Source organism: Haemorhous mexicanus, chromosome Z, assembly GCF_027477595.1.
Source record: "Haemorhous mexicanus isolate bHaeMex1 chromosome Z, bHaeMex1.pri, whole genome shotgun sequence".
NCBI lineage: Eukaryota > Metazoa > Chordata > Aves > Passeriformes > Fringillidae > Haemorhous > Haemorhous mexicanus.
In genome coordinates this window covers 22,191,748-22,252,695 of record NC_082381.1, presented here as the reverse complement: position 1 = coordinate 22,252,695, position 60,948 = coordinate 22,191,748, and the positions used below count along the sequence as shown (strand labels likewise).

At 53.9% G+C, this 60,948-nt stretch overlaps 1 long non-coding RNA gene and 1 pseudogene across 1 annotated transcript; both read right to left on the bottom strand.

Annotated features, from left to right (window-relative positions):
• Positions 1 to 6,059: 6,059 nt before the first annotated feature.
• Positions 6,060 to 8,537, bottom strand: LOC132322295 (uncharacterized). Its single transcript, XR_009485080.1, has 3 exons — positions 7,935 to 8,537; positions 7,354 to 7,471; positions 6,060 to 6,980 (listed from the first exon to the last, which is right to left on the bottom strand). It is a non-coding gene; the product is annotated as an uncharacterized LOC132322295 (long non-coding RNA).
• Positions 8,538 to 17,739: 9,202 nt separating this feature from the next.
• Positions 17,740 to 28,888, bottom strand: LOC132322460 (E3 ubiquitin-protein ligase BRE1A-like; annotated as a pseudogene).
• Positions 28,889 to 60,948: the final 32,060 nt, after the last annotated feature.

Below are 60,948 nucleotides of genomic sequence, written 5' to 3'. Positions count from 1 at the left end.
AGGAGAGATCCGCTTCTTTTAAAATGTGTGCATTACTGAATGCAAGATCCATTGGCCCTTTCAGCTTCTGTTTTTAACAACAAGTAAGATATTAACTTGTGTTTATGAAGACTATTATTGGACTTTCCTGTTTTTGAGACAGCTTCTGAGCAAAATACAAAGAAATTAACATTACATGTTAGTAAACGCAGCATTTAGAATAGCAGCTAAATAGTCCTATCTCATAGTTAAGTGTTCAATTCTTCATAAATTGTGATAAGGTCCGTGAAATGCAGTACCTAAGCCACTTAAATCCCACCTACACCTCAGACATCCACCTATACCTGCTTGAGTAACTAACATTTTCCACTCCATTCCCTATCCCTTCTCTCACCACAGTCGTCAAGCCCTGAGGCAGGCACAAGCCAACTTCTCACCTCAGCTGCTGTTAGCAATTACCAAGCACCTGTTGGTAATTACCTGAGCACTTGCCCCACCCACCAGCTGTAGGTCCCTGACTGCTGGGAGAACAGGTCTGAAGTGCAGACCCAAACACCCCCACCCCCGGAAAAAAAAAAAAAAAAAGTTACAACTTTTCTAAATAATCTGAGATGAGTAAAAGATCAGGACATGGAGAGACTTGTTTATTCCCTTTAGGCCAATCAGGAAAAAGTTTATATCCTTCTCTGAGAAAGGAAGACAGGGTTTTTTTTTTTTTTTGAAGCAGGAGCATGTTTTATCAGCCCAGTTTCCTTCCTCTCGTGTCCCTGCTCCCCAGGAGGCCATTCACGAGGCATATATATAAATACCTATGTCTGAAAACACACCTACATGGGTGCATGACTTGCACTAGAGCAATTTAAAGCATAGTTTTTATTGCACAAAGATGCAGAAATCTGTTCTAGAAGAGGCACATCTTATGGAGCTGTAAGAACCCTGCCAGCACATCTCCTGCCAAAGCAACAATTCCAGCTCTGCAGTGGCTTAAGTGGGCTGAGATGGAAGCGTTTCTTCATCAATGCATAAACCACAACAAAGTGGTGACATGCATAAACCACAACAAAGTTGTGACAAGCCTTTTCTCCAATTTGTAGGTTTGGGAAGCAGCTTTGCCTGCAGAGGGCACACAGAAGCACGACATGTCTGCCTACTGGGCACCCACAATTTCTACTTGATCATTATCACTGCTCGGGTCCCTAAGCAAGCTGGCAGTGTATGACAGGTTATCCGTCCTGCATAGAAAGTCACAGAAAGGAGAAGAGAGGAAGAAAACACAGAAGATTACAATGCAAAAGAAGTTGAAGTAGTGTGGCAAGGATTGAGGATTAAGGACAGAAATAAGAAGAGAGCATAGCCTTTAATTGTAAAGTCCTGACAGGAAACTGCAAGTACTTGCATAAATGAGTTCACCACCCAGACTTGCATGCTTCTCCACGTTACCATTATTTCAATAATTTTGCTTCCTAGAAAGGCTGCCAGGTCTCCAGTAGCAGCCCTACCTCCCTTCCAGCAGCCTGCATCTTGGCAGAGAGTTGAAAACAGATCAGGGCTTACCTTTTACACTATAAGCATTCAAGACAGCCAAAGAGCTTCGAGGAAAAAGGCCATACTGAGTGCCCAGGACAAGGCGATTTTAAGAATTTGGAAATAGGAAGTATTGACTGAGAGTCACAGTTGTGTTGAGATTTAGCCTTTCAAAGGTTTGTTGCTTTTCTGCTGAAAACTGCAGGTGAGAAAGCCTAGGCAGAAAAGGGAAGGAGAAGCCATGTAAACAAACCCATAGTTGTATACAAGGACAGAAGAAGATTTCATCTTCACCAGGCTGAAGAGAGTAGTTTTATTATTAGACAAAACAAAAGCAAAAGCACCCCAAGTTAAATTTAAATATTCTCCCACATCATTTAGACATTATGACAAGAAAGATGCCCTATTAGACTACTGCAGTAAATTAGTGAGTTAGGAACAACAAACAGGGCACATGTTAGTAGTATCTATACATTTATCATTGGAAAGATGAGCAATTACAATCTGCATCCCAACTCATGCTCAGTATTTACTACAATCTCAAATAACAATCAAGTCAAACATAACAGATGACTGATGGTCCTACCTTCTGCATTCCATACACAGCCAAGGGTGGCAGCAGTCACAGCTCTGTTCTCCTGAGCCCACCCCACACTGCAGCTCTTCCAGCCACGCCAGCATGGGACGGGCCGCAGGGGCACAGCCTGAGCCTGAGCCTGGCACCAAAGCGCATTTCCCCTCAGGTGATGCTGGCTCTGCGCTCTTCCACAACTTCTCTGCCTTCTCGAGGAGCGAAGCAAACCCCACCACAGCTACAAAAGCCGATGCTTAGCAAAGTTTTCCCTTACCAGCTTGGATGAGCCAACTCCGGCAGACTCCGCAGAGCCTCCGTCCCGGAGCACCAGCCACAGCTGCCCTGCTCTCCTTTCATCAGATCCAGTGACACCCACCTACACCCATTTAAAAGGGTCATGCTCAACCTGAGAGCCAGTCGGGTCTAAGTAGTGGAAAGTGATGATAATTAAAATCACCTGAGTAACAGCTGGGGTGACTTAGCTCCCTGGTTTGGACAGGCCCATTTGGTGTCCTTGTGCAGTGGGGCAGTCGCTGCCCCGGCACTGGCAGGGGCTGGAGGGCAGCTGGGAGCCTTTCCCAGCACATGGCAGCTTCTGCAGCTCTGGTAGCCGGGGCATGTCCTCTGTCTTCTGGAAACCTGGCACCACAGCGAGGATTCTCAGATAGCCTTGAGCTGGCATCTCTGATTTTTTTGCAGTTAGTCTGTCTTAGGTCTGAGAGCAACAAAAGGGCTTTTTTACCCCTGCTGCCAGTATGGCAGCAACTGCTCAGGTCACTTTTCCCTGCAGTCCTGACCTGCCCAGAGACCTGCAAGATCTGTAATTGTTATTTGAAGTACTTTCATTAGTGTTGTCTATTGACAACATTTCCATACAAATAGGACTGGGTTGGGTTGTTTTCCAATAAGCTCATGTGCCTGCCTAACAGAGATTTCTTTCTAAATTCTTCACTAAAACTTTTGCTGTGAAGCCATTCAGGAGAAGTTTACCCATCTTCACCTCCACCAAGACATGCCCCCCGCACACTTTGGTGATAACCATGAAAAGAGCAAAAAGCTTCATAAAATGTAGTCTCAATTGCCCAGGATGACTGGCCAAGCACACTTGGAGCTGCTCCAAGCCTGTGCCCTTGAGTCTCTGCATTTGTCACACAGGACGCTCACCCAAGATGTAAATGTTTCTCTTCCACCAGCTCAGCTTCTGCACTACCCACACGTTCAAAGTGACGCTTCTTGCCACAAGACACAGAACTGCACCTAAGCAACCCCCAAACACCAAGGTTAAAACAGGGAGGAAGGCAAATTCCCCATGAACGTCCTTGATGTGCTAAACACTATTGAATTCTATCAGAAAATGTATCTGGTGCTTCTTATAATGGATGATGCTGCTAGGAGACAACAGTGACACAACCAGATAGAGGCATGGTAAATACATGCAGATTTGTTTCTTGTCTGTATTAGATCTTTCCATTTCTGATCTGAAAAACAGTAATAAATCAACACTTTTGTTTGGGATATAGAAAGATGGGGTCGATTGAAGAGGTGTTTTAAAAGATCCTTTATTGCAAAATCAGTCTCAAGTATGTTCAAGGCCTTGGGAGCTCTCTATGCTTGCATTTCCCACAACTTCCAAGCAGCTAAGTGAAAAAATCTTGTTAGTTCACAAAACACAATATTGCTGCCTCAAGCAAGAACATGCAGGCCAGAAATATCGATCTATGTGCAAAACACGTTCACTCTCCTGTGCAAAATTTAAATTTAATAAAGGCCAAAATAAGACAAGGACCACAAAACAAGGGTTATTGCAGCTGGGTGCATTTGGGCACTCAGCCAAGAGCACTGTGTAATCTTCAGGGATACCCATTAAATACCTTTCCATTACGTCAGATTGTTGCATATTCATAGACCCTTATGCATAGAAAACTTTTCCCCCAAACTAGTTTACATGTTCCAAGAATTGTTTAGCATGGCTCCTCCTTGGGTCTGTCTTTTTAGAGCATGCTTATTCCTTGGTTGTGGTTTTAGTCCATTCTTATCATCTCCAGTTTTAGGGCCTTGGTCCACACGGTCTTCAGACAGTGAGTGCTGATAGTTGGCACTTCTTTAGCAGGTGTTTTCTTCCTATGTTCATTGGACATTATCCCATTTGAGCAGGCATTTTAACACAAGCATACTCATATCAGCTATTTCACTGCTATGTCTAAGCTTAATTAACAACAGAAAGAAAACTTTATCTTTCTAAAAAAGCTACTTTAACATCACACATATAGAATCTATTTCAATATTTGCAAAAAGCCAATATTATAATACTATGTAGATAACAATCTATTTGTAATATAGGTGAAAGAAGGCACACTTTTCTAAATAACTACTGGCTTTGCTAACGGCTAAAGATAATGTACATTGGGCATACTCAAGCTGGCTCTTCCAAAACCCAGGGTCCTTGTTCCCTTCAGCGTGCTCAGCACGACCCTCAACTCCATGGTGCTGTGCAACTGAACCAGCAGGACAGGGACCTTTGCAGCCTGAGCTGCCCTTGTACCTCTCTGCCCGTGCACAGAACACAGCAGGGAAGAGAACGGCCCTGCGTGTCCCCGTGTGCAAGGGTGATGTTATGATGCTTGTATCCCCATTCGTGTGTTCTGTTTATGCTGGATATCATGTTTTGTGCCTTCAAGACTGGCTCTGAAGAGTGAATGTTTAGCTTTGTTTTGCTATCAGCCGCTCCCCCACGGCTGGCGGGACACGCAGACGGGGCAGTACATAGTGCGGTTTTTGCTTTTTGCTTGGCTTTTCGCTTTGCTCTTGCTCTTGCTTCTGCTTTGCTCTTGCTTTTTGCTTCTGCTCGTTCATTAGTCTAGCTAAGCAGTCCAAATTTTTCCTGGACTGTTTCTCCTTTCCCCTTTTTGGACCTACTCAAACCTGCTCCGGACTGGGACCTGGGAAACACCAAGAGTTTGCCCCCGGTGGCTGCAGCAGCTACTCTAGCGCTGGAGGGACTGATAACAGAGCAAGCAGCCGCAAGAGAGACTTTCTGAATTTGTCATCATTTTTCAGAGTGGTGAAATATGGTGTCATCTGGTATTGCTCATTTTGTGTGCTGGGGCGTGCTTGGTCTGTTAAGTAAACAGGTTCTTTCCACTTCTCTCCGAGGAATCCTTCCCAAACTGGTTGGGGGGAGGGCCCGTATGGCTTTGCTTTCTGGAGGGGCCCTCTTTTGGAGGTTTTCTCCCAAATTTGCCCCAAACCAGGACATGTGGTCACTCATCATGGACATGAGAAATGCCCCAAAGCAAATGTCTGTTTAAAAGGGAATACATTACAGATTGCTAGAACTGAACTGCTTAGATACAGTGACCACTGCCTGTTACAAGGTGGCTACAGAATCACAACTCTGCTGACCCTCTATCTAAACAGAGGAATGTCCATTTCAGCTGCCACAATTGAGTATGTTACAGGTTTCTAAGTGCTGCCTACATATCTCTGTGTGTATCTGTATGAAAAGAACCAAACATGGACTGAATTCCCTGCATATCTACAGAGCAGGAGTTGAGCGCTCCGTGGAGTCCCGGAGTTTTCTCAGCAGGCCTCTGCAGCGAGTTCTGAGCCAAGGCGTGGCTCTGCTGCCAGCCCAAATCTGCCCTTCCCTTGCCCAGCCTGAGTGCAGGTGGGGCATGTGCTGGCCATGGCCAGAGATTTCCATGGCCAAAATCCTCCAGCATTTCCATCTGCTCATGGCTTTGGGTAGCACAAATCACACAACAGCCATCGCAGCTGACAAATGGCATTTCTTGCAGATTGCCACAGTCACACTGCTGATCCACAAATCCACCAGAATCAATTTCAGTTGAAAAATGTCATAGATTACAAACTGCTACACCCATGCTGACAATACAGAACTAAACAGATCTCAATTTAGGGTAAAACCAGGAATTTATTAGATTATTACAACCAGTCTCTGTAAAAATATACAAATACCAAGTTCACTTAACCAAACTTGATTTATTGCTAGCCTCTACTATACACAACTCACTATACACAAAGATCAATTAGGCGTTTAACAACTTAATTTATTACATATTACTACAAATGTAGACCCCAAAGACAAATACAAAAATAAGCACTCCTTCAATAAATAGCCTTATACTAAGAATTTAATAGTTATGCAACTATACCTCCCATACATCTTTAAATAGAACTAAATACATACATATATGCACATATAAAAAAATACATCTATATCAATCTACAGATGTAAATATAGATAATATATTACAGACTATATACTATATACATATATATATAAATGATACATAAACCCCAGCTATCCATACATAAACAAATATTACAGTACCAATCTAAACATCAATCCAACTGCATCCATACAAATATACAGCTATACATCAGGAGACATGTGTAAATATCATTACATAGAAATAGGTCAATATACAAAAAAAAATATAAAAATAGGCATATCGACCGACACAAATACCAATACACTAATTTTAAAAGACATATACTGAAAACTAGATCAATAAATATAAACACCTAGAAAGCTGTACACATATGGAAAAAGAACTAAACACAGATATTACAACATACATAAAAAACTAGATACATATTTACACAAATATGCAACTGCAAATGCATATATATCTATATGTACATATATACAGAATACATTCATAAATATAACAACATATGTATAGAAATAGACCTATACAAATCGCAAGCTACATATGAAAATATCAATGTAATTATTAGTTAGTCCATGCAAGTCTGCGTATCTTTACACCGCACACGAAGCAGAGGGATCCCAGCTGCCCCATCTTCCAAGCCTCTCCCTCGGTCTCCTCCTCCCGTGCAGAGCAGCTCTCCTGGACAGGGACAGCAGATGGGACATCTGGCAAGCAAAGGGAACACTGAGTGAGTACGGGGACGTTTCCCTTGGCAGCAGCTGCACTTCCATCAGGGAAGAGGAAATCTCAGAGCCTCCCCAGGAGGGTTAGAAAGAAAAAGCGAGCGGGCCAGGCTGTGGTGAGCGCAGCCGCGGCGGGACCGTCCCGCAGCCCCGGCAGCCCGGCACAGGCGGCACAGCTGCCGGGCCCTGCCGGCACAGCTGCCTTGGCCAAGGACAGCCCCTGTGCCGGCCGGGGCAGCTGCGCTGAGCGGCCCCTGCACGGGCAGGGCCTGCTCCTGCCCCGCCGGGCAGTGCCCACGGCCACAGCCCACGCCGCCCTCAGCCCCACCCTGCCTGCCCAGACCTGTGGCCTCACCCGAGCTCTCTCCAGGGTGGCAGCAGCAGGTCCCTGTTCCCTGCTCCTGCTGCTGGCCTTCAGCTTCTCTCTGCTGGCTCCTGTCCGTCTCTGGCTGTCCTCGAGGTCTTCCATGAAGCTGGGGCAAAAGTGGAGGCTCTGGAATTGGTTCCAAGGCCTGGCAGAGCTGCAGTCCCGGAGCCCTCTGTGCTCCCTGCTGGCCCCCTCCATCCCCTCAGCCCTGCCATGCTCTCACTGAACCCCCAGCCCCCTTCAGTTCCTTCAGGCCCTCACAGTCCTCTCATCCCCTCAGTCCCTTTCTGACCCATCCCATCCCATCCCATCCCATCCCATCCCATCCCATCCCATCCCATCCCATCCCATCCCATCCCATCCCATCCCATCCCATCCCATCCCATCCCATCCATTCCATTCCCATCCCCCTTAGACCTGCCAGCCCCTCAGCTTGTGCCACTTCCCTGTCACCTCAGTGCCACCATCAGCCTCGGCTGCCCCACAGCCCTCAGCCCCAGCAGCAGCTCAGGCTCCCCGTCCCTTCAGCGCCACCACCCCCTCAGCCCCCTCAGCCCCCTCTGGCTCACCGTCCTTCAGCAGCTCCTCAGGGGACAGTGCCTGGGGCCAGCGGCAGCTCCCACCGCTCCAGGGACAGCCGGGGCTGGAAGTGCTGCTCTGGCCAGCCCGGCCGCCAGCTCGGACTCAGCACAGGGAGAGGGGACACAGGGGGCACAGGGGGAAAAGCAAGAGGTGAGAAAGGCAGCCGAGGGGGCAAAGAGGTAAAAAAGCAGCCAAGGCCTACGCAAACAGCAAGCTATCCATCTAAATATTCATATTCCTCTTACTATATAACTATAAGCATTTATAAGTGAAACTTCATCTATATTTTTTTTTTGGACGCTACACAAAAAAAATTAAACTCTGAAAATCTATAAATACAAATTTATTATAAAATATATCACTTCTCTAACTGAATATATATCCTTATTTTACTCTACAGATCTATCAATATATGCTTATATAAAAAGAACACTCTAATTATAAATAGAACTCTACCCTTTGATAAATAAAACCATAGGAATCTATAAACATATTTACAAACAGAGGAATTCTACCTGCCCGATGGTCACAGGCTCTCCTCTGTCTCCACCTGCCACGCAGAGCAGCCCTCCTGGAGATGTTGGTCAGATGGCATCTGGGAAGCCAAGGGAACGCTCAGTCAATATTGGCCCTTGTGCACCTTTCCCCTGGACAGCAATTGCCCTTCTACCAGGGACTGCCAAAATGGCCTGAAAGGCAGACTCTCACTTGGCAATTTGAAGCCTGCCCTTAAAAGAACAGGGACCATTCCAAGTGTTCAAAAGTGTGTTTCAAAACACTGAAGGGTCTCAATAAAGTCTCAGCACTCGCAGCGCAAAGGGCACCCACGAGAGCTTGAAACACACACAGCCCCAGGAGCCACAAAGAAGCCCAGCCTTGTTCTTTCTCTGTGCTGACAGACAGACCTCAGTCCTCACTGAAATGCCTGAAGCTGAGGGCTGCTGGGAGCTGAGTCATGAACCAGCTCCATTACCAGGGCCATCTACCAACTGCCCCCTGCAGCGAGCAGCAGCTGCTCCAACTCGACCATCGGCTCTGGCAGGAAGGGCTGAGAGGGACAGAGCTCCCTACGAGGCCTGCAGGCTGCACCAGCTTGGCTAAGGAATGGATCCAAAGCGCTCCCTCTCTCCTCTTAGGTCTCCCTAATCAGGGCTCATTTAAGTTTCCATTCTGATACTGGACTGACTGTGATGTTTCACTTGGCAGGCCTCTGATGTTCTGCTCCTTGTCTTTCTGGTGGGTCAGCACCAATACCAGCAGACTGGTACTACACTGAGTCAGTGATCTGGACTTCTAGCCTGACTTTTTGCTCTTCTTTTCCCCTGTTCCTTCAAGAGTTGCTCAGCCTGGCCTCCCCTGTCAGCCTGCAGCAAATTTATCCACCGATTTCAGCACAAAGCTGGGACACCCAACTTGGTGACACAACTCCCCCAAGGTCAGCTTTATTCCCTGCTCTCTTGCCACAGCACAGGACTCAGTGCCAGAGCCTCTGGAGAAGTGTGGAGGGCAAGGCTCAGGCAGCTTGTGCCAGTGCAGGATTTGAACTCACGGCACCAGGAAGCACCAAGCCTGCTCAGAGCAGCCATCTCACACCTCTCTAAACCAGTGAGGGCTCTGTCCTTACCAGGCTCCTTGGGCTCCTGGGAACCGTTCCTGCAGCTCTCGGTGCCAGATGAAGCTTCCTCTGCTGCAGCTCTGTCCACAGGCTCCCCTCCTGAGGAATCGGGGGCAACACTGACATTGTCCTAAGCAGAAAAACAGAAAGAAAGCAACCCAAAGATCACTCACTATTTTCCGGGAAACACATCAGGGATATGATAACTCTCCTTCTCCACTCCCAAAGCACATGGAGCACAGAGGAGGAAACACTGCCCACCCGGTTCACATGAGGAGCCTTTTAAACTCAGGATTCAGGTGGCCAAGGTTAAACTGAAGCTCTTACAAAATGACCTCTGAGACAAAACATGAGCACAGCAAACCAGAAGACACCAAGTGAGGGGACGTGCCCTCAAGCTCTGACCCTGGCTCATGCCAGAGCTGGGAGAAATCAGCCAGCAGAAAGCCAGGGGCTCTCCCTGCTGCCAGTAAGGACAGAGCTCGCTGCCTGCCCTGCCCAGGGCTGGGTGCTGCAAACCCCCACACAAAGCACACTTTTCTGCCTGGGCGTCTCACCACCCCCAGCCAAGCGCTCACACAACCCAGCACGAGGTGGTGCTTTTTGGAGCCCTCTGCTGCTGCCCCATGGGTATGATCCAGGCAAACATTTATGCACCCAGGGCATTCCCAGGATCACATTTGTGATCAGGGGCAAAAATCTGGACATTGGGACAGCAGGAAAAAATAACAACCCAAAAGGCAGGAAAAGCCAGACAACCAAGTAGTGTTTCTATTCCAACGAGGAAGCAAATATCCACAATGAAACACCTTTAAACACAAGGATATCCTCACTATGACCAGTTTCAGAATATTCATCTCTTCGGCAACACCCCAGCCATGAGAACCCCTAAAGATGGTTCCAAGCCTGCAATGTTTCCTTCTACTATGGAATAAAATGCTTCTGAAAACTGCTATGTCTCACTTTACAAAAATGATGCCACTTGAGAAGAAGGTATTGGTAAATCCAAAAAACATCCCTCTCCCCACCTTGAGTTTGCCATGCTTCATAATCATAAATGTACTGCAGGCAATGGGTCAGCACATGAATAGAAAGAGAGACATTCTTTGGCCAACATGTATAATATTCTGCAAAAGGACAGAGCTGCAGCTCCAGCCCAGCCACGGCTCTGGGAGCACATACACGCACGGCAGGGCTCACACAGCAGCAGCTACAGCTGCAGTCCTGTCCTTGCCTGGCCTTGGCCTTCCCACCCAAAAGAGGCACAGCCCACATCCGCTGCTGGAACAGAGGCACCTCTGGCATGCCCCTCCCTACACGGGACACTTGGCCTTCAGTGGCAATTCTCCAAACAATCTTCTCTTCTTTCCCAGCAAGAAAAACCTTTTTTTCATTTCTTCTTCATTCCCTTTCTCAAAAATCTTTCTTTCGCAAGAAGAATTAAATAAGTAAATCATGATGAAATAAGTTCAATTAAAGAAGCCTTTGCTTCTCCGCCATGTAACCACGTTTGAAAGCTCTCAGTCCAGCCCCTTTTATCCCCATCCAATGCAATTACCTGAGCAGAGGGAGATCTTTCAGACAGGGACATCCTGATCTCCCGAATCATCTTCTCCACAGCAAGGCCTAGATCTGCTGGCGACCATCCCTCCTGCCCAGGTGTGTTCTGTGCTGAGCTGCAGGCCGTCGATGCTGCACAAGCTGCACTGCCAGCTGGAGCGCTGGGCCCTGAAGTGCCCGGGGTGGCTGCAAGAATCCAAACGCTTTGGTCAGGCTCCACAATGTGGCTGGGGGACACAGAGCTCGAGTGCTGCCTTGGATCAAACATCACGGGAAGCAGCCAGGAAAACCAGGCAGAGAATCTTTTGGCCTCCTAGGTGCCCCTTCCCGGTAGGCTTGACAACTTCTGGCCGACAATGAGAGAGCCTTATGGAAAACTACTTCAAAGGGTCACTTTTCCTAACCTGTGGCAAAAGCGAGGCTACAAGTCTTTTCCTACCTCGTGGGTCGTAGGCTGGGGGCTGCTGCTCCCTGGGGAGCTGCCGGAAGCTGCAGGGCTGGATGCCGAGCACGCCGCGCTCGGCCGGAGGCAGCTGCTCCCCGTAGAGCTCCTGCAAGTGGCTGCGGGGCCCCTGCCGGCCGAGCGGCAGCGGCCGCTCCCCGTGGAGCCCGAGGAAATGGCAGGGCGGGATGCCGAGCACCTCCCGCTCGGCGGGCGGCGGCCGCTCCCCGTAGAGCTCCTGGAAGCGGCTCGGCCCCTCCCGCCGGGCCGGCCCCGGCCGCTCCCTGTGCAGCAGGTGGAAGCTGCAGGGCGGGCGCCGGGCGAGCAGCGGCCGCTCCCCGGGGGGCTGCTGCAGGCGGCCGGGCCGGGGGCTGCGCAGCTCCCGCCCGTCCGGCAGCGTCCGCTCCCTGTGCAGCAGCAGGAAGCCGCTGGGCGGGCGCCCGGCCGGCAGCGGCGGCCGCTCCCTGGGCAGCGGCCTGAAGCGAGCGCGCCCGTGCCGCCCGTCCGGCAGCGGCCGCGCCCCGGGCAGCTGCTGGGAGCCGCAGGGCGGGCGCCGGCGGCCCTCCCGCCCCGCCGCCGGCCGCTGCCTGTTGGCCGCGCTGCGGCGCTTGATGCGCAGCAGGAGGTTGGGGCGGTCGCGGCGAAAGCAGGGGTTGCTGTAGTGGAGCCAGGCCCCGGCATCGCCCGGCGCAGCCGAGCCGAGCCAGCCCGGCACCTTGTGGAAGCCGTAGCGGTAGAGCTGCCGCACGAAGCTGCGGAACTGCGTGGCCCGGAAGGTGTGCGGCAGCGGGGCCCGCCCATCGCCACCGCCCCTCTGGGCGTCGCCCGAGCTGAGCAGCTCTCGCTCCAAGAGGGAGCGGTCGATGAGCAGCCCCGTGGCCCGGCTGTCCCAGCGCACGGAGCGGACGCGGGGACTGTTGGCCAGGCGCCAGAGCTTGGCGGGGAAGGTGCTGGCGCGGAGCCCGGCGGGCAGCGGCAGCTCCGCCATGGCGTCGATCGCCGACTGTGGCCGCAACGCCCGCAGCGCAACGGCCGCGGCTGCGCCGGCGGCGCGCGGCCTGAGGGGGGCGCTGCGCTCGGGCCCGCACGCGCCCAGCGCGGCCCCGGCGCGGGCCGGACTTGGCGGGGACGAGCGCGGCAGAGCCGGGGCTGCGAGCACAGCGCGGGCGGGGCGGCTCCGGGGCCGGCCGGGCTCGGCTCCGCAAACCCTCTCTTTCTCCGGCTGCAGTCATCCTGCTGCCTTTGCTTGGCAATACAACCCCAAAGCACCAAGGCAAGGAAGATAAAACGTCCACTTTCCAGCCCCGCTTGATGCCCGGGGTTATTCCTGCCCAGGTCCAAGACTTCTCATTTCCCTTCCTTCAACTCCATCAGATTCCCCTCAGGCCAATTCTTTAGCCTGCCGAAGTGCCTCTGGATGGCAGGAGCATTTGGGCTGTCAGCTGCTCCTGCCACTTTTGTGTTCTCTGCAGACTTGCTGAGGGTAAACTGCTCCTCCAGGCGGGCCATGAGTGAAGACATTAAAGAGTATCTGCCCCAGCATCAGCCCCTGGGGGTCAGAGCATTCGGGACTTGCCTCCAGCTCTACTTTGTGCCACTGATGACAGCCCTCATCCATTTTCCAGCCTTCCTCGCTGGGCATTTTGGCAGTTTGTGTTTAAGGCTGCTGTAGGAGGCTGTCTCAAAGGCTTGGGTGAAGCTGGGGTAGACATCATCCATTGCTCCACCCATATCCATCAGTCTGGCTGTCCTGTCACGGGCATTGGGTAGGTTAACCATTACTCCCAATCAACTTCTCCATTTGTCTGGAATGGTTTCCAGGATTAGTTACTCCATCCCCTGTCAGGGGCTGGAGGCAAGGCTGACTGACCTGTATTTTCCTGTCCTTCTTACTCCCTTGGAAGAAATCAGTCTATTAGAGCAATTCTGGCTGTTTCTAGCTAGGCAATTCAAGCACAAATAACCAGTAAGGAAAATCAAGCTGTGAATAGAGTCTATTAAACTCTTCTTCAAATGTCTTCTTCATAGAATATAATTATACCTATTTTTCCAAAGACATGTAACTTAGATTTTCTTTCAGGATTAGACTGAGATGATAGGAATTGAGAGCTTCCAGAATTTTGATATTTTTGTTGTCTCCAACTGTTTGGTAAACTGTTCGAACACGGTGAAGATGTAGTGCTTTTCAAAATGCCATTCTGAATTTTGTATGCTTGTCTTCCATATAAAAGTACCTAGAAGAATTTTAGGAAACCTGTAGCAAGATCCCTTCCTTTCAAAATGAGGAAATGCCAGAGTTTGTTTGATCTTTGACTTTTTATCTTGAGTTTCTGATTCCCATATTTTATATGCATGTGTATCTTTTTTTACTATCGTGGTGACATATTCTGTGCATTAATTAAAAAAAAAAAAAAAAAAAAGAGAAAAAGATACCAAAAAAAAGGTTTAACCTGTTCATTGGCAGTATGTCTCTTTGTTGGTACATTTTTGTTGTGTTCTGTGTGGCTCTAGTCTCTGTCCATGTGAAGGCTCCTCACGGATGCCTCTTGATGGCAGGTGCTGTTCTGTGTTGGCAGTCCCTTCCCTCCTGGCACAGGCTCACAAGACAAATCCCTGGTGGCAAACCCCTCACGCACCATTCCCTCAGCTCTGTCAGCACACACGGAGGTGTGGCTGCTCTGAGGCTGTGGTGAAGGAACTCACCCCGCTTAAAATACCTTGGCAAAACCCAAACCATCACTTCTGTCTGCCTGGGAGCCTAGGCTGGGCTTCCAGCCCCTCCCAGGGAGAAGCCGTGCAAATACTGCACTGACAGGTGAAGGGATGGACTCACAGTGGCACAGGACAAGGATGAGAGGGGAGAGGGGGCACTACTGTAAATCAGTATTTACCTCAAAAAGCAAAATATTTGCCAGTGTGAAACTACTCCCTTAATATTCTCTGTCTTAAGATGACAGTAAGGTCCTTTCTCACAGATGAGGCGACTCAAGGGGCTCTGGACCGTGACTTATTCCCATAGCAAGGTCCCATCAAAACCAAAAGGAGTCACCAAAACCACCCTGTGGATGAAGAATGAGAATTGTGGTTTCAGAGGCAATGTACTCAATGGAGCTCTCTCCCTTCTGGGTGATGAGGGCAAGAAAGGGTAAGCTGTTCAGCATCTGAATAAACACTGCATCAACCCAACTGACTGTGCTTTTTAAATAGGGTTTCTACCAATTTTTAAAAACCACTTCTCAACACATCCCATGTTACGGAGAAAAAGAAAGTTTGTAACGCTGCCTCTTAACTGTGGTCTCCCAGATAAATCACCAAAGTAATTTTTACCCTCCCTGTATCTCCAGGCACCTGCAGGGGTTGCCCGGGGTGTTCTTGATTACTTCTGTTGCCTTCCCTTCCCCTCCCTCTCCCCTTTAGATAATCAGATTTCTAGAAAAATTTCTAGCTTTTTCTTTGTGTAGCATCTGGCACCTCACAACCTCCAACATCACTAGTTTAGAACAGATGAGGATTGTTCTTTTCATTAAAACACAAGGAAAAAAAGTATTTCAGTCCAATTTTATAATTATTTTCATCAAGGCTTTTATGTCCTTATCTCCACACACATGAGCCCAGACCGAAAATGTTAATCATACCTTCAACAAAAATGTTGTTCTTCAAAGCTCCAGACACCAAATCCTTCAACAAATCTGACTTCATTTAAAAGCAAAACTAGAAATGGAAACATGTCAACCACCTAATAACTACTCTTCAGCAAGTGTTATTTCTGGTGGTTGTCTGAGGAGCTTCTCCCATGTCAAATGCAGAACAGGGATTGCTCTGAATTACTGCACCACCAGCTGTGCCTTTTCAGAAAAGACCCAAGTGACTGCTGCCCAACAGAGACATATTTTGGCATGTTATTTTCTTGTTCAGCCACTGCTCCAGCCTGATCCCCTGGGGACAGGGGATTGCTGTGGGCTTCTGTGGGAAGGGGAGTACCACAGGCACACCAGTGCCTGCCGACTGTGGCACAGGGGAGGATCTGAAGCTGCACCGGAGACTGGAGACAAGGCTCTTCTTTCTTGCCCAAGACACTGAATTTAGAGAATGTTTTCATAAAGAATAACATCACCGCTTCACTTTTTTGCCCCAATACTTACTAGTCCTGAAAGTTTTAACTATTTCCATCCATTCTGTTTCTCAGTGGTTTAATTAAAAGTACAGAGAAACTCAGTTCTTTCAGAAATGAGCTTGAAATAAGCTATTACTTTAGAACACAACCAAGCCATTTTTCTTGCTAAGGGAGGACAGGAGGTTCCAAAAACTCCTCTGTGAAACTGATGCAGATTGTTTGAAGCATCCATTTCCTGCCAGGAGCAGAGGGAAGCCAACCCAGGCAGTGTGCACACTGAGTTCAATTTCAGTAGAAAGGGGATACAAGAGAGGCTGGGGATGGACAGAGGGGCTCTGCAGCTCTGCTGGGGCTGTTCAGTTCAGGCTGCTGCTCTCAGCTGTAAAAGGAACTCTTGCTGCTGTAGCAAAGCTGTGTGAAGATGCAGACAGTTTGTTCCTGAGCCAGGTCCTTGTTGAGATGAAGAAGCATTTGTACCCCAAAATCTACCAGCAGCATTACCACACCATTCATTAGCCAACTTGCTGCCAGAACCTGTAATCCCGGGAGCAACTTCCAGAGGAAGGGAAGCAGGTTCTACTCTCATTCCTTCTAACAGTTCTTACACTGGGGCAGGAGCTCTCAGCTGCCCAGGTTTCCCTTGGAAAGGCAGGATGCCGTGTTCCTTCTCACTTTTCAGGATTCCTCATCATTTACAAGGCTTTACTCATATATTCTGAATGTTTCCACCAAGATAATGAATAGTGTAAGAGCATGTGATGAATTCCTTTCACTTTGGACCTGGTATTCCCTGCAGGGAGGGAATGGAGGAAGGCAGGAGATTCCATGCTTCAGGGAAGGGACATCCATGAGACAAACCTCTGACAGGTGCACCTTCCATGCAAGTTAGGTTTACAGGGAAAACACTACACCCTAGGAAGAAATGACACAGATCAACAACTTCCTCTTTTGATTTGAGGAGCAGACTTCCAATGCAGCCTCCAGGTCAGGGAGCACTGAAACTCCAAGCCACATGACATCCCTGACAAAATTCCCAGCAGCCGTGACTAAATGCAGCATCCTGGCACTCCTGGTTTGTCAGGAATAAGCTGGGGATACAGCCAAAGGGACAAAAGTTGCTCTAGCTGAGCATATTTTGAAAGGAGAGGAAGGAAGAAATCATGTGTCTCTACTGCAGTTTAAAGCTCGTGAGAAACGTTTCCAAGAACTGGACAAAGGATGGGAGAACAGACAGTACCAGAGGCAGCAGTACCAGAAAAATCAACCAAACAAGAGCTTCAGTAAGAATTTGTACATAACAAGGTTAATCTTTGCGGTAAAGCTGCAGCAAAGGAACCACCAAAAGTCCTTTTCTGAGAAGGACAATGACAGCAATGCCTCAGCCTAGGGGAAGGTGAGCACATCAACCAGGGCTCGTCAGTGGAATGCTATTTTCTAAGGGTCTCCAAGATCTCTCCTTTCTCCTCTTCTGGATATTTAGATGTGTGAGTTTGGGCAAGGGTTTCCTAGTGCACCAGCCCTCAGGGGTTCTTGCCCTGGCTCAGGAAGATACACAGGTACCTGAGGAGTTGCTCCACTGAGTCTACAGATTCAGTTCCTTGGCCTCTATGGGGCCTGTTAATTGGGAAACTCTTCCCTCCCAGGAGCAGTGCCATTCCTTGATGGGATTTAATTAGCAGAGCCCTCAAATGAAGCTCTCACTGATCTCTGCTGCAGCTCAGCTTCTATCCCACCTAGGCAGCACTTCAGCTGCATGCCCCCACCTTGGCAGTGTGAAAGCAAGGGATGGGAAATTTCCTCTCAGACACAAAGAACACACGAAAACCGAGGGCAAGACCAAAGGGACAAAGCCAAGAAAGGAATCAAGATCCAGAGCTGTTTCTTTCCAGACCCTGAAGGCCCCTCCCAGGAGACACTGCAGCTCAGGCAGCAGAAGCTGAGGGAGGGAAGGAGGGAGGGAGGGAAAGGAGGGAAAGGAGGGAGGGAGGGAAAGGAGGGAAAGGAGGGAAAGGAGGGAGGGAGGGAGGCCGGCTCGGCACCAGTGGTGGCTCTGAGAGGGCCTCAGCCGATGTAGATCCTGTGGAACTCGGCCCCAAAGGCAGCATTGCACTTGGGGCGGACACACAGACACACACAGAGACACAGACACAGGGACACACAGACACACGCAGACAGACACAGAGACACAGAGACACACAGAGACACACAGAGACACATAGGCAGACACAGAGACACACCGACACACACAGAGACACACAGAGACACAGAGACACACAGAGAGACACAGACACACAGAGACACACACACAGACACTGACAGACACAAACAGACACAGACAGACACAGAGAGACACACAGACACACACACAGACACACACACAGACACACACACAGACACACACAGAGACACACAGACAGACACACACACAGACACACACACAGACACACACACAGACAGACACACAACAGGAAAAGGACTTCCCACTTTTCCTCACTCACCTGCTCTCCATAGCAGTGGACCCCCAGGACATTGTAATGCTCATACAGCAGCCTCAGCTTCCTACAATGACAGGCCCCTTTGAATCCTGATGCATTCCCAGGCTGGTGAGAGGAACACTCCATCCTGGACTGATTCTGGTCAGGACAGTTAATTCTCTTCAGAGCAGCTCCCATGCTGCTATGTTTTGCATTTTGGAGCAAAACACTGTCAGAAACACAGCACTGTTTTAGCTGCTGCTGAGCAGTACTTACACAGCACAAGACCTTCTGTGTCTCATGCTGCCCACCAGCAGGTAGGCTCAGGGTGCCCAAGAAGCTGGGATGCCACACAGCCAGGACAGCTGATCCAGCTGGCCCAAGGGGTGCTCCATACCCTACAGTGCTGTGCTCAGCAATAACAGCTGGTGGAAAGGAGGCAGTGGGAAGATGTTCAGAGCTGCAGCATTTATTAAACAACAAGAAGGCCTGATGAAGCTTTGCCTTCCTGGAGATGGCTCGACTCCTGCCTGCCCCAGGAAATAACCAATTCATTCATTTCCCCTTTTGTTTGTATGGACATCTCTGCTTTAACTGTTCAGCTGCCTTTATTCAGCTCACCTGTTTTCTCACTTTGTCCCTTCCGATTCTTTCCCCTTTCCCTCAGTGGGGGAGAGAACAAACGCTTGTGGGCAGCTGCCTGAAATAGATAACCCACACCTCCATCTCCCCACCAGCTCTCTTGTCCTCTCTCCTGTTTCCCTATTACCTGTGTTCTCAGTGTCAAAACATCTCTGCCAGCTCCTCCTTTTCCTCTTTCAGCAGCTTATGGATCTGGTTGGACTTGATACTTTCTGACATCAGCTGGAAGTTGGCATCATCCTTCTCCCGCAGCTGCTGCATCAGGATGTTCTGCTCTTGCATGTCTTCAAAGGCTTGGCCTGTGACATCCATTTCCAACAGCAGGGCCTCTTCCTCCTGCAAAAGCATCAAAGGCTCTGGCCAAACTGTGCCCTGGACCCCCTAGAGTAAGCCTGAACATTTTATTCAGAGACACCAAAGCTAGCGAAGATGGAGGAAGATTCTTGGTGTCAGGGAACACCATTATCCCAACAACCAGGAAAACGAATTCCCTACAAGTCTGCACCACAGCAGAGATACTCTGAAGGTGCAGAGAAAAGATGGTCACCTGTCACTGGTCTGGCAGAATCAGGTTTGACACAGTCCTTGCCAGAGCTGGGCAGAAACCAACACCCAATTCCCAGCAGCTGAACAGCTGTCAGGTAACACCAGGCCAAAAATTCTACATGTGGGCAGCTCGACAGCTTCCAACTAACAGGCTGCCAAGCTCCTTCAACTCACTTTGGCCACTTCAGCACTGACAAGGTAGAGCAGTTTTTTTCTGCAATAACAAGAATCCAAAGTCTGAGAAAGCACACGTCAGTTCATTGGCTTGCCTCTATCCTGCTGAGGTGGTCTTGGTCTCTCATTGGATTGAGCCTTTTTTAGCAGAAGGATTGTACCACTTCCATGCAAACATATTCACTAGATGAACTGAGGAGGTAGTAATTCTTAAAAAGAAATTGTAATCTCTTTCCCTAATGGCTGATAAAGCAAATTCTCTTCTGTGTGCTTCACCAAGGTCACATGTTTAACTGTTTATTTAATGCTTAATTGTTATCAAACATTTCCCACCATGGCCTGCCCGTGATATCCTAGAGCTGAGGCTGGAGGAGGTTATTTTGCTGCTGGTTCTTTTGCTTGCTCAGTTTTCTTCCCCTTTGGTAAACCAGCACCAAGCTCCCATCTCTGGCCCACACAGATATCAATTCCTTCTCTCTTCCTGGATGTAACCTGAAGGCAGCTCCTCCAGTTGCCCCAGCCAAAAGAAAACTCATCAGGAATTTCTCACCTGCTTAGCCATGGCAAGTTTCTTCTGTAAATATTCAATCTGTTCTTCCACTGCTTGGATCTTGCAGAGGGCATCCTCATCAGCCATCTTCTTACTCTCCTTTTTCTCCTTGTCCTCCAATTCTTTCACCCTCTGCCTCAGTTCTTCAAGCTACAAGAACCAACCAGAAACAACACTAAACACAAGGATATGCCCTGAGCATTGTTCAGAGCCTTTTTTCTCCAAAATTCTCTGAAACGCTCAGGACTGCCTTCAAAGCATGGCAAAAAACCCCAGGTTGTTTTGACAGAGTAGTACAGGCAGATGTACCATTGAGATGGGCTGCAGGCCCAAGATCTTGACTTCCACACCTTTGAAAATTTCACAGCTTCTTTTATCAGACTAGGAACATCAGTCTTCTGCAATTGTACATGGATGGATATGGGCTCAGAGAGCATCTGCTCCTTTAAGGCCATCTGGTCAAGGACCTTCTTCCAGACAAGCAGGAGATAACAGGAAAAGGAGGAGGTAAAATAAAACATACAGAGATACAAATTTGGCAGACAAATGGTAAGGGAGGCAGTGATGAGAATGAAACCTGGTCAGTCACACTAACTGATGAGAGCACACAGGAGTGTAAAAACCCTTACTCCATCAAGGTTATCTGAGTGTGGGAGAAGGAGAAAACCCCAAATAAAGTCTACAGAGACACAAACCTGACAAAACAAATACAAAGAGAGGAAGCAAACCTCTCCAGTCACAACAGCTTCCAAGAAACTACAGGAAGCACCTCCAGGAAGGTCAGCTGGGACTTTGTAACTGATGACACTGTAAAGCAGGAATGGCTCCTGAACTGGGACAGCTGTGGCAATCAAGAGCTGCTCAAATCCAGAGCAATGTGCAGGAAAATGGAGACCAAGGATGAACAATTTGGGCTTAGACAGAGAAGGATATAAAAGGAGCCAGTCCCGTGGGAAATATGGGCACTCAGTACACATTTGTCTGGCTCAGCCTTGCCCATGATCATCACAGCCTGTCCTGTCCTATCTCCTTGTATCTTTTCCTTACACATTTTCCTAAGTAGCGCCATGTAATTGAACTCTTTACCCCACGTGTGTGTGCTGCACAGAGGAAGTGCTGCCTATAGGTGAGACCTGCTTGTGAAGAAGGCAAGAGGGGCTTGGAACCACAGGGGTCCCAAAGAGAGGGACATGCTGGAACTGAAGGGAGCTGCAAATGGGTCTGTGCCGATGAACCTAGAGATTGTTGTGTGAGTGTGCCTGCACTAGCAACCAGCCCCTGTTTATCCCCAGACCATTCCAATAGCTAAGTGACAGAGCTGAGAAGACAAACAATCCTCAGTTCTGAGGAGAGAAACAACACAGTTCTGCTGCAGAGTACTTGAAAAGAAGTTTAAGTACCACATAAAAAAGAAAAAAGGAAGAGAAATCAGAAATACCTCAGCTTTTGCCTTCTCAGCTGCCATGAGCTGCACTTTGTCTCTCTGCTCTTTGGGGGCAGAGCAATACATACCTAGCAACAGTTTCATCTCCTCCTGGTTCTCCTGGACCTTCCTAGAGAAAGGGAGACAGACCACAGTGAGAACACAGCAGCAAAGCCGCTGTTACACAGCCAGCACCCCAGCCTAGCAATATTCTCTAATCTCCCACATGGATATGGAGTCATCCTTGGGTCATCTTATCCTGCTAATATCAAACAGCAGCTGAATACAGGCTGGAAATAAAACATGTTCAGACACACGGGTTGAAATGCAAGAAGTGAGCTGGAGATGAAATAGGTATCCTAACAATAAGCTACAAACTATCCACCTCTGCTTTGGGAACCATCCACAAAGGGGAACTGCTGTCTCCTCTATTATTACCTGCTGCTGTGAACTTCTATGCTATTGTTATGACAGCAACAAATCAACATTACTTGACCCACACCGTGAAGTATCTGCTTTGGTAATTCATGCTTTAGGCTACTGCCCTGACCACATCACAATCAGATACAGAGGGTGTCAAGAAACTCTCTTGGTTCCAAACTCCAGTCATGCTGATCCTGGAAAAGCAAGACCACGTGAACACCCCAGGCTTGGGCACTGCTCCCACAGGAAAGGGAGAAACAGCAACTCTTCCTTGAGCTCAGCCTTCAGCTGCTGGATCACTTCAGCCTCCTTCTTTCTTCCATCTTCATGCTTCCCTTTCTCCTTCTCTTTGGACTCTCTCTCCTTCTCAGATTCCTTCTGCTTTTCCCGCTCTCGTTCCTTTTCCTTCTCTTTCTCTTTTTCTTGTTCTCTCTCCTTCTCCTTCTCCTTCTCTCGCTCCCTCTCTCTTTCCTGTCTCTCCCACTCCCATTCCTCTTCATCTCACCTGGCCTTCATCTCATTAACATCTTCAGAAGCAGCCTTGGGAACAGTCCCTTGGGCAGAAGGATCAGCAGGCTCCTGCTTGATCTCTGCAGGTTCCTCCTTTGTGTCTTCAGTGCTGGACTGGGACTGGAGAAGAGCACTGCCACCGCGAGAGCGGATCTGGCCTGGAACAGCAAGAGAGATGACCAAGAAAACAAACCTTTCAGTTCTTAGCCAGGAGTCTTCCTCAGCCCCTTCTCCCTTGTCTTCCCAGATCCATGCTTCCATGGCCCCTTTTCATGGAGCACCACACAGCTACAGAGGAGCATTTGTTTGGTCAAAGGAAGCAGCAGAGTGCAGAGCTCCACAGAAAATTTCACTGCATCCTGCACAGTGTATCAGAAGGGTTGGTGCTCCTGGCAAGGGTGACAGCATTCCCCCTTCTCCTAAGCACTTTCTCCTCTTTTTTGGAATCTCCTGCTGTGTTACCTTGCTCAGGTCAGACTGGGCCTCTCCCAGTTTGCGCTTGTATCTCAGCACCTCTCCCTTCAGCTGGTGCTTCTGATTCTGGAGGCTGCTGCTGAGGGGACGCATCTCCCGATTAATGGGGCCTGCAAAAGCAGAAACACCTCTGCAACAAACCACACTTCTGTCAACCTTCTTGAGGACTTTCATGGAGATGGAAAACAAGCTCAGTGACAATGACAAAGAACAAAATAAGACTATCACCATTTTGCCACGTAACAGAGCAACACAAAACATTTGCAGAAGGAAAGTCATGCCAGTTTTATACGCAACCATCATTCTTTGCAAATTCACAAGCCTTAAGTTCCCATTTCACATTCTTTTTATACCCATGATCCTAAGGGAAACGTGGCCTGTTACAAAAAAAATCTGATTTAAATGCAACTTCAGATGTCATTTATTTCCTCTGATGAAATTTAAGAAATACTGCTTTGCTATCTAGATTGTCCTTACCGACTAGGAAATAAATCTTCCCCCCACAAGTCATTTTTAATAATGCAAAATACCCTGTCATAAACCAAAGCGTTAGCAAAATATATCTATTATGCAGCATCTTATGAAAGAAGTCCGATAACATGGAACTGGCCTCCCGATAAAACAGGTGAAGAGCTTTGTTTGTTGAGATGGGAAGACCTGCCGGAACCAGTATTTAACAGTAACAAAGAATCAAGCCACGCATCCCAGTGCACTGTAGCCCCTAATGGGCATTGGTGGCTAGGTGGTATTTGTTTTTAGGCACAGCAGAACACCGCCATACCTGCTTGCTCCCTGGCAGCAAGTGTCTGCTCAAACTCTATCCTCAACATCTCATACTCTTTGTGGACTTGTGCCAGGGTGTCCTCCAGCTGAATCACCTCCGTGCGTAGCTTCTTGTGAAGGCTGACCTCATCCCTCTGAAGAGCAAAAAGGAAACAGAACTCGGTGCTTTGAACCTGGACTATCTCCCACCTCATCAATATCAGGTACCACCAGAGCCTGACTTATTGCCAGCAGCGTCTATTTCCTGAGCATTTGCAGAGGCACACAGAGCCAGCAGTGATGGCTGGGGGCACGACAGAGCTCCCAGGCTGGGGGAGCAGAGGTGTTACCTCCATCGGCTCCACCTGGCGCTGCTGCGTGGCGCGGGTGCCGTGGAGCAGCGTGCGGGCCTCGTCAAGGTGTGCCTTCAGCTGCAGACTCTCCTTGTACAGAGCAGAAAACTGGGACTGCACGCAGCGGTACTCCGGGCTCTCCTTCACAGCCTCTTCCACTGCCCCTCGCAGCTCATCCTGGGTGGGACACAAGAAAATGCCACAAAAAGGAAAATGATTCCCTTGCCTTTGCATTTGGTTTCTGTCTCTCAAGACAGAACAATAAATCAAGCTGCCACAAGCAAAGACAAAAGTAGAACTTGAATAGCACTGCTGTGAAGTAGGTCCAAGTGATACGACTCAGTACCAACCTTAAAAAGTGTCTGTGTTCTCTTCATGCGCTGGGCTGCTTCTCTCGCGCAACCACGAGGGAAGTTTTTCACTCTTGGGTCCTGAAATAGTTTCTCTCAAAGATATGAACTTGGAAAACATAGTAAATTGTAAACACCCAGATCAGTAAAGACGGACACATAGAAAAGTAGGAGAGAACAGAGAAAATGCACATGCAAGTAGACATTAGGTCAGCCTTCTACCAGTAAAACATAATCACTGAAAGAAAGAGAAATAAAATAAACCCAGAGGTATAGAACTGAACTCCTAGGAGAAAAAGTTAGCAAATTATTGTGACTAGCAGCAGTGAAAGAGACACATATATACATGCATTCAGCTTAAAAGTAACAGCAGGGGAAAAAAAACCCTGTAAGCTAAAGACCACTTCTCCCTAAACAAACTCATGGGGATAAACAGAATTCAGAGGTGCCTCAAGACAGTTTTCAGCATCAGATCTCTGGATTTAAGTTCGTGAGACAGACATTTCTTGTAACTGGCACTGACCACTAAGATGACATTTGGATTATTCTCTCCACCATATACTTATTTACCACAGCGTCACAGCTTCTTGTGTTACCACTTTTAAAACATCACAGACTCACAGGCTGTCTCCTATTTATCCATCCCCCACAGTGGGGAAGACAGAAATTCTTTGACTCTTTCAAGAGCCTGTCTCCCCACACAAGTTCCCTGATTGTTTCTGTTCTCTGGTTCCACTTGCACAGGACGTGGGGAAAGTGGAAGAGGGATCACTACTTGTAAAGAGATGAAAACAGTTTTAACCAGATCTGGTTAAATGGACTCCAAGGTCAGAACGGGACACGGGCAGGAAACAATCACAATTTCCAGCGCTGGCCGCGCGTTGTCACCAATGCACTGAGCTGCAAGTGGAGCCACAGACTCGCTCAATTGTACCTGGAGCAAAGTGGAACACAGCTCAACAGCAGGCTCCGAACAGACGCTACAATGAGGATTTCTGCAGACACAGCGCTGCAAAGCTGAGGGCAGCCCATCCCACAGAACACCTTCATCCTCACACACCTACACACGTCTCACCTTGAGCTTTTCATTCTGTGTTGTTACTTCCTCAACATCCTGACCTAGTTCCTCCAATTCATGAAGGCGATTCCCAGCAAGCTCTTTCTTCTCTTCCAGCTCTGCATTCATCTCCTCAAACTGCTGGGATAAACTGCTTGTCAATCCTTCTCTTAATGTGTCTCCTGAGAGTGCTAATGAACCATCTGTTCACGCAGTACCAGCAGCTACACCCTGAGCAGTCAGGTAACTTGACCAAGCCAGACAGAGTCTAATTCCACCAGCTGTTTCTTAAATAGAAAACTCATACACTGACAAAATGGCTTGCCCAGAGTCACCCAGCTTTGTGGCACGGGATCTAAAAATTATACAAAATAAGTATTCAAATTCTGTTCAAACTGTGGCCCTTGTTCTCCTTCCATTTACTCTTCCCCTCGCCCACAACCAAGCTCCTGACCTCACCTTGCGGGCATTGATGGTGATTGTTCCCCCACAGAGGATGCTCCCAGCTCCATACACCTTGTAGCCTTTGGAATTTACCTGCAAAAAATGCAAGACATTTCCTCAAGACCCAATGAAACACTGACAAGACTGATGCAGCAGGTCCAAGACCAAAGAAGGAGCACTGCAGATTCTCAGCAGTGCTCCCAGCAAAGTCCCAGAGAGGATGTCACACAGCAAAGTCCCAGAGAGGATGTCACACACCAGAGTCCAACACTACCCCCACATCCCAGGGCTCCGGCCGGCGCTTACTCGCTCCAGGACGTCGGCCAGGTGGCGGCTGAGCCTCTGCTCTCTCTTGTGGATCTTGTCAATGTCCCACTGAAGGTCATCAGTCATGGTCTCCAGGACAGACAACTGGGATTCTGCTGTCTCCACCCTCTCTTGCAGCTTGGAGAACTGCAATCAAAGGAGTGCTTCAGCCAGCACACTGCATAGAGTCAGCTTTTCCTGCCACTGCTCTGGAGTCATTTTTCTCTTACTCATCATGTGCTTTTCATCTTTTGCTGTGGTGACAGACTTTTACGCAATCTGAATTTTACACTGGCTAAATCTCAAGACAGCAACAAAATTAAGACAAAACTGAAAATGGAGAAAGAGCAGGAAGCTGGTAATATCTGGCAGAATACAGAGGCAGCCACCTCAGCGGATTCAAAGCCTTTTTTGGATTTTAATCTTTTCAATCCCTACGTCCATCTGCTCTACAGAGCACCTAAGTGCTCAGAGGTCTAACGCTGTGCAAGACCAGCATAAACACAATTTTTAAATCAACTGAAATCTCTCCAACATATGCTGCTACTAATGGGAATCCTGTAACAGCCAGGATCATCCTGTAACTGATATCATTACACTGTCAAATTACACAGAGAAACCAAGGAACTGAGAATGACAGGAATGTCACCTCCACTGTTCCAGGTGTCTACACAGCCACCTCAGCATCACGTGCCCCCAGTTTCCCTGCTCTCCCCTCTTCTTTAAAAGTTAAATCCATTCAGTTCCCTGAAATACTTCTATCCTTTCCTTTAGTGATGTAACAAGCAAATCAATCTGATTTCTACAGAAAATCTATCTACAGCTCTCCACAGCAACAACCCTTTTCGTAACTTTCAAACCATGCTCTTCCTGTGCCCATCCAAGAAAATGAAGTGCCTTCCAATCCACGGGAACCATAAATTATGCTAAGCAGGAGCCTAAAGCAGATTTCTTTCTCTCTCCTATTTATACCTCCTGAGACATGACTCTGTGCTTCTCCTGAAGAACATCAGCCAGTTCCTGCAGCCGGTCCATTCTTGTGTGACAGGTAGGCATTCAGCTCCACTACTGCTTCTTCCATCAGTGAAATATCTGAAAGGTGCACAAAGAAAAGAAAATTAATGGAAATCAAGCTTTGATTTCTGAACAGCAGGAATTAAACCAATGAAAAATTGTTTTTACTCCTGAACAGCAAAATACAGAGAAATAAGAAAAGAGAAAAGGAGATTTCTGGGTCTAACTTCAGTTTAATTGACCTCTGCCACAGGTGCTTCCTGAGGGCCTGATCTCCATCCACAGAGAGCTTTGACCTGCACTCCATAAGCAAAAGGCTCTGCAGTTTAACAGTGCTGCCCTATTTCTCACCCGTGGGCCATCCCTTCACACCAGAGATCACTTCAGCTGTGTCTGTGCCAGCAACCCAGCATGCCCAGGGACATCCGAATGCTGCCCAAATTCATGCATAAACCTGCTGCAACAGGTGGCCCAGGGTGACACACCAGGCCAACACACCATCACACCATGTGACAACCACAGCACCAGGGTGACAGCTGAAACTAGAGCACCTGAGGACAGGCTCACCTGGCACCAGTGTCAAAGCTACTACCACAAAGTTTTCGACTGCCAGCCAAGGACAGCAACACTTCCCTACACCAATGCCAGACTTGGTCAGAGCACACAGAAGGCACACCGAGCATGAGCTGATATCCCACCCAAGGTTTCTTTCAAAATATTCAAAATCTAACCTTAACTCCACACCCTCCTGCAGCTGAGATTCTATCTCCTTGCTGGCACTGCTGGCTAGACTGGCCAGGAAGGAGAATGCTGGCCCCAGTCCTTCCCCTGGGAACATAAAAGGGTTAAAAAAAAGTGTGTTCTAGAAGGTAGCATATCACTGCTCTTCACAATCACCAAAAAAGTCTCTGTCAGCCTTTAGAAATGAACATCAGCACTGTCCACAGCGGAAATCCACTTTTCCCACTCTCCCCAGACAGGTGCCTCACCTCGTTCCCTCTCATCTTTGCGCTCCTGATTACTGTCAGAGTCTGGTTCAGGTTCTGGCACCAGCAGTGCTCTTCTTTCAGACAAAAGGTCTCCAAGACCTTGGTCCAGGTCAAAGCATTTAAGGATGATGCGGACCTTTTCATCCAACTGAATGATGGGACAGGCAAGGCAAGACAAGATAAAGAATGGGTGTGAACAAAAGGAGTGCAGTGGTACAGGGAGACAAGAAAACTGTATATGAAGTAACAGAGGCTGTTATCAACCTGATTCCAGTAGTGGTGGATGATCAGCAGAGAGGCCTCGTGGGTGGCCTGCCGACGCTCCAGCTTCTCAGTGTGCTCCTGCAGCTCATCTTCGGTGGCCTGGTGCTGGTCGAGCATCTCCGCCAGCTTCCGATTCTTGGTCTGCAGGGTCCGGATGTCCAGCTCCTCCTGGGCACAGGCACACAGGCCAGGTCACAGAAGGGCTCATCCTGACCCCAGAGACATTTCTGCCTCCAGATGAAAAAACCAAAAGATGGAGTGGGGCTATGCAAGGAAGACATACCGTTTAAGGAACACCACCAAGTTTAATGGTCTCCGCAGTGGTGCCTGAATTTTCAACCCCTGCCTTCTTCTCCGGAGGTGCAGAAGGGCCAGGCTTTCCAGCCGTCCGTTTATTGCCAATTCCAGACATGGTGGCTGAAGTGCACAGATTCCCACCTTCTCCAAGTTCTTCCTGAACATGAAAGAACACTATCCAAAAAAGGCCAAAGACGCATCCACGCGGTCAATTTGATTTGGGGTTTTTTACATGCTGATGCATCACCGTAACAAAGAGCCCAAAACAGAGAAGATCATGGAACTAGAGAGATTTTGAAAAAGATTTGTTGGGAGGAATGGATGTAAAGTGGAAGACAGCTAAGGGGGACTGTAAATCGCTACAGTGACCTTGCAGCTGGGAATAACCCTGGACAAGTCAGTGATCCTCTGGCACAGGCTGACTTGAAGGGTGCCCACATCTCTAATACTGCACCTCTGCCCAGCTGGTGCTTTGGGGATCCCACAAGGAGCAAGGTAACAGACACAATCTACTCCTTGTCTTCTAACTGGGAGATTTTGCCAGCCTGTGCTGACTCACACATTCTGGTCCAACATTAAGCCGTAAAAGACACCAGCAGGATCTGCACTGCAAGCAGTGACTGGGAAAATATCCACTGCTCTGTAATGCTAAAATTGAAGCACTGTACCTTGTCACCCTCCTTGCAAAAACAATCTTCATCCTCCAGATGAAATCCTCCATCTCTTTTTTGCTGCATTAACAAAAATGATCCAGGTTAGACTTTGGCAAACAACTGAGACAGTGTGTGTGTGCACCAGCTCACTGCACAACAACCAAACTGTTCCTATTGAATCTACACACAAAGCCCGCCGGGCTCAGCACCAGCACCTTCCCCGCCAAGCTCTGGCGCCTGGCCAACAGTCCCCACGTCCGCTCCATGCACTGGGACAGCCGGGCCCAGGGGCTGCTCATCAACCGCTCCTTCTTTGAGCAAGAGATGCTCAGCTCGGGCAATGCCCTCGGGGCAGGCTCTGAGGAGGCGCAAGCCAGCCCCGGACTCCTTCCAAGCCATGCACTTCGCACATCGGGGGCTTCCTGCGGCAGCTCGACCTCTTCGGCTTCCACAGAGTGCTGGGCTGGGTTGGCTCAGATGAGCCGGGCGATGCCGGGGCCTGGCTCCACTTCAGGAACCTCAACTTTTGACGCGACCACCCCGACCCCCTGCTCCACATCAAGCACCTGACTGGGGCCAACAGGCAGCGGCTGGCGGCGGGGCTGGAGGTGCGCAGCCACCAGCCCAGCCACTTCCAATGGCTCCACACACAGCGGGCAGTGGCCTCCTTCCCCACCATGCAGCCGCCCGGAGCCGGTGAGACGGGATGGGAGCTGCGGCTGCAGAGGGCGGTGTGGGCTGTAGCCGTGGGCACTGCCCGGCGGGGCAGGAGCGGGCCCTGCCCGTGCTGGGGCCGCTCAGCGCAGCTGCCCCGGCCGGCACAGGGGCTGTCCTTGGCCAAGGCAGCTGTGCCGGCAGGGCCCGGCAGCTGTGCCGCCTGTGCCGGGCTGCCGGGGCTGCGGGACGGTCCCGCCGCGGCTGCGCTCACCACAGCCTGGCCCGCTCGCCTGCTTTTTCTTTCTAACCCTCCTGAGGAGACTCTGAGATTTCCTCTTCCCTGATGGAAGTGCAGCTGCTGCCAAGGGAAACGTCCCCGTACTCACTCAGTGTTCCCTTTGCTTGCCAGATGTCCCATCTGCTGTCCCTGTCCACGAGAGCTGCTCTGCACGGCAGGAGGAGACCGAGGGAGAGGCTTTGAAGATGCGGCAGCTGGGACCCCTCTGCTTCGTGTGCTCTTTAAAGGTACACGGACTTGCACACAGGCATTGATAATTACATAGATATTTACATATGTAGCTTGCTATATGTATTGGTATATTTCTATACGTGCCATAATCCGTGGGTTTCCTGGCCTTTATATGAGTCCAAATCCGGCTAGCTCAGACTCTAGCCCACACAGACTTGCATAGACGAAAGTAAGAGACGAGAAGCACTCTTCTCCACGTGGGAACGAGTACCTGTTTATTGGCTTACAAGATACTTCTCGATCGACAGAGACCATCCAGGCAGAAAAGAGCACATGGCACGCTCACAAGGGAGTTTCATACCCAGGGGGATGGGGGCGGGGGAGACAGGACCGCAGCCAATGGGATGGCATTGGGGAGGGGCGAGGGGAGGGATACCCATGGGACAGACCACCAGGTATGTATAATGGGGGGGTGTGTGTGTGAGGGAGAGACCATGTGATGGGGGAGGGGAAAATGCCATCCACGTGACCTAACATACTCAGTAAAAATTTCCCATCACCCAGTGCAAAACAACAACTGAATAAACTATTTAGTGCAATGCAACATATATGTAAGTTATTATATTTATCAATGTACTCTGTACATATGTATGTATAGATATATACATACAGGTGTGCAGTTGCAAATTTGTGCGAATATGTATCTAGGTCTTGATGTATGTTGTAACGTCTGTTTAGTTCTATTTCCATATGTACACAGTTCTGTCGGTATCTATATGTATTGATGTAGTTTCCAGTATATGTCTTTTAAAATTAGTGTATTACTATTCGTATCAGTTTTATATTTTTTATGTATATTGATGTATTTCTATTTAATTATATATGCATATGTGTCCAGATGTATAGCTATATATTTTTATAGATACAGTTGGATTGCTGTTTAGATTGGTACAGTAATATTTGTATATTTATAGATAGTTGTGGTTTAAATATCATTTATATATATATATATAAGGTATATAATCTGTAATATTTAATCTATATTTACATCTGTAGATTGTTCTAGTTATATATGTATTTTTTTATATGTGCATATATGTATGTATTTAATTCTTTTTAAAGATGTATAGAGGGTATAGTTGCATAACTCTATCTAGTGAATTCTTAGTTTAAGGCTATTTAGAGACGGAATGCTTATTTCTGTATTTCTATAGGGGGTCTACATTTGTAGTAATATGTAATAAGTTGTTAAACGCCTAATTGATCTTTGTGTATAGTGAGTTGTGTATAGTAGAGGCTAGCAATAAATCAAGTTTGGTTAAGTGAACTTGGTATTTGCAGATTTTTACATAGGCTGGTTGTAATATTCAAATAAATTGCTGGTTTTACCTTAAATTGAGATCTGTTGAGTTCTGTATTGTCAGCATGGGTGTAGCAATTTGTAATAAATGACATTTTTCAACTGAAATTGATTCTGGTGGATTTGTGGATCAGCAGTGCGGCTGTGGCAATCTGCAAGAAATGCCATTTGTCAGCTGCAATGGCTGTTGTGTGATTTGTGCTACCCAAAGCCATGAGCAGATGGAAATGCTGGAGGATTTTGGCCATGGAAATCTCCGGCCATGGCCAGCACATGCCCCACCTGCACTCAGGCTGGGCAAGGGAAGGGCAGATTTGGGCTGGCAGCAGAGCCACGCCTTGGCTCAGAACTCGCTGCAGAGGCCTGCTGAGAAAACTCCGGGACTCCACGGAGCGCTCAACTCCTGCTCTGTAGATATGCAGGGAATTCAGTCCATGTTTGCTTCTTTTCATACAGATACACACAGAGATATGTAGGCAGCACTAAGAAACCTGTAACATACTCAATTGTGGCAGCTGAAATGGACATTTCTCTGTTTAGATAGAGGGTCAGCAGAGTTGTGATTCTGTAGCCACCTTGTAACAGGCAGTGGTCACTGTATCTAAGCAGTTCAGTTCTAGCAATCTGTAGTGTATTCCCTTTTAAACAGACATTGGCTTTGGGGCATTTCTCATGTCCATGATGAGTAACCACGTGTCCTGGTTTGGGACAAATTTGGAAGAAAACCTCCAAAAGAGGTCCCCTCCAGAAAGCAAGGCCACTGGCCCTCCCCCGAACCAGTTTGGGAAAGATTCCTCGGAGAGAAGTGGAAAGAACCTGTTTACTTAACAGACCAAGCACGCCCCAGCACACAAAATGAACAATACTGGATGACACCACTCTTTCACCGCTCTGAAAAATGATGACAAATTCAGAAAGTCTCTCTTGCGGCTGCTTGCTGTTATCAGTCCCTCCAGCGCTGGGGTAGCTGCTGCAGCCGCCGGGGGCAAACTCTCGGTGTTTCCCAGGTCCCAGTCCGGAGCAGGTTTGAGTAGGTCCAAAAAGTGGAAAGGAGAAACAGTCCAGGAAAAATTTGGACTGCTTAGCTAAACTAAGGAATGAGAAGCAAAAAGCAAGAGCAAAGCAGAAGCAAAGCAGAAGCAAGAGCAAGAGCAAAGCGAAAAGCCATGCAAAAAGCAAAAACCGCACTATGTACTGCCCCGTCTGTGTGTCCCGCCAGCCATGGGGGAGCGGCTGATAGCAAAACCAAAGCTCAACATTCACTCTTCAGAGCCAGTCTTGAAGGCACAGAACACGATATCCAGCATAAACAGAACACACAAATGGGGATACAAGCATCATAACTTCACCCTTGCACATGGGGACACGCAGGGCCCTGCTGCCGTTCTCTTCCATGCTGTGTTCTGTGCACGGGCAAAGAGGAACAAGGGCAGCTCATGCTGCAAAGGTCCCTGTCCTGCTGGTTCAGTTTCACAGCACCATGGAGTTGAGGGTCGTGCTGAGCACGCTGAAGGTAAGAAGGACCCTGGGTTTTGGAAGAGCCAGCTTGAGTATGCTCTGAAGCCAGCTTTGAGGGATTCCCTGGCAAGCATCTGTGGAGGGCAGAGGAGCTTGCAATGCTGGAAGTTTTTCATCAAGAGCTTTCTGAAATCACAGCAATGCTACATCCATGCACAGGGACAGCAAGAGGGCAGAACCAGAGACCATCATGGTCTAACAGTGAGGCTTGGGTTTTCCTAAAAGCAGCAGCAGCACCAGGGGAGTGGCTGAGACTCAGAGGCGTGACCGTCCCAGTGGCCACCGCGCTGACCGGCAGCGCCTGCAGGCTTGGTGCGGTTCTGGCAGCTCTGGTCTCCCCACAAGTGAGGAATCGCAGCCACTGCCTCAGGCCCAGTCAGAAACCAAACCAAGTGAGAGCAGAGGGAGGGGACCCTTCCAATCTCTCCTGGGCATGGCTGCGAAAGAGCCGCTGCATCTTCCTGCCCTTCCCTTTGGGCTGTGCTGGGCCCAGAGCGGGCCAGCTTGTGCTCTCCTGTGCCAAGCGCCTTCTGGGCAGGCAGGAGAAATGCTGCATGCACGGTGGAGCGTCCCGCAAGGGGCTCAAGAGAGCCTCCTGCGGGAACAGGGCTCCGCTCCCTGGCTGGCAACAGCCTGGCTTGGCTGCCCTGAGCGAGAGGCAGGAGCTCAGGAACGTGCAGAGGCAGCGGGTAGCTCGCCTTCGGAGGGGCCTGGGGCTGCACGCCCCAAGCGACACATGGAATCAGACTCGGGGGAAGGAAGATGAGCTCGAGCTGGAGAGCCTGTGCTGCAAGGAGCACAAGCAATTCAGCCTTGCCAGGGTTTCTTAAGGGTGTCTTGGTGTTCCCCAGGACATGTACGCATTTGGGGAAATGCCCTTGGAAGGGAGGGGCTTGATTCCCAAGGAAACTGCTTCCCTAGGAGCCCCCAGACAGGTAGGTGCAGCTGCCTCCCTTTGACTCTCTGTGTTTCCTTTAGTCCTTGAGGCCCCTTGCACTTGGCAGAGGGGCAGGGGAAGGATGGCAAGAGCAGCTTTGGCATCCGCCTGGGCCTGCAGAGACCAAAGCAAGCACCTGCAGCAGGGTTTGTTCCCCACCTTTGAGCACAGGTCTGAGCCGGATCATTTCTGTCCAGCCAAGAGACCCAAAGCTCTCTTGGGGAGCTGTGAATTCAAAGGCCTCTATGCACGCATTAGTGCCATCTCCTCTAGCTCTTGGCAAGATGTGTTTGCCTCTTTCTTGCTGGAAGCTGCTCTGCTCCAGGGCCAGCAGCGAGCTGGGCTGTGCTGGCCAGGCACTGTGGACAGTCCTTCCCTGAGCACTCTGCCGGTCTTGGTGGGGCCCAGCCTGTCTTAGACACTTGGGACAAGGGATTCCTTCCAATCAGAGGCACTTTGGCTTTGGTGGGGGTGGCCCCAGAGCACTTGGCAGCGTGTCCAAGTGCCCTTGCTGACACAGTGCAGCACGGTTATCATGGAACGGAATGGAACGGGGTGTGCAAGGGCCCTTTGTGACATGTGGTGACGTGGGTGCTGGTGGTGTCGAGGCAACGCCTCAGTGCTTGGTGCACGTGAGGATACAGGACGTGCCAGAGCTGTGCTGTGAGGAGCCCCACACAGCCAGCTCGTTCGTCGCTGACCCGGAGCTTTGCCAAATCGTTCCTCCTGCAGCTGGCCTTGCGGCCAGACTGCGGGACTTGGTGACTCGGAACTTTTCCGAGGCATCTCCCATTCCTGTGGCCAGTGGCCTTGTGGCTAGGCCATAGGACTTACTGACCTCCACTGTTCACGAGGAGTCTCCTGTTCTTGTGGCAGGAGCCCTCGAGAACAGAGTGCAGGACGTGCTGTCCTGTAGCCTTCTGGAGGCTCCTCTGTCTCAGGCACCTGGGAGGCGCGACTGCGGCACTCGCCCAATCAGACCTTTGCTGAGGCACCTGTCTCCAAGGTGTCCTGGAGGTCTGAAAAGGGGATGGCGGGCAGAGTGCTCAGGCTTTTCCAGGTGCTTCGGGGGAAGAAAAAGAAAGGCCCTGCAGCCTCCCCAGCACAGCAGCCTGCAGAGCCGGAGCAGGTGCAGCCACTGCAGGACGGTGAGTGGCAGAGGCGGGCTGCAGGGCTGGTACCTGCCGCCGGCCTGGCCCCATCCCATCCCTGCCCCTGTGGATGTGCTCATGGACAGGGCAGAAGAGGGGCTGGGACAGCCCCCCGGCGGCCGTGCTCGCTCTCCTGAGCACCTGGGGGCTGTCCCTGCCTGGGGAGTGCAGGGCTGGGCTGTGTTCTCCGGCCTGTTCAGCAGCCCTTCAGCTCTGGCCGCACTCGCTCTTTGCCAGATGCAGGGAAGGATGGGACGCAAGAGCAGGACCCCGCTGGCGGCCGCTTCCGCAGAGCAGCGCAGGTACCTGGGGCCATCCCCACCTGGGCCAGGCCTGCTGGCACTGCTCGGCCCGGCACTGCGCTTGGAGCGGACCATGGAACGTTCCTCTCTTCCCGCCCTTCCTTCTGCTGCAGGCGCTGCGCAGGTTCCTGCGGGTTGGGCGCAGAAAGACCAGCGCCACGGCCAACGAGGGCACGGCCGAGCTGCGGGCAGAGCCTGATGTCAGCTCAGCGTCCCCAGAGCGCACAGCAGACTCTGACCGGGCAACAGCTGAGGGCAGGGCGGAGGCTGTCACGGCCCTGAGTGAGAGCATGGCCGCCACAAACACCGGTAGGCCGAGGACGCAGAGCACTTGGGCCATCTCAAAGGCTGACAGCACGCCCACTTGCACTGCGATTCCTGCTCCCACTCAGGATATTTTTTCTTCTCAGCCGCAGCAGGTAAGCAGCCTGGGGCCGGGGCCGAAGGCCTCCCAGGATCGTGTGGCCCCTCAGGCCACATCTGCTGGGCCCCCTCAGCCATCGAGGCTAGCACAAGGGGGTGGGAAGGCAAGCACTTCTCGGGCGAAGCGGGAGAAGTTGCTGCCTTTGGATAGCACTCCAGGTCTACCCCATGCCTTCTCCAGGTGCCAGCCATGGTGAGGGACATTCACCAGACCCTCGTGTCCCGTGTCACCGTGGACGCTGGGCTGAAAACAAACATCCTGAGCCTGGCTGAAGAGCACCCCGCTAATGTGGTGATGAGCCTCCTGCGCTGTGCCCCAACCTGTGACAGGTAGAGAGCACAACTGCCTCCAGAGCTCAGCGCTGGCCGGCCCGTAGGGCCCCTGCCCCTGTACAGCCTGTCCAGCGGGGTCTGCCAGACAGGCAGACAGCTCCAGGACCTTGGGACCCCTCTGTTTCCTCAGCCTGCTGCCATGCTCCCCCCCTACCTCTCAGGGCCCGGGGCTCTGTCACCCGGCCCCACGCAGCCCAGCGGGGCACGGTGCTGACGCGCAGCTCTGCTCCCACAGAGCTGCTGTGCTGATGTGGAGAACCATCGGCTCGTCGGGATACGCAGGGCGGAAGGTGCTTCCAGAGCTGCTGTCTGTGCTGGAGGACAGGCCGCTGTGCAGCACCTTCTTCTGCAGCGGGGATAACGAGGCCATCTTTGCCCTGGCTGTGAGTTTCTGGAACTGGCCTTTGCTCAGCCTCCAGGTCACCTCTCCGTGCTTTCTCCCTGTCCTGCAGTTCCCTGCCTCTGGCGCTGGGCTGAAAGCCGGCCTAGGGGCAGGCTTGGGGGCAGCAGGCCGGCTGCTTCCACTGCGCCTCCCCTCGGGCCCTGCCACACGGACGCCTCGGCACTGAGTGCTGCCTCGGGCTGCTTTCTCCTTTGCAGGCAACTGTGGTGCTGTGGAAGACTGCCCACATGCCCGAGTGGCATGACGCAGTGGTCGCTTATTCCCCCCACCTGTTTGTGGCTCTGCTCTTCCAAGTTTTTGCCACCACAGAGCAGATGCCAGAAGAGATTGAGAACTTCTGGAGAGCCTGCCGGGAGGAACACTGCCTTCCCACGAAGCCCAACAGGTCTCAGTCGCCCTGTCCTTCCCACGCCCTTGTGGCCAGGGCCAGTGCTCCCGGCGTGACCTGGCCTTTGCTCTGTATACAGGTTTGCAGCGCAGGCCATGAAGGCTCTGCTCTGCCAACTGGACTTTGAGGAGAAACTGGTGGCTCTGGAGCGCAGGCGGGTCTGGGACACCCTGCTCTGTGCCGACACCCAGAGCTATGCAGTGGTTCTGCTGGCCAGGTGAGACCCCCTTCTCCCCGCCACCGCCAGCGTTTCTGCCCTGTGCCCAGAGTGCCCCACACAGTGCCCGTGGTTGTGGGTAAGAGGGCCTTGTCACCGAGGGCCAGCCGAGCAGACTGGAAAAGGCTGGGAGAGGAGGGTGCCCAGGAGCAGCCGCCTCCCCAAGCGGCCACATCCCCTCGCAGGCTGCTGCAGAAAGATCACACCTCTGTGAGTCAGTCCTGGCAGAGGTTTGCCTGCCTGCCTCAGGCCTTTGCTGCCTTTTTCCCCCTGCCAGGATGTGCCGTAGCTTGACCCCCTTGTCTTCCGGCATCGCCTTGCGCCTGCTCAACCTGCTCATGGGGAAGCAGCCCCGCTGGGATCTGCCCTCCCTGACCTTCTTTGTGGAGGTAAGCCTGATGGCCAGCGCTGCCTGGCTGAGCTGCCTCCCAGCTCTCTGGCCTCTGGTAGCTGCAGCCGCCTGGGATGCTGCCCCACACCCGCTGCTGCTGCCTGGGCCCGGCCCTGTGCCGTTCTGGGCTCCTGCCAGCCGGCTGCCCTGACACTGCCCTGTGCCTTTCAGGTCCTGGAGTGTCTGGACTTGAGCCAACACGGTCCCAGGGCCCTGGCGCTTGTGTCCAGGCACCTGCCCAGCCAGTGCAGGGACAGGCTGCGCCTGGTGCTCAGAGGCCTGGTGGTGCTCAGCCAGGAGCCCTCGCTGGTGAGAAGGGGCAGTGGCTGAAGCCGTGCTGGCAGCGTGGGGCTGGGGAAGGCAGACCTTTGGGCTTGGCTGGCCTTTGGCAGCAGAGGCAGCTGCTCCCAGCTCTCCTGCCTCCCACTTCAGCTGCCCAAGTGCCCCAAGCAGCTGTTGGTGCTGCAGCTGTCCTGGCCTTCACAGCACAGCCTCGTCTTGCACACAGGGCGGAGGAATACGCGGCCTGTATCAATACCTGCTGGAGCAGCTGGCAGATTCAGATGCAGACATGGTCGGGATGACCCTCTTTGTGCTCGCACAAGTGCTCCAGGAGAAAGACCTCAGGATAGCCAGCGTCACCGCCCTGGAGCTGGCTGAGCAACTCCTGCCACACTTTGACAATGTAAGGCTCTGTGCTCCCCGCCAAGGGCACTGGACGCTGCCCAGAAATTTTGTGCCTGGTGCGGCTCTTTGGGCCTCTGCCCTGATGGGCCCGCAGTAGTTGGTGCTGAGGTCTTTTCCTTTCCTCCAGGACAACAGACTTGTGCAGCTGCTCTCCATGAAGCTCTTCTGCAGGGTGATGCAGCTGGCAGTGGAAGAGGGGGAAAAGCCTCTCACAAGAATCGTGAGCCAGAGCCTGCTCCCTCTCTTCTTGCGCTGGCATGATGAGAAGCGACGTGTGGCAAAGGTGAGGTTTTGTGTGATGATGCTGCTGCAGCCCTGGGAAGGCTCTCGGCTGCCTCCTGCCCTGGCAGCTGGCGGGCTCCCACCTCCCCTGGCCTTGGCACAGGGATGGCCTGGGCTCTGGTGCCCTGGGCTCTGGTACCACCTGCGGCTCTTGGCTGCTCTCCAGGCCGCTTTCCAAGCCCCGCTTTGTGCAGCCCGCTTCCAGAGGAGGAGGGACCTGGAGGAGCTGCTGAGGAAGGAGCAGCGGATGAAGTTTGCCGAGCGCCTGGTAAGGAGAGCCAGGAAGCCCCAGCCGCAGGCTGGAGGAGAAGCCTCCTGCCACCAGGGCTCAGTGTGGGGGGCTGGCAGCTGTTCCCCTGCCTAGCGCTGCACCCGGGGCTGCAGCCTGTGCCCCACATGACGCTCCCTGCACCGGGCCACGTGGGCCGGCTCAGCCGGTGCCGGGCGCAGGGAGCGCCCGGCCGAGAGGCAGAGCCCGCGCTGAGCCTTCCCTCCCGGCGCTCCCCGCAGCTGCTGGAGGATGAGAGCCGAGCAGCCGAGCACCTGCGCTGGGCCCTGCCGTACCTGCAGAGCCCACAGAAGCCCCTGCGACAGGCCGCCATCAGGTTCATCGGTGAGCCACGAGCTCGGTGTCCCTCCCTGCCCCTCAGCCCGGCTGCTGCCCCGGCAGCGACAGCCACGGCCAGGCCGCTGGAGCCCTGCCCGCCCTTGGTGCTTCCTCTGCCCTCCCACGGCCTTGGGCAGCAGCGCCCGGCGGGAGCCCTGCCCGGGCAGGAGGGCGTGCGGCCATAGGGCTGGCAGCACCCCTGTCGGGCAGCTGTGCCGCCTGGGGCCACCACGGGCTCTGTCTTGCCAGGGGTCGCCGGAGTGCTCACAATGGGGCAGAAGGAGGAGCTCCAGGTCCTCAGTGAGGGTGAGTGAGGGCAGCTGCAAATCCCAGCCCCGCAGCTACAATCCCTGCCCGGGCTACGGAGGGCTCTGCTCCCTGCGCGGATGAGGGGCAGCGGGGACAGAGCCCGGACAGCTTTCAGGGACACGGCGGGGAGCCGAGGCTGAAGCCCTTGTCTCCACACCCATTCTGGCCACGGCAAGAGCCGGCTGGGATGGCCCTGGCAGGAGGGATTCCCTGCATTCCTGTAATCTGGCCTCTGACCTTGGCTCTGTTCCTCTCTTTTCCAGCCCTTCAAGCCCTGAGGGAATGCGAGTGCCCCTCCTTCATAAACCAATATATCCAGCTGACGTTCGACGCAAGATCTGCCGAACTTCGTCTGCAGGATCAGAAGAACCCGTGTCCTTTGGCAACCCCCAGCTCCCATTGAAGAGGAGACCACCTGCAGAGCTCCAGGCACAGCTCTTGTTGGTCACAGCTGAGCCTGTGGGAAGCTCCAGGAGCTCCTGTCATCTCCCTCCTTCTTGGAAGCTTCCTCCCTCCCTCCCTCCCTCCCTCCCTGCAGCCCCCAGGCCCTGCCCATCCCCTTTTTTGCCTCCCAGTCCACCCCTTTGCTTTGCCTTCCCTTAATAAACAGTTTGGCTTTTTCACTTTAAAAGAGTGTCTGTGAAGCTGAAGCAGCACAAATCCTGAGACCGGGGACACGCAGGGCCCTGCTGCCGTTCTCTTTCACGCTGTGTGCTGTGCACGGCCACAGAGTAAGAAGGGCAGCTCAGGCTGATAGTGGCACCCTAGAAAATGTTAAGATAAACTCTGAAATGTTAAGCCTTGTGTTTTACCTGCCTAAGTAGTAGTAATTAAAGTAATTATTCTGTAATCATAAGAAGAACAAGGAGAAACTGTATGTTCCTAGTCTAAGGTGGCTATGCTTGGTTGAAATCTATGTATACTATAGAACAATGTAAGTTTATTAATTAACATGAACGTTATATAAGGATAGAAAATAAAAGCATATCCATCCCGAACCTATGTTGGAGTCAGATTTGGGTCTTTACCCCTGACACCCAGAGCTCTTCAATAAAAGCACCAGCATATAATCATTTCTCGTGATTATGTGCTCCTGAACGCTAACAAGGCTGCAAAGGTCCCTGTCCTGCTGGTTCAGTTGCACAGCACCATGGAGTTGAAGGTCATGCTGAGCATGCTGAGGGAACAAGGACCCTGGGTTTTAGAACAGCCAGCTTGAGCATGCTCTGAAGCCAGCTGTGAGGGATTCCCTGGCAAGCATCTATGGAGGGCAGAGGAGCTGGCAATAATGGAAGTTTTTCACAAAGAGCTTCCTGAAATCACAGCAATGCTCCATCCCTGCCCAGGGGCAGGAAGAGGGCAGAACCAGAGAGCATCGTGGCCTAAAAGTGAGCTTTGGCTTTGCCTAAAAGCAGCAGCAGCAGCAGCAGCAGCAGCAGCAGCAGAGCGGCTGAGACACAGAGGCGCTGAGTCCCAGTGGCCACCACGCTGTCAGGCAGCGCCTGCAGGCTCGGTGCGCTTCTGGCAGCTCTGGTCTCCCCACAAGTGAGGAATCAAAGGCCCTGCCTCAGGCCCAGTCAGAAACCCAAGCAAGTGAGAGCAGAGGGAGGGGACCCTTCCAATCTCTCCTGGGCATGGCTGCGAAAGAGCCGCTGCGTCTTCCTGCCCCTCTCTTTGGGATGTACTGGGCCCGGAGACAGCCAGCTTGTGCTCTGCTCTCCCAAGCGCTTTCTGGGCGGGCAGGAGAAGTGCTGCGTGCATGGCGGAGCATCCCGCAAGGGGCTCAAGAGAGCCTCCTGTGGGAACAGGGCTCCGCTCCCTGGCTGGCAACAGCCTGGCTTGGCTGCCCTGAGCGAGAGGCAGGAGCTCAGGAACGTGCAGAGGCAGCGGGCAGCTGGCGTTCAGAGGGGCCTGGGGCTGCGCGCCCCAAGCCACGCGTGGAATCAGACTCGGGGGAAGGAAGATGAGCTCGAGCTGGAGTGCCTGTGCTGCAAGGAGCACAAGCAATTCAGCCTTGCCAGGGTTTCTTAAGGGTGTCTTGGTGTTCCCCAGGACATGTACGCATTTGGGGAAAAGCCCTTGGAAGAGAAGGGCTTGATTCCCAAGGAAACTGCTTCCCCAGCAGTCCCCGGCCTGGTAGGTGCAGCTGTCTCCCTTTGACTCTCTGTGTTTCCTTTAGTCCTTGAGGCCCCTTGCACTTGGCAGAGGGGCAGGGGAAGGATGGGAAGAACAGCTTTGGCATCTGCCTGGGCCTGCAGAGACCAAAGCAAGCACCTGCAGCAGGGTTTGTTCCCCACCTTTGAGCACAGGTCTGAGCCGGATCATTTCTGTCCAGCCAAGAGACCCAAAGCTCTCTTGGGGAGCTGTGAATTCAAAGGCCTCTATGCACGCATTAGTGCCATCTCCTCTAGCTCTTGGCAAGATGTGTTTGCCTCTTTCTTGCTGGAAGCTGCTCTGCTCCAGGGCCAGCAGCGAGCTGGGCTGTGCTGGCCAGGCACTGTGGACAGTCCTTCCCTGAGCACTCTGCCGGTCTTGGTGGGGCCCAGCCTGTCTTAGACACTTGGGACAAGGGATTCCTTCCAATCAGAGGCACTTTGGCTTTGGTGGGGGTGGCCCCAGAGCACTTGGCAGCGTGTCCAAGTGCCCTTGCTGACACAGTGCAGCACGGTTACCATGGAACGGAATGGAACGGGGTGTGCAAGGGCCCTTTGTGACACGTGGTGACGTGGGTGCTGGTGGTGTCGAGGCAACGCCTCAGTGCTTGGTGCACGTGAGGATACAGGACGTGCCAGAGCTGTGCTGTGAGGAGCCCCACACAGCCAGCTCGTTCGTCGCTGACCCGGAGCTTTGCCAAATCGTTCCTCCTGCAGCTGGCCTTGCGGCCAGACTGCGGGACTTGGTGACTCGGAACTTTTCCGAGGCATCTCCCATTCCTGTGGCCAGTGGCCTTGTGGCTAGGCCATAGGACTTACTGACCTCCACTGTTCACGAGGAGTCTCCTGTTCTTGTGGCAGGAGCCCTCGAGAACAGAGTGCAGGACGTGCTGTCCTGTAGCCTTCTGGAGGCTCCTCTGTCTCAGGCACCTGGGAGGCGCGACTGCGGCACTCGCCCAATCAGACCTTTGCTGAGGCACCTGTCTCCAAGGTGTCCTGGAGGTCTGAAAAGGGGATGGCGGGCAGAGTGCTCAGGCTTTTCCAGGTGCTTCGGGGGAAGAAAAAGAAAGGCCCTGCAGCCTCCCCAGCACAGCAGCCTGCAGAGCCGGAGCAGGTGCAGCCACTGCAGGACGGTGAGTGGCAGAGGCGGGCTGCAGGGCTGGTACCTGCCGCCGGCCTGGCCCCATCCCATCCCTGCCCCTGTGGATGTGCTCATGGACAGGGCAGAAGAGGGGCTGGGACAGCCCCCCGGCGGCCGTGCTCGCTCTCCTGAGCACCTGGGGGCTGTCCCTGCCTGGGGAGTGCAGGGCTGGGCTGTGTTCTCCGGCCTGTTCAGCAGCCCTTCAGCTCTGGCCGCACTCGCTCTTTGCCAGATGCAGGGAAGGATGGGACGCAAGAGCAGGACCCCGCTGGCGGCCGCTTCCGCAGAGCAGCGCAGGTACCTGGGGCCATCCCCACCTGGGCCAGGCCTGCTGGCACTGCTCGGCCCGGCACTGCGCTTGGAGCGGACCATGGAACGTTCCTCTCTTCCCGCCCTTCCTTCTGCTGCAGGCGCTGCGCAGGTTCCTGCGGGTTGGGCGCAGAAAGACCAGCGCCACGGCCAACGAGGGCACGGCCGAGCTGCGGGCAGAGCCTGATGTCAGCTCAGCGTCCCCAGAGCGCACAGCAGACTCTGACCGGGCAACAGCTGAGGGCAGGGCGGAGGCTGTCACGGCCCTGAGTGAGAGCATGGCCGCCACAAACACCGGTAGGCCGAGGACGCAGAGCACTTGGGCCATCTCAAAGGCTGACAGCACGCCCACTTGCACTGCGATTCCTGCTCCCACTCAGGATATTTTTTCTTCTCAGCCGCAGCAGGTAAGCAGCCTGGGGCCGGGGCCGAAGGCCTCCCAGGATCGTGTGGCCCCTCAGGCCACATCTGCTGGGCCCCCTCAGCCATCGAGGCTAGCACAAGGGGGTGGGAAGGCAAGCACTTCTCGGGCGAAGCGGGAGAAGTTGCTGCCTTTGGATAGCACTCCAGGTCTACCCCATGCCTTCTCCAGGTGCCAGCCATGGTGAGGGACATTCACCAGACCCTCGTGTCCCGTGTCACCGTGGACGCTGGGCTGAAAACAAACATCCTGAGCCTGGCTGAAGAGCACCCCGCTAATGTGGTGATGAGCCTCCTGCGCTGTGCCCCAACCTGTGACAGGTAGAGAGCACAACTGCCTCCAGAGCTCAGCGCTGGCCGGCCCGTAGGGCCCCTGCCCCTGTACAGCCTGTCCAGCGGGGTCTGCCAGACAGGCAGACAGCTCCAGGACCTTGGGACCCCTCTGTTTCCTCAGCCTGCTGCCATGCTCCCCCCCTACCTCTCAGGGCCCGGGGCTCTGTCACCCGGCCCCACGCAGCCCAGCGGGGCACGGTGCTGACGCGCAGCTCTGCTCCCACAGAGCTGCTGTGCTGATGTGGAGAACCATCGGCTCGTCGGGATACGCAGGGCGGAAGGTGCTTCCAGAGCTGCTGTCTGTGCTGGAGGACAGGCCGCTGTGCAGCACCTTCTTCTGCAGCGGGGATAACGAGGCCATCTTTGCCCTGGCTGTGAGTTTCTGGAACTGGCCTTTGCTCAGCCTCCAGGTCACCTCTCCGTGCTTTCTCCCTGTCCTGCAGTTCCCTGCCTCTGGCGCTGGGCTGAAAGCCGGCCTAGGGGCAGGCTTGGGGGCAGCAGGCCGGCTGCTTCCACTGCGCCTCCCCTCGGGCCCTGCCACACGGACGCCTCGGCACTGAGTGCTGCCTCGGGCTGCTTTCTCCTTTGCAGGCAACTGTGGTGCTGTGGAAGACTGCCCACATGCCCGAGTGGCATGACGCAGTGGTCGCTTATTCCCCCCACCTGTTTGTGGCTCTGCTCTTCCAAGTTTTTGCCACCACAGAGCAGATGCCAGAAGAGATTGAGAACTTCTGGAGAGCCTGCCGGGAGGAACACTGCCTTCCCACGAAGCCCAACAGGTCTCAGTCGCCCTGTCCTTCCCACGCCCTTGTGGCCAGGGCCAGTGCTCCCGGCGTGACCTGGCCTTTGCTCTGTATACAGGTTTGCAGCGCAGGCCATGAAGGCTCTGCTCTGCCAACTGGACTTTGAGGAGAAACTGGTGGCTCTGGAGCGCAGGCGGGTCTGGGACACCCTGCTCTGTGCCGACACCCAGAGCTATGCAGTGGTTCTGCTGGCCAGGTGAGACCCCCTTCTCCCCGCCACCGCCAGCGTTTCTGCCCTGTGCCCAGAGTGCCCCACACAGTGCCCGTGGTTGTGGGTAAGAGGGCCTTGTCACCGAGGGCCAGCCGAGCAGACTGGAAAAGGCTGGGAGAGGAGGGTGCCCAGGAGCAGCCGCCTCCCCAAGCGGCCACATCCCCTCGCAGGCTGCTGCAGAAAGATCACACCTCTGTGAGTCAGTCCTGGCAGAGGTTTGCCTGCCTGCCTCAGGCCTTTGCTGCCTTTTTCCCCCTGCCAGGATGTGCCGTAGCTTGACCCCCTTGTCTTCTGGCATCGCCTTGCGCCTGCTCAACCTGCTCATGGGGAAGCAGCCCCGCTGGGATCTGCCCTCCCTGACCTTCTTTGTGGAGGTAAGCCTGATGGCCAGCGCTGCCTGGCTGAGCTGCCTCCCAGCTCTCTGGCCTCTGGTAGCTGCAGCCGCCTGGGATGCTGCCCCACACCCGCTGCTGCTGCCTGGGCCCGGCCCTGTGCCGTTCTGGGCTCCTGCCAGCCGGCTGCCCTGACACTGCCCTGTGCCTTTCAGGTCCTGGAGTGTCTGGACTTGAGCCAACACGGTCCCAGGGCCCTGGCGCTTGTGTCCAGGCACCTGCCCAGCCAGTGCAGGGACAGGCTGCGCCTGGTGCTCAGAGGCCTGGTGGTGCTCAGCCAGGAGCCCTCGCTGGTGAGAAGGGGCAGTGGCTGAAGCCGTGCTGGCAGCGTGGGGCTGGGGAAGGCAGACCTTTGGGCTTGGCTGGCCTTTGGCAGCAGAGGCAGCTGCTCCCAGCTCTCCTGCCTCCCACTTCAGCTGCCCAAGTGCCCCAAGCAGCTGTTGGTGCTGCAGCTGTCCTGGGCTTCACAGCACAGCCTCGTCTTGCACACAGGGCGGAGGAATACGCGGCCTGTATCAATACCTGCTGGAGCAGCTGGCAGATTCAGATGCAGACATGGTCGGGATGACCCTCTTTGTGCTCGCACAAGTGCTCCAGGAGAAAGACCTCAGGATAGCCAGCGTCACCGCCCTGGAGCTGGCTGAGCAACTCCTGCCACACTTTGACAATGTAAGGCTCTGTGCTCCCCGCCAAGGGCACTGGACGCTGCCCAGAAATTTTGTGCCTGGTGCGGCTCTTTGGGCCTCTGCCCTGATGGGCCCGCAGTAGTTGGTGCTGAGGTCTTTTCCTTTCCTCCAGGACAACAGAATTGTGCAGCTGCTCTCTATGAAGCTCTTCTGCAGGGTGATGCAGCTGGCAGTGGAAGAGGGGGAAAAGCCTCTCACGAGAATCGTGAGCCAGAGCCTACTCCCTCTCTTCTTGCGCTGGCATGATGAGAAGCGACGTGTGGCAAAGGTGAGGTTTTGTGTGATGATGCTGCTTCAGCCCTGGGAATGCGCGCGGCTGCCTCCTGCCCTGGCAGCTGGCGGGCTCCCACCTCCCCTGGCCTTGGCACAGGCATGGCCTGGGCTCTGGTGCCCTGGGCTCTGGTACCACCTGCGGCTCTTGGCTGCTCTCCAGGCCGCTTTCCAAGCCCTGCTTTGTGCAGCCCGCTTCCAGAGGAGGAGGGACCTGGAGGAGCTGCTGAGGAAGGAGCAGCGGATGAAGTTTGCCGAGCGCCTGGTAAGGAGAGCCAGGAAGCCCCAGCCGCAGGCTGGAGAAGCCTCCTGCCACCAGGGCTCAGTGTGGGGGGCTGGCAGCTGTTCCCCTGCCTAGCGCTGCACCCGGGGCTGCAGCCTGTGCCCCACATGACGCTCCCTGCACCGGGCCACGTGGGCCGGCTCAGCCGGTGCCGGGCGCAGGGAGCGCCCGGCCGAGAGGCAGAGCCCGCGCTGAGCCTTCCCTCCCGGCGCTCCCCGCAGCTGCTGGAGGATGAGAGCCGAGCAGCCGAGCACCTGCGCTGGGCCCTGCCGTACCTGCAGAGCCCACAGAAGCCCCTGCGACAGGCCGCCATCAGGTTCATCGGTGAGCCACGAGCTCGGTGTCCCTCCCTGCCCCTCAGCCCGGCTGCTGCCCCGGCAGCGACAGCCACGGCCAGGCCGCTGGAGCCCTGCCCGCCCTTGGTGCTTCCTCTGCCCTCCCACGGCCTTGGGCAGCAGCGCCCGGCGGGAGCCCTGCCCGGGCAGGAGGGCGTGCGGCCATAGGGCTGGCAGCACCCCTGTCGGGCAGCTGTGCCGCCTGGGGCCACCACGGGCTCTGTCTTGCCAGGGGTCGCCGGAGTGCTCACAATGGGGCAGAAGGAGGAGCTCCAGGTCCTCAGTGAGGGTGAGTGAGGGCAGCTGCAAATCCCAGCCCCGCAGCTACAATCCCTGCCCGGGCTACGGAGGGCTCTGCTCCCTGCGCGGATGAGGGGCAGCGGGGACAGAGCCCGGACAGCTTTCAGGGACACGGCGGGGAGCCGAGGCTGAAGCCCTTGTCTCCACACCCATTCTGGCCACGGCAAGAGCCGGCTGGGATGGCCCTGGCAGGAGGGATTCCCTGCATTCCTGTAATCTGGCCTCTGACCTTGGCTCTGTTCCTCTCTTTTCCAGCCCTTCAAGCCCTGAGGGAATGCGACTGCCCCTCCTTCATAAACCAATATATCCAGCTGACGTTCGACGCAAGATCTGCCGAACTTCGTCTGCAGGATCAGAAGAACCCGTGTCCTTTGGCAACCCCCAGCTCCCATTGAAGAGGAGACCACCTGCAGAGCTCCAGGCACAGCTCTTGTTGGTCACAGCTGAGCCTGTGGGAAGCTCCAGGAGCTCCTGTCATCTCCCTCCTTCTTGGAAGCTTCCTCCCTCCCTCCCTCCCTCCCTCCCTGCAGCCCCCAGGCCCTGCCCATCCCCTTTTTTGCCTCCCAGTCCACCCCTTTGCTTTGCCTTCCCTTAATAAACAGTTTGGCTTTTTCACTTTAAAAGCGTGTCTGTGAAGCTGAAGCAGCACAAATCCTGAGACCGGGGACACGCAGGGCCCTGCTGCCGTTCTCTTTCACGCTGTGTGCTGTGCACGGCCACAGAGTAAGAAGGGCAGCTCAGGCTGATAGTGGCACCCTAGAAAATGTTAAGATAAACTCTGAAATGTTAAGCCTTGTGTTTTACCTGCCTAAGTAGTAGTAATTAAAGTAATTATTCTGTAATCATAAGAAGAACAAGGAGAAACTGTATGTTCCTAGTCTAAGGTGGCTATGCTTGGTTGAAATCTATGTATACTATAGAACAATGTAAGTTTATTAATTAACATGAACGTTATATAAGGATAGAAAATAAAAGCATATCCATCCCGAACCTATGTTGGAGTCAGATTTGGGTCTTTACCCCTGACACCCAGAGCTCTTCAATAAAAGCACCAGCATATAATCATTTCTCGTGATTATGTGCTCCTGAACGCTAACAAGGCTGCAAAGGTCCCTGTCCTGCTGGTTCAGTTGCACAGCACCATGGAGTTGAAGGTCATGCTGAGCATGCTGAGGGAACAAGGACCCTGGGTTTTAGAACAGCCAGCTTGAGCATGCTCTGAAGCCAGCTGTGAGGGATTCCCTGGCAAGCATCTATGGAGGGCAGAGGAGCTGGCAATAATGGAAGTTTTTCACAAAGAGCTTCCTGAAATCACAGCAATGCTCCATCCCTGCCCAGGGGCAGGAAGAGGGCAGAACCAGAGAGCATCGTGGCCTAAAAGTGAGCTTTGGCTTTGCCTAAAAGCAGCAGCAGCAGCAGCAGCAGCAGCAGCAGCAGAGCGGCTGAGACACAGAGGCGCTGAGTCCCAGTGGCCACCACGCTGTCAGGCAGCGCCTGCAGGCTCGGTGCGCTTCTGGCAGCTCTGGTCTCCCCACAAGTGAGGAATCAAAGGCCCTGCCTCAGGCCCAGTCAGAAACCCAAGCAAGTGAGAGCAGAGGGAGGGGACCCTTCCAATCTCTCCTGGGCATGGCTGCGAAAGAGCCGCTGCGTCTTCCTGCCCCTCTCTTTGGGATGTACTGGGCCCGGAGACAGCCAGCTTGTGCTCTGCTCTCCCAAGCGCTTTCTGGGCGGGCAGGAGAAGTGCTGCGTGCATGGCGGAGCATCCCGCAAGGGGCTCAAGAGAGCCTCCTGTGGGAACAGGGCTCCGCTCCCTGGCTGGCAACAGCCTGGCTTGGCTGCCCTGAGTGAGAGGCAGGAGCTCAGGAACGTGCAGAGGCAGCGGGCAGCTGGCGTTCAGAGGGGCCCGGGGCTGCGCGCCCCAAGCCACGCGTGGAATCAGACTCGGGGGAAGGAAGATGAGCTCGAGCTGGAGTGCCTGTGCTGCAAGGAGCACAAGCAATTCAGCCTTGCCAGGGTTTCTTAAGGGTGTCTTGGTGTTCCCCAGGACATGTACGCATTTGGGGAAAAGCCCTTGGAAGAGAAGGGCTTGATTCCCAAGGAAACTGCTTCCCCAGCAGTCCCCGGCCTGGTAGGTGCAGCTGTCTCCCTTTGACTCTCTGTGTTTCCTTTAGTCCTTGAGGCCCCTTGCACTTGGCAGAGGGGCAGGGGAAGGATGGGAAGAACAGCTTTGGCATCTGCCTGGGCCTGCAGAGACCAAAGCAAGCACCTGCAGCAGGGTTTGTTCCCCACCTTTGAGCACAGGTCTGAGCCGGATCATTTCTGTCCAGCCAAGAGACCCAAAGCTCTCTTGGGGAGCTGTGAATTCAAAGGCCTCTATGCACGCATTAGTGCCATCTCCTCTAGCTCTTGGCAAGATGTGTTTGCCTCTTTCTTGCTGGAAGCTGCTCTGCTCCAGGGCCAGCAGCGAGCTGGGCTGTGCTGGCCAGGCACTGTGGACAGTCCTTCCCTGAGCACTCTGCCGGTCTTGGTGGGGCCCAGCCTGTCTTAGACACTTGGGACAAGGGATTCCTTCCAATCAGAGGCACTTTGGCTTTGGTGGGGGTGGCCCCAGAGCACTTGGCAGCGTGTCCAAGTGCCCTTGCTGACACAGTGCAGCACGGTTACCATGGAACGGAATGGAACGGGGTGTGCAAGGGCCCTTTGTGACACGTGGTGACGTGGGTGCTGGTGGTGTCGAGGCAACGCCTCAGTGCTTGGTGCACGTGAGGATACAGGACGTGCCAGAGCTGTGCTGTGAGGAGCCCCACACAGCCAGCTCGTTCGTCGCTGACCCGGAGCTTTGCCAAATCGTTCCTCCTGCAGCTGGCCTTGCGGCCAGACTGCGGGACTTGGTGACTCGGAACTTTTCCGAGGCATCTCCCATTCCTGTGGCCAGTGGCCTTGTGGCTAGGCCATAGGACTTACTGACCTCCACTGTTCACGAGGAGTCTCCTGTTCTTGTGGCAGGAGCCCTCGAGAACAGAGTGCAGGACGTGCTGTCCTGTAGCCTTCTGGAGGCTCCTCTGTCTCAGGCACCTGGGAGGCGCGACTGCGGCACTCGCCCAATCAGACCTTTGCTGAGGCACCTGTCTCCAAGGTGTCCTGGAGGTCTGAAAAGGGGATGGCGGGCAGAGTGCTCAGGCTTTTCCAGGTGCTTCGGGGGAAGAAAAAGAAAGGCCCTGCAGCCTCCCCAGCACAGCAGCCTGCAGAGCCGGAGCAGGTGCAGCCACTGCAGGACGGTGAGTGGCAGAGGCGGGCTGCAGGGCTGGTACCTGCCGCCGGCCTGGCCCCATCCCATCCCTGCCCCTGTGGATGTGCTCATGGACAGGGCAGAAGAGGGGCTGGGACAGCCCCCCGGCGGCCGTGCTCGCTCTCCTGAGCACCTGGGGGCTGTCCCTGCCTGGGGAGTGCAGGGCTGGGCTGTGTTCTCCGGCCTGTTCAGCAGCCCTTCAGCTCTGGCCGCACTCGCTCTTTGCCAGATGCAGGGAAGGATGGGACGCAAGAGCAGGACCCCGCTGGCGGCCGCTTCCGCAGAGCAGCGCAGGTACCTGGGGCCATCCCCACCTGGGCCAGGCCTGCTGGCACTGCTCGGCCCGGCACTGCGCTTGGAGCGGACCATGGAACGTTCCTCTCTTCCCGCCCTTCCTTCTGCTGCAGGCGCTGCGCAGGTTCCTGCGGGTTGGGCGCAGAAAGACCAGCGCCACGGCCAACGAGGGCACGGCCGAGCTGCGGGCAGAGCCTGATGTCAGCTCAGCGTCCCCAGAGCGCACAGCAGACTCTGACCGGGCAACAGCTGAGGGCAGGGCGGAGGCTGTCACGGCCCTGAGTGAGAGCATGGCCGCCACAAACACCGGTAGGCCGAGGACGCAGAGCACTTGGGCCATCTCAAAGGCTGACAGCACGCCCACTTGCACTGCGATTCCTGCTCCCACTCAGGATATTTTTTCTTCTCAGCCGCAGCAGGTAAGCAGCCTGGGGCCGGGGCCGAAGGCCTCCCAGGATCGTGTGGCCCCTCAGGCCACGTCTGCTGGGCCCCCTCAGCCATCGAGGCTAGCACAAGGGGGTGGGAAGGCAAGCACTTCTCGGGCGAAGCGGGAGAAGTTGCTGCCTTTGGATAGCACTCCAGGTCTACCCCATGCCTTCTCCAGGTGCCAGCCATGGTGAGGGACATTCACCAGACCCTCGTGTCCCGTGTCACCAGGGACGCTGGGCTGAAAACAAACATCCTGAGCCTGGCTGAAGAGCACCCCGCTAATGTGGTGATGAGCCTCCTGCGCTGTGCCCCAACCTGTGACAGGTAGAGAGCACAACTGCCTCCAGAGCTCAGCGCTGGCCGGCCCGTAGGGCCCCTGCCCCTGTACAGCCTGTCCAGCGGGGTCTGCCAGACAGGCAGACAGCTCCAGGACCTTGGGACCCCTCTGTTTCCTCAGCCTGCTGCCATGCTCCCCCCCTACCTCTCAGGGCCCGGGGCTCTGTCACCCGGCCCCACGCAGCCCAGCGGGGCACGGTGCTGACGCGCAGCTCTGCTCCCACAGAGCTGCTGTGCTGATGTGGAGAACCATCGGCTCGTCGGGATACGCAGGGCGGAAGGTGCTTCCAGAGCTGCTGTCTGTGCTGGAGGACAGGCCGCTGTGCAGCACCTTCTTCTGCAGCGGGGATAACGAGGCCATCTTTGCCCTGGCTGTGAGTTTCTGGAACTGGCCTTTGCTCAGCCTCCAGGTCACCTCTCCGTGCTTTCTCCCTGTCCTGCAGTTCCCTGCCTCTGGCGCTGGGCTGAAAGCCGGCCTAGGGGCAGGCTTGGGGGCAGCAGGCCGGCTGCTTCCACTGCGCCTCCCCTCGGGCCCTGCCACACGGACGCCTCGGCACTGAGTGCTGCCTCGGGCTGCTTTCTCCTTTGCAGGCAACTGTGGTGCTGTGGAAGACTGCCCACATGCCCGAGTGGCATGACGCAGTGGTCGCTTATTCCCCCCACCTGTTTGTGGCTCTGCTCTTCCAAGTTTTTGCCACCACAGAGCAGATGCCAGAAGAGATTGAGAACTTCTGGAGAGCCTGCCGGGAGGAACACTGCCTTCCCACGAAGCCCAACAGGTCTCAGTCGCCCTGTCCTTCCCACGCCCTTGTGGCCAGGGCCAGTGCTCCCGGCGTGACCTGGCCTTTGCTCTGTATACAGGTTTGCAGCGCAGGCCATGAAGGCTCTGCTCTGCCAACTGGACTTTGAGGAGAAACTGGTGGCTCTGGAGCGCAGGCGGGTCTGGGACACCCTGCTCTGTGCCGACACCCAGAGCTATGCAGTGGTTCTGCTGGCCAGGTGAGACCCCCTTCTCCCCGCCACCGCCAGCGTTTCTGCCCTGTGCCCAGAGTGCCCCACACAGTGCCCGTGGTTGTGGGTAAGAGGGCCTTGTCACCGAGGGCCAGCCGAGCAGACTGGAAAAGGCTGGGAGAGGAGGGTGCCCAGGAGCAGCCGCCTCCCCAAGCGGCCACATCCCCTCGCAGGCTGCTGCAGAAAGATCACACCTCTGTGAGTCAGTCCTGGCAGAGGTTTGCCTGCCTGCCTCAGGCCTTTGCTGCCTTTTTCCCCCTGCCAGGATGTGCCGTAGCTTGACCCCCTTGTCTTCTGGCATCGCCTTGCGCCTGCTCAACCTGCTCATGGGGAAGCAGCCCCGCTGGGATCTGCCCTCCCTGACCTTCTTTGTGGAGGTAAGCCTGATGGCCAGCGCTGCCTGGCTGAGCTGCCTCCCAGCTCTCTGGCCTCTGGTAGCTGCAGCCGCCTGGGATGCTGCCCCACACCCGCTGCTGCTGCCTGGGCCCGGCCCTGTGCCGTTCTGGGCTCCTGCCAGCCGGCTGCCCTGACACTGCCCTGTGCCTTTCAGGTCCTGGAGTGTCTGGACTTGAGCCAACACGGTCCCAGGGCCCTGGCGCTTGTGTCCAGGCACCTGCCCAGCCAGTGCAGGGACAGGCTGCGCCTGGTGCTCAGAGGCCTGGTGGTGCTCAGCCAGGAGCCCTCGCTGGTGAGAAGGGGCAGTGGCTGAAGCCGTGCTGGCAGCGTGGGGCTGGGGAAGGCAGACCTTTGGGCTTGGCTGGCCTTTGGCAGCAGAGGCAGCTGCTCCCAGCTCTCCTGCCTCCCACTTCAGCTGCCCAAGTGCCCCAAGCAGCTGTTGGTGCTGCAGCTGTCCTGGCCTTCACAGCACAGCCTCGTCTTGCACACAGGGCGGAGGAATACGCGGCCTGTATCAATACCTGCTGGAGCAGCTGGCAGATTCAGATGCAGACATGGTCGGGATGACCCTCTTTGTGCTCGCACAAGTGCTCCAGGAGAAAGACCTCAGGATAGCCAGCGTCACCGCCCTGGAGCTGGCTGAGCAACTCCTGCCACACTTTGACAATGTAAGGCTCTGTGCTCCCCGCCAAGGGCACTGGACGCTGCCCAGAAATTTTGTGCCTGGTGCGGCTCTTTGGGCCTCTGCCCTGATGGGCCCGCAGTAGTTGGTGCTGAGGTCTTCTCCTTTACTCCAGGACAACAGACTTGTGCAGCTGCTCTCCATGAAGCTCTTCTGCAGGGTGATGCAGCTGGCAGTGGAAGAGGGGGAAAAGCCTCTCACAAGAATCGTGAGCCAGAGCCTGCTCCCTCTCTTCTTGCGCTGGCATGATGAGAAGCGACGTGTGGCAAAGGTGAGGTTTTGTGTGATGATGCTGCTGCAGCCCTGGGACGGCTCTCGGCTGCCTCCTGCCCTGGCAGCTGGCGGGCTCCCACCTCCCCTGGCCTTGGCACAGGGATGGCCTGGGCTCTGGTGCCCTGGGCTCTGGTACCACCTGCGGCTCTTGGCTGCTCTCCAGGCCGCTTTCCAAGCCCCGCTTTGTGCAGCCCGCTTCCAGAGGAGGAGGGACCTGGAGGAGCTGCTGAGGAAGGAGCAGCGGATGAAGTTTGCCGAGCGCCTGGTAAGGAGAGCCAGGAAGCCCCAGCCGCAGGCTGGAGGAGAAGCCTCCTGCCACCAGGGCTCAGTGTGGGGGGCTGGCAGCTGTTCCCCTGCCTAGCGCTGCACCCGGGGCTGCAGCCTGTGCCCCACATGACGCTCCCTGCACCGGGCCACGTGGGCCGGCTCAGCCGGTGCCGGGCGCAGGGAGCGCCCGGCCGAGAGGCAGAGCCCGCGCTGAGCCTTCCCTCCCGGCGCTCCCCGCAGCTGCTGGAGGATGAGAGCCGAGCAGCCGAGCACCTGCGCTGGGCCCTGCCGTACCTGCAGAGCCCACAGAAGCCCCTGCGACAGGCCGCCATCAGGTTCATCGGTGAGCCACGAGCTCGGTGTCCCTCCCTGCCCCTCAGCCCGGCTGCTGCCCCGGCAGCGACAGCCACGGCCAGGCCGCTGGAGCCCTGCCCGCCCTTGGTGCTTCCTCTGCCCTCCCACGGCCTTGGGCAGCAGCGCCCGGCGGGAGCCCTGCCCGGGCAGGAGGGCGTGCGGCCATAGGGCTGGCAGCACCCCTGTCGGGCAGCTGTGCCGCCTGGGGCCACCACGGGCTCTGTCTTGCCAGGGGTCGCCGGAGTGCTCACAATGGGGCAGAAGGAGGAGCTCCAGGTCCTCAGTGAGGGTGAGTGAGGGCAGCTGCAAATCCCAGCCCCGCAGCTACAATCCCTGCCCGGGCTACGGAGGGCTCTGCTCCCTGCGCGGATGAGGGGCAGCGGGGACAGAGCCCGGACAGCTTTCAGGGACACGGCGGGGAGCCGAGGCTGAAGCCCTTGTCTCCACACCCATTCTGGCCACGGCAAGAGCCGGCTGGGATGGCCCTGGCAGGAGGGATTCCCTGCATTCCTGTAATCTGGCCTCTGACCTTGGCTCTGTTCCTCTCTTTTCCAGCCCTTCAAGCCCTGAGGGAATGCGACTGCCCCTCCTTCATAAACCAATATATCCAGCTGACGTTCGACGCAAGATCTGCCGAACTTCGTCTGCAGGATCAGAAGAACCCGTGTCCTTTGGCAACCCCCAGCTCCCATTGAAGAGGAGACCACCTGCAGAGCTCCAGGCACAGCTCTTGTTGGTCACAGCTGAGCCTGTGGGAAGCTCCAGGAGCTCCTGTCATCTCCCTCCTTCTTGGAAGCTTCCTCCCTCCCTCCCTCCCTCCCTCCCTGCAGCCCCCAGGCCCTGCCCATCCCCTTTTTTGCCTCCCAGTCCACCCCTTTGCTTTGCCTTCCCTTAATAAACAGTTTGGCTTTTTCACTTTAAAAGCGTGTCTGTGAAGCTGAAGCAGCACAAATCCTGAGCCCGGGGACACGCAGGGCCCTGCTGCCGTTCTCTTTCACGCTGTGTGCTGTGCACGGCCACAGAGTAAGAAGGGCAGCTCAGGCTGATAGTGGCACCCTAGAAAATGTTAAGATAAACTCTGAAATGTTAAGCCTTGTGTTTTACCTGCCTAAGTAGTAGTAATTAAAATAATTATTCTGTAATCATAAGAAGAACAAGGAGAAACTGTATGTTCCTAGTCTAAGGTGGCTATGCTTGGTTGAAATCTATGTATACTATAGAACAATGTAAGTTTATTAATTAACATGAACGTTATATAAGGATAGAAAATAAAAGCATATCCATCCCGAACCTATGTTGGAGTCAGATTTGGGTCTTTACCCCTGACACCCAGAGCTCTTCAATAAAAGCACCAGCATATAATCATTTCTCGTGATTATGTGCTCCTGAACGCTAACAAGGCTGCAAAGGTCCCTGTCCTGCTGGTTCAGTTGCACAGCACCATGGAGTTGAAGGTCATGCTGAGCATGCTGAGGGAACAAGGACCCTGGGTTTTAGAACAGCCAGCTTGAGCATGCTCTGAAGCCAGCTGTGAGGGATTCCCTGGCAAGCATCTATGGAGGGCAGAGGAGCTGGCAATAATGGAAGTTTTTCACAAAGAGCTTCCTGAAATCACAGCAATGCTCCATCCCTGCCCAGGGGCAGGAAGAGGGCAGAACCAGAGAGCATCGTGGCCTAAAAGTGAGCTTTGGCTTTGCCTAAAAGCAGCAGCAGCAGCAGCAGCAGCAGCAGCAGCAGCAGAGCGGCTGAGACACAGAGGCGCTGAGTCCCAGTGGCCACCACGCTGTCAGGCAGCGCCTGCAGGCTCGGTGCGCTTCTGGCAGCTCTGGTCTCCCCACAAGTGAGGAATCAAAGGCCCTGCCTCAGGCCCAGTCAGAAACCCAAGCAAGTGAGGGCAGAGGGAGGGGACCCCTCCAAATCTCTCCTGGGCATGGCTGCGAAGGAGCCGCTGCGTCTTCCTGCCCCTCTCTTTGGGATGTACTGGGCCCGGAGACGGCCAGCTTGTGCTCTGCTCTCCCAAGCGCCTTCTGGGTGGGCAGGAGAAGTGCTGCGTGCATGGCGGAGCATCCCGCAAGGGGCTCAAGAGAGCCTCCTGTGGGAACAGGGCTCCGCTCCCTGGCTGGCAACAGCCTGGCTTGGCTGCCCTGAGCGAGAGGCAGGAGCTCAGGAACGTGCAGAGGCAGCGGGCAGCTGGCGTTCAGAGGGGCCCGGGGCTGCGCGCCCCAAGCCACGCGTGGAAACAGACTGGGCGGAAGGAAGATGATCTCCAGCTGGAGAGCCTGTGCTGCAAGGAGCACAAGCAATTCAGCCTTGCCAGGGTTTCTTAAGGGTGTCTTGGTGTTCCCCAGGACATGCAGGCATTTGGGGAAATGCCCTTGGAAGGGAGGGGCTTGATTCCCAAGGAAACTGCTTCCCTAGGAGCCCCCAGCCAGGTAGATGCAGCTGTCTCCCTTTGACTCCCTGTGTTTCCTTTAGTCCTTGAGGCCCCTTGCCCTTGGCAGAGGGGCAGGGGAAGGATGGCAAGAGCAGCTTTGGCATCCGCCTGGGCCTGCAGAGACCAAAGCAAGCATCTGCAGCAGGGATTGTTCCCCACCTTTGAGCACAGGCCTGAGCCGGATCCTTTCTGTCCAGCCAAGAGCCCCAAAGCTCTCTTGGGGATCTGGGAATTCAGAGGCCTTTATGCACGCATGAATGCCGTCTGCCTGGTCTGCTGTGTTTTAACTCTTGGCAAGATGCGTTTGCCTCTTGCTTGCTGGATTGCTGCTGCCGCCACAACACAGAGGAGAAGAACGAGCATGGGAAGGGAACTGCCTGCTGGTGTCCCCGCACTCCTTAGGCTCTGGTCCTGCACTCTTCCATGCTGTCTGTCCTTTGGCGCTGGTGCTCGCTCACTCGCTTGGTTTCACTTGTTTCCTCTGCACAGCTTGGCCTCGGAATGTTTGCTTGGAGCCTGTCTGTCCTACATTCCTATCCGCAGGAAGGCAGCAAGCCGGTGGCAAGGATTTAAGCTGGGCTGCAGCAGAACTGGACCCTGCAGGCGCTGAGAGCTCTCAGCCTGAGCAGGCCACCTGCAGGACCGAATGCTAAAGAGGCAGAAGTAGCCAGGGGATACTTTGTTTCAGTCGGAGTGACAATAAAACTCTCAAGATTGCCGAGTGTTTTAAGACTCCCTTCCTTGCCTTGCTCTAGCTAAGTGGCCAGGCCCCTTTCAGAAGCCCAAAGAACGTCCTGAGCCAAGCAGCTTTGCTTGCCTGAACTGGGGAAAGCAAGCGCAGGAAGAGCGGAGAGGAGATGCCTGCGCCTGAGGAGGCCCTTGTGCCCCGCCAGCTGAGAGGTGGTGTAGCCATGACATTTTCTGAAAAATCCCTTTGCCAGGATTTTTCTCCTGAGAGGCTGAGAGGTCTCAGGAAGAAAATGGAAGCAATAATGATCTGCTGCTCTGGAATGCAACAGGTGGCATCTTTGATTGGTCTCATGAGGTTGTTTCTAATTAATCACAGTCAATGGCAGTCCAGCTGTCTCAGGCTGTCTGCTCAGTCACAAGATTCTATTTTCATTCCATTCTTTCCCTTTCCTTGTGTAGTATATGATGTAGATAATTCATGCTTTGGAGATTGAATAAAAATTATAAAGATCCAACCATGCATCTGACCCCCATGGCCAGAAGCAGGACTTTTCATTTCCAAAAGGTTTCCAAGATTCAGCCAGATAAAATCATGACCATTAATGAGTGAATGAGTCTTTCCTGGGTTATCAGCGACCATTTCCCGAGAACGTCAGAACGTTCACCGAACAACACCTGGGAGAGATTACATCGAAAAACAGGCAACATCTTGGCTACAGCTGAAAGGAAGACCATTTCAAGGAGCCCAGACAGCCATCCAAGCCTATGGACTTTTGTACAGGATTGCATCTGTTTAGTTCCCATTACACATATGTAGGAATGTACAGAAATCTTAGGTCATTTCTGCTCCAGGTAGAATAAACTGTATATAAGCTGGCTACCTGGAGCAGTTGGTGTGACACTCTGGGGAGATGCTGACACTACCTCGGCTCGACCTAAGTTAACCCAGCATCAAAATCCGGGGTTGAAACTGTCTTAGCTGTGGCGGTTTAATAATATTTTATTTTTTGGTTGTAGATCTAATAAAATTATAAAATACTTTATAAAAATTTGGCTGCAGACTTGATAATTTATAACAAATTGGTGACAGCCCGATGTGATCTGATATTGGGGTCCGGGAACCCCCTTTTTTCCCCGGGGGGTGCCCCGCTGGTTTTAGCGGCCTGGACGGGAATCGGATTTCGGAACCAATCAGATTCACAAAAAAACCACAGACCAGAACTGCAGATGATGATTGGAGTCGCGTGCTAACAGAGCCAGGGAAATAAGGGCCCATTCTCGACTCGGAAAGATCTAGAGAGATCTCTGAGATACGAGGTTTTTCTCATCTGTAAAAATCAACATGCACAAAGAATTCCACGCAGGAAAAGGACCTTAAGTATTGCATGGTTGGGTGGAGCGTGATCGGACACATGTGTGAGACGTGACATTGTCACGGAGCGAGTGCGTAGCCCGCGATTGTGGTTCTGCTATCCTGCGAGGGAAGCGGCCAGTCAAGGGGAAAGCGAAAGGTGCTCGCTCTAAACACATGAGACCTGGGGCTCGGGAAGAGGCTAGGGGAAAAACCGGTCACGTTTGGGATTGGAAGAAGGGAAGCAAGCCTTGAAAGGTCCAGGAATTAGTACACCTTCTGAAACCGGAGGAAACAGGTAAGAAAGACTACCTACAAGTCGACAAGGCGGTCAACTGTCCAACTTGGTCAGGCTGGCGACTTTTCGCAAGCTGGAAAACCCAACGTTGGAGAAAGGATCGGGACTCGAGATGAAAGTCCCAGGAAAACAACAAAAGGTAAGGAAATTCTTAACCTTCTTTGAGAAAATGGGATTGGGAAAAAGCAAGGGACAAAAGAAAACCCAGGAAAAAATCCCTCAGGTCCCCAGGAGAGTGTTATCAGAAATACCCTGAGACAGTCCTCTGGGGTGGATGCTGGAACACTGGGATGAGAATCCACGGAGGTGGGGGAAATCCAAAGAAACGATGATTCATTTTAGTATGGAGAAATGGGGGGCGGGGGGGGGGGGGGAAGGAAATCGGACAGTACGTGGTTTGGCTGATATTCGGCACGTTTGAAAGTTGGACCTGTGAGTCTTTGTTTGACCACGTGAACGGTATCAGTCCGCGGACCCGGAGGAAATCGAGTATGCAGACATATGGAGGCATGCTCGCCCGAGTCTGCACCCAGCGAGAGCCTGCCGGTGTGCAGCAAAAGCAGGGAGGGAGTGGGAACCATTGGAAAATCTTCAACCACCTTACCTTGTGGCTCCAGAGAACCCAGGTCCCGCTCTGGCACAAGCGGTGCCAGGAATGCCTCTTGAAGTGGGGGTGCTGCAAGTTCAGGCAGTTGCATCACCGCCGCCACCAGAACAAGCGGCGGCATCCGCTCCCCCACATGGCCACGCAACTGCAGAGCAGCCGCAGCCACAAGTATCCCCGAAGGCCGAGGAGAAGGGGGCGGGTGTCCCCAGGCACGCTGAACTAGGAGGAGAACGAGGAGGTTGACCGTGAGACAAAGTGGAGATGAGGAGGAAAAACTTGGTATCTACCCCTTACGGGAGGTACCGACGGCCCCAGGGGTGATTGGATATGTCCACAGCCCAATTGACACCAGTGATGTAAGAGCGTTCAAAAAAGAGATGGGAAAGCTGATGGATGACCTGCTCGGAGTAGCAGAGGGGTTGGATGAATTTTTGGGAACAAGTATTTACACTTACGAGGATCTCCAAGTGATCCTCAGATCGTTATTTAATAATAAGGAGTGAGACATGATCTGGTCAGCTGCGATCAGGGACTGGGAAAAGCGGAACCCAAATGGGAGAGTCCAGGGAGGAGCGGTGGCCAAACCAAAAGCTGTCTTGGGAAACCCAGATGGAAGAGGGGAGGCAGATGATGATAAATCTGTGAAATATGGTGATTCAAGGTATCAGGGAGGTGGTACCGAAGGGGCAGAACATGACTAAAGTGCTCAGGGAATGCCAAGGGAAGGATGAAACACCTATGGAGTGGTTGGAGAGACTCCGGAAGGGTTTGATGTATTCAGGGA